At 41.0% G+C, this 72089-nt stretch overlaps 1 protein-coding gene and 1 pseudogene across 1 annotated transcript; one reads left to right on the top strand and one right to left on the bottom strand.

Annotated features, from left to right (window-relative positions):
* Positions 1 to 22910: 22910 nt before the first annotated feature.
* Positions 22911 to 51181, bottom strand: YIPF4 (Yip1 domain family member 4). The gene is made up of 6 exons (XM_075536094.1): positions 50847 to 51181; positions 41179 to 41332; positions 38960 to 39131; positions 35253 to 35330; positions 26457 to 26570; positions 22911 to 24026 (listed from the first exon to the last, which is right to left on the bottom strand). The coding sequence occupies exons 1-6, from the start codon at positions 50938 to 50940 to the stop codon at positions 23889 to 23891; spliced, it is 750 nt and encodes a 249-aa protein (XP_075392209.1). The 5' UTR covers positions 50941 to 51181; the 3' UTR covers positions 22911 to 23888.
* Positions 51182 to 53778: 2597 nt separating this feature from the next.
* Positions 53779 to 54288, top strand: LOC142431044 (large ribosomal subunit protein uL23-like; annotated as a pseudogene).
* Positions 54289 to 72089: the final 17801 nt, after the last annotated feature.

Here is a 72089-nt window from a genome sequence, read left to right as displayed (position 1 = left end):
ACCTTCCCAACACAATCACTGAAGACAAATGGGTACATAAGCAAACATGATGAGAAAGCTGATGGTGCCCAGCTATCAAAAGATATAGCATCTGAGGTCTTAAAGGCTTGAGGATAAACAAGCGACCATCTAGCTGAGACACAACAAAGCCCACATGAAAGAATTACATCAGCCTATTTGATTATGAGGTGCCGATGGGATCAGGTGTCAGGCATCTAAGACCCAGAACAAAATCATATCCAATGTGAATAGAGGGGCGGGGTGTGGAGTGGAGACCCAAAACCTGTAGACAATTGACATCCTCTTACAGAAGGGTCATAAGGAAGAGATGAGGCAGTCAGGGTTCAGTATAGCACCGAGGAAACATACAACTTTCCTCTAGTTCTTTAATGCTTCTTCCTCCCCACCATCATGACCCCAATTCTACATTACAAACCTGGCTAGAACAGAGTATGTACACTGGTACAGATAGAGCTGGAAACCCAGGGAATCCAGGACAGGTAAACCCCTCAGGACCAATATTCAGAGTAGCGATATCAGGAGAGGAAGGGGAAGGTGGGGAGAGAAAGGGGGACCCAATTACAATGATCTACATATAACCCCCTCCCAGGAGTATGAACAACAGAAAAGTGGGTGAAGGGAGACTTTGGTTAGTGTACAACATAAAAAAATAGTAATTTATAAACTATAAAGGGTTCATGAGGGAGGGAGGAAGGGGGAGGAAGAGGAAAAAATGAAAAGCTGATACCAAGGGCTCAAGTAGAGAGAAAATGTTTTGAAAATGATGATGGCAGTAAATGTACAAATGGGCTTGACACAATGGATGGATGGATGGATTGTGATAATAGTTGTACAAGCTGCCAATAAATGATTTTAAAAACATACAAAATTATCGTTATGAAGTGTTTAGTATCATTTATATAGGAAATATTCAGTAACTGCCAATTTCACATAATGACCAGATCTTTGGAACCTAACCATACCTATAAGAGTGGAGTGGAGTGGAAAGGCTATAAAAATTTTATTTTTAAGTTACTTACTGTTGCACATATTTTGTACATTTACACTTGTATGACATCTTTAAGGAAATGACACAGGCATGTGTGAACATATATGTGGTCTACCTATCATCCCTAGGCTTTGACATTAAAGACCTTAAATTCTGTTCTAATGTCAGGGTCTCCATCAAGACCACAGAGAAGAGCTAGCTGATTAAATGGATCAGTCAAATGACCAAGTAATGGGATTGGTTTTAGAAAGCTTCTGCCCCAGTGAAAGATCTTTATATCTGAACAAAGGAAGCCTTTGGGGAGTACTAATATTCTATTCAAGGATATTCCTAAGAATAGGTCTGGAATTGCCACATCACCATTGATAACAGCTAACCACAGCAAATCTGTAAGATGCCCTTTTACTCCTGAATTTCCTCTCTAGTGTCACAGCCCACCATAAACTCTCACCTACACAACACCTGCGATTTATGACAGCATTCAATTCCAACAACTCCTTTGTAAGTGGGTCCTGACTTTTTTGTTTTAGTTTATTAGTATTGCCCTTTATAATCACTGTCTTTTCAATCTGATTTTTATTGTCTTTGGGAGTTGAAAACATTACAAATGTCCAAATGTACTTGACACAATGGATGGATGTGTGTATTGTGATAAAAGTTGTATGAGTCCTTAATAAAATAATTTTTAAAAATAATTTTTAAAAAAGAATTTCCGCTTTCAATGGTGCCTGGCTATTAAAGGATATGTCTGGAGTCTTAAAGGTTTGAAGATGAACAAGCAGCCATCTAGCTGGGGAGCAACAAAGTCCACATGGAGAAGCACACCAACCTATGTGATTATGAGGTGTACCAGGATCATGTACCATGCATCAGAAGACCCCAAACAATCATATTAATGCAAACAAAGGGGGGGAGTGGCAAAACAAAGCCCATCTTTAGACAATTGGACATCCCCTCACTGAAGGGTCACAAGGAAAGGACAATTCAGCCAGGGTGCAGTTTAGCATCAATGAAACATATGAGAGTCCTCCAGTTCTTTAATGCTTCCCACTTCCCCCCCACCCACTATGATGATCCCAGTTCTACCTTACAAATCTGGCTAGACCAGAGCATGTACACTGGTACAGATAAGATCTCTCCTCACAGGAGACTCAGGACAGATAAAGCCCTCAGGAACAATAATAGGAGTAGTGATATCATGAGGGGAAGGGGAAGGCACGGGAAGAATGCTGAACTGAGCGCAATGATTGATGTATAAACCCCTTCTGCCCCCAGGGTGATGAACAACAGAAACATGGGTGAAGGGAGACAACAGTTGGTGTAAGATACGATTTTCATAATAATAATTTATAATTTATCAAGGGTTCATGAGGGTGGGAGGGTAGGGGAGGAAGGAAAAGAGTGAGGAGTTGATACCACGGGCTCAAGTAGAAAGAAAATATTTTGAAAAGGATAATGGCAACATGTGTACAAATGTGCTTGACACAATGGATGCATAGATTGTTATAAGAGCTGTAAGAGCCCCCAATAAAATGATTTAATACAATACAATAAAAAAAGAATTTCAGCTTTCAGTATGGAGACAATTCAATGGAAAGAGCAAAATCCTCATAACTAGGGCAATAGGTAATATCATTATAAATGGAGTAATGATTGAAGTTCTCGAGGATTTCGTCTTGCTGGATCCACAATCAATGCTCATGGAAGCAGCAGTCAAGAGATCAAAAGACTCACTGTATTTGGGTAAGTCTACTGCAGAAGACCTCTTAAGAGTAATGAAAAATTAAGGATGTTATTTTGAGGACTAAGGTGTACCTGACCCAAGCCACAGTATTTTCGATCATCTTCTATGCACGACAGTGGATACTGAATTAGGAAGACCAAAGAAGAACAGATGGATGCATCTGAATTAGGGTGCTGGTGAAGTCTTGAAAGTACCTTGGACTGCCAGAAAAAACCCAAATCCGTTTCAGAAGAAGTCCAACTAGATGCTCCTTTGAAGCGAGAATGGTGAGCTTTGGTCTTACACACTTTGGACATGTTATCAGGAAACACCAAGTCCCCGAAGAAGGACATCGTGCTTGGTAAAGTAGAGGCATTTAGAAAAACAGAAAGGCTCTTGTGGTAGTTACATAATCTCATGTCCTGATGGTACCTCCTGGTAGGCATGGCCTTCTCACAAGGATTATGCCAGAAACTTCCTCACTCTGTCTGCTTCACTTTCCTGCTGTTGAGACACCCGGAGAGCTGGAGGAGCCATGTGATGGCCCTCGCCAGCACGGAGATGCTTCCAACCCTGTTGGATCCATAAGACTTTTAGCCCACCGGCCTGTGATCTTCCTGCACTTGGCATCATTGCTTGTGACTGTGTGAATTTGGAGGGATTCATGGACTTGTATCGGACTTATGGATGTGATCTGGACTGGGTTGGGATGTTTGCTTTATATATCATTACTTATTGATCTAAAACTCTTTCCTATAGATACATGAGTGTCACTGGATTTGCTTCTCTAGTCTGTTGTAGCCTACTGTTCGTTCCCAGAAAGAAACCCACCCAGACCGCTGACAAGTTCAAAAGAAAAATGTTTATTTCCCGCGCAGTGACCGTCAGCCCTCTTTGAGAAAAGACTGAATGGTGCCCCGTTTACTTTTCCAAAGGTTTTTATACTGTTGTAACGTTCAGGTTCGCAAGCAAGCAGAGTACAGAAGGAGGATATTGCGGTTAGTCATTCTTAGTCAAACAATAAGAATCGCCCTGATCGTTCTTCCAAGCCTTCTCAACATACATTTCCTTCGGTACATTCCGGTGTGCTTGTCAGCACAGCCTGCCTCCCTACTATTAGCTAGTTCATTTGTAGTTCATGGTGGCTTCTGTCAGCTCAAAATGGCTTCACTCTTGTCAAGGCTGTTTAAGCTTTTCCCAGAGTGACTACAAGTCAACCTGGCCTAACACAGCCTTCAGCAAAATGGATGGACACAGTGGCGGCAGCACGACGATGACAATTGTGAGGATGACACCGAATCAGGTGGTGATTGGTCTTGTACACAGGGTGACTATGAATTGAAACGGATTGATGGCTCCCACAAACAACTTAACAACTTCCCTAAAAAAATCCTATAATCATGAGTAATCTCTGTGAGTTCTGTGTTGCTGCTGCTGTGAATTATTGAACCCAGCCTGCCGTGGGAGGAACAGGAGAAAGTTTGGAGAGTGGTACATGTCTGACCTCTGCCTTATGGCAATCTGCCTTGGGAAGCAGAGAAGCTCAGATGTGGCCCCCACATAATTTTCTTCAAAAATTCATGAGCAAAACAAAATGAACTCAGAACATGAAATTATCAGGAACAAAGAAATTAGCAGCACTACAATAAATTTCAGCAATAAATTCATATCTGTCAATGATTCCACTGCTTGTAAATGGATTAAATGAACCATTCAAGAGACAGAGTACAGTAGGATGGATAAAAAAAACGTATCGACCAGTATGCTGTCTACAAGAGACGCCCCTTATACACAAAGAGGAAAATAGACTTAGAATCAGTGAAGTAACTTTATGACTGTATAGGGAAAAAAGACCCCGCCATTAATAAATAAGCCTTAATTGGGACAAAGGTAAGAGAATCATCCAGTGGAGGGAAGCCATCAGCTGGAGATCATAAGATCATAAAGGGGGCTGGATGCTTCCGCCCCTCTTCTCCAGGTTCTGGCTCGTAAGAAAATATTCAGATGAAAGACCAGGAAAAAAGTTTAGATAGAATGAATGAGTTCCTTGAGTGATGATTTCTCACGCCATTGTGCAGATGGACTGACTCCTCAGCTGGCCCGTGAGTGTGCTGCTGGATGGGAAAGGAAGCTTTTACACTGCTGCTGGTGGAGTTGGCCATTAAACGGACCTTCCGTTATTGTCTGGCTTTTTGTGGCATACCTCCCCTGTACAGATGTTGTCCACACCCCAACTCCACACTGTGCCCTGGTGGTCTGGCCAGGACCCTGGATGAATTCTTCCTGCCACCCAGAGAGCCAGTTTAGTCATTGATGGAGGTTGGAGGAATCCCCTGTCCCTCTCAGCCCACACACCTTCTCAGCCCTCTACCTTCCTTTGTACTGGGAATCTATTGTTAAAGGAAATAGATTTCCTTCTTCTCTTTGTCTGGGAATTCCTTCAATTGTTTCTCTGCCCCCCTTGCCCTGGATTGGTGGATTGGGAGAAAGAAGGGGTGTTCTACACCCCTAGAGTGACCTCTCAGAAACTCACAAAGGCAGTTCTACCCAGCCCTATAGAGCTGCTCTGAGTCGGCAGTGAGTGAGTGAGAGAGTTGCCCTGGATCTAGCTGGCCCATCAAGTCTGAAGGATTCCTACCAGAAGGCTGTAATGACAATGGAAACAAAATAAATAACCACAAAATCATGATTGGCAGCAGATCAATTCACTCCAGGCGCAGGCAGACCCGGAGAAGCGGAGAAAGGACTATGAATGGGAGACACACACAATTGCATATTAGAAAAGTGTACAGAATTTGTCCTTGGGTCCTGTGACCATCTGGCTCCATGGTACTCCAGATCTGACTCATGACTTTGAGGTTCTGAGTCAGATCCAGCCACACCTCAAACTTTAAAGGACAACATGCATCTAGCAGCCAGTAAGGGCACACCCAGTCAAGTTCCCTAAGGGCAAGTCTGCCCCTCCCTCAGATGGCCAAGAGAGTGATAATCTATTTTCAAACACACTGCTCAAGGGCAAAGCTACCACTGATGGTTAATGACTGGAATTAATTCACATGGAATTAATGGCGATCCCATTGTAAAGCAGAGCCTTCCACAAACCAAGTGCTTTAGAAATTAAGTGTTCATATATGACACCATTAATTTAGCCTTGGAAAGTTTTTATCGTTGCAAAGAGAGGGAATAAACCAAACCCACCCACCGCCATCAAGTCGATTTTAACGAGTGTGAGCTGCCACTGCGGTTGTCAGAGACTGTAAATCTTTACAGAAGTAGAAAACCTCCTTGTTCTCACAAGTAGCTAGTGGTAGTCTCAAACTGCTGACCTTGAAGTTAGCAGTACAGCATGCAACCCACCACACCACCAGTGCTCCTAAGAGAATACTGAGCTTTCATCAATATAAACCTAACTGTCATGAAAAGAAAACTTGTAAAAAGTAAATAAATAATTGATACGGTGAAACCCTTTTGACCTGCCTGGACTCCAGAGTGCCGGGGTCCTGTTAGATGAAGCTAGAGGCCTGACCAACAGTCAGATTTAGTACAGTGAACTCCACACTGAACTGCACTGACAGACATGGAGAGCCAAACCCTCAGAGGATGAGCGACCTCATTGGGCGCCAACTGGACTCCATCAGGAGTGAGGAACAAGCCAAAACATGGTCAAAGACGAGTGATGAGGATGACTTGGGGGCAGCCGTGTTTTGTGAAGAACCATGAATAAGTATGCCAACCCACTTACAGAAAAGCTTGCAACCCTATGCTTTAAATAGTTAAATGTTACATAAAAACATAGTTTTATAGATTTTATATTTTTTATTGCTTTGGATAATGTCATTTTAACTCCCCACCTTTCCTTGCTTTAAAGCATACTTCACTCAGAGTGGTGTGCCCTGCTCTGGGGTGGGGTCACGGTCGTCTTCAAACTGCAAGGTCAGCATTCGAAACCACCAGCTAGCTGGCCTTTCGGGAGAAAGACGAGACTTTTTACCTGTAAAGCATTTCAATCTTGGACCAGTAGATGCCATTTCACTCTGTCCTATCGGGTCGCTAATGATGTCAGCGAGTTCGGTTTTGGTATACTTAGCAAAAGATCATGGGAAAGTCACGTATAAAATATTCATGTTTTATAACAATAGGAGCATTTTAGAACACAAAAGAGACTCCCAAATCTCAAATATAATTTAAAGAGAATAATTATTAACTCTTAAATGGGACAAGATAAGACAAAGGCAAAGACATCATCAAAATAAGGGAGACCATTATCAAGAGGTAGTAATGCCATGCGAGAATTTAGAGAGAATTGGAACAGGTCATAGAAAAACAAAGGAAACTGTCACCGAAGCAGACTGGGCAGCAGATCAGTATGTCCCTATAGAAATGGGCATGGGACCATGATTGGGACATGGACATTTTATTAGGCAGAAGAGCTCACAAAATTGATCAAGGGTCTTCTGACCAAGGAAGTCATGTATGACTCGTGACCCTGTGCCCCAGAATGGAAGTCTCCATCAAGGACACACCCAAGCAAGCCCCTTAAAGGAGGCTGTTCCTCCCTGGGCTGTTTATCTGCTTGCGGTTAATCCACTTTCTAATGCACACTATGGTAGGACAAAACTGTTCACATCCCAACTTAATGGTAGAAGGAATTCCATGGAGTCTTAATCCACATGGAGAGTCTGCAAATGAATTTTTTAAAACGTTTTATTAGGGGCTCATGCAACTCTTATCACAGTCCATACATATACATACATCAATTGTATAAAGCACATCTGTACATTCTTTGCCCTAATTATTTTCTTTTCTTTCTTTTTTTTCCCTTTTCTTTTTTTTACATTTTATTAGGGACTCATACAACTCTTATCACAATCCATACATATACATACATCAATTGTATAAAGTACATCCATACATTCCCCGCCCCAATCATTCTCAAAGCATTTGCTCTCCACTTAAGCCCTTTGCATCAGGTCCTCTTTTTTATCCCCTCCCTCCCCGCTCCCCCCTCCCTCATGTGCCCTTTGTAATTTATACATCGTTATTTTGTCATATCTTGCCCGATCCGGAGTCTCCCTTCCCCGCCTTCTCTGCCGTCCCTCTCCCAGGGAGGAGGTCACATGTGGATCCCTGTAATCAGTTCCCTCTTTCCAACCCACTCACCCTACACTCTCCCAGCATCGCCCCTCACACCCTTGGTCCTGAAGGTATCCACCCTGGATTCCGTGTGCCTCCAGCCCTCATATGTACCAGTGTACAACCTCTGCCCTATCCAGCCCTGCAAGGTAGAATTTGGATCATGGTAGTTAGGGGGAGGAAGCATCCAGGATCTGGGGGAAAGCTGTGCTCTTCATTGGTACTACCTCGCACCCTGACTGACCCATCTCCTCTCCTAAACCCCTCTATGAGGGGATCTCCAGTGGCCGACACTTGGGCCTTGGGTCTCCACTCTGCACTTCCCCCTTCATTCAATATGGTATATATATATATATATATATATATATATATATATATATATATATATATATATATATATACACACACATATACACACACACACACACACACACACACATATATCTTTTTTTTTTTTGCATGATGCCTTATACCTGGTCCCTTGGGCACCTCGTGGTCGCACTGGCTGGTGTGCTTCTTCCATGTGGGCTTTTTTGCTTCTGAGCTAGATGGCTACTTGTTTATCTTCAAGCCTTTAAGACCCCAGACACTATCTCTTTTGATAGCCGGACACCATCAGCTTTCTTCGCCACATTCTGCAAATGGATTTTGAGTTTTCACTGTTACCTATAGTCTTCTGCTAACTTAGTGCTCACTGTACATATGTAAATATATATATATTTAAAAATAATTTTATTAGGGGCTCAGACAACTCAGCACAATCAATACATACATCAATTGTGTAAAGCATATTTGTACATTCATTGCCCTCATCATTCTCAAATCATTTGCTGTACACTTAAGCCCTTGGCATTAGCTCCACGTTTTTTAATGTAAATATAAACAGACCTATGTACATGTATTTATAGGTTTAGTATTAAGGTAGCAGATGGACATTGGAGTACTCAAGTACTTCCTTAATGCAAAAATACCTTGCTCTAATAACCTAGCATTCCATGATGTTTGTGCTTGCCTTGCCAACACAATCACCAAAGACAAAGTGGGTGCATAAGCACATGTGGTGAAGAAAGCTGGTGGTGCACAGCTATCAAAAGATATAGCATCTGGGGTCCTATAGGCTTGAAGGTAAATAAGTGGCCATCTAGCTCAGAAGCAACAAAGCCCACATGGAAGAAGCACACCAGTCTGTGTGATCATAAGGTCTCCATGGAATGAGGTATCAGGCATCAAAGACCCAGAAAAAAAATCATATAATTGTGAAACAGGGGGAGTGTGAAGTAGAGACCCAAAGCCCATCTGTAGGCAACAGGACATATCCTTACAAAAAGGTCACGAGGAAGAGATGAGCCAGGCAGGGTACAGTATACACTGATGAAACATACAACTTTCCTCTAGTTCAGTGGTTCTCAACCTTCCTAATGTTGCAACCCTGTAATAGAGTTCCTCATGTGGTAGTGACCCCCAACCATAAAATCATTTTCCTTGCTACTTCATCACTGTCATTTTGCTACTGTTATGAATCATAAATATCTGATATGCAAGATGTATTTTCATTGTTACAAATTGAACATAATTAAAGCATAGTGATTAATCTCAAAAACAATATGGAATTACATATTATGAAATATTTATTTCTAATGGCAAATAAATGAAATTTTGTCTTGAAGCATGGTGTAGCATATGTAACAGTCTTCATGCTGGATACTGCTATGTGGACTTATCTGCATGTGGGCAGACCCACCTGGAGACAGATGGAGGTGCAGTGTCTCAGTTCCTAAGACCATCGGATATGTGTGTTTTCCGATGGCCCTAGGTGACCCCTGTGAAAGGGTCACTTGACCCCCAAAGAGGTCGCTACCCACAGGTTGAAAACCGCTGCTCTAATTCTTTAATGCTCCCCCCACCAACTATCATGACCCCAATTCTACCTACAAATCCGGCTAGACCGGAACATGTACATGGGTACAGGTAAGAGCTTGAAACACAGGGAATCCAGGACAGATAAATCCCTCACGACCAGTATTGAGAGTAGCGATACCAGGAGGTGGAGGAAGGTGGGGGGGGAAGGGGAACCGATCATAATGATCTACACATAATCCCCTTCCAGAGGGATGGCCAACAGAAAAGTGGGTGAAGGGAGACATCAGTCAGTGTAAGACTTGAAAAATTTTTTTATAAACTATCAAGAGTTCATGAGGGAGAGAGGGAGGGAAGGGAAGGGAAGGGGGGAAAATGAGCTGATACCAAGGGCTCAAGTAGAAAGAAAATGTTTTGACAATGATGATGACAACAAATGTACAAATGTGCCAGACACAATGGATGGATGGACGTATTGCAATAAGAATTGTATGAGCCCCTTCGTGCCCACCCAGGGACGCCCCCCCCCCAAAAAAAAGAATTGTATGAGCCCCAAGATTAAAAAAAAAAAACCAAATCCTAGGAAAAAAAAATAACAGTGCTCAGAATTTAAGCTCTAATCCAGTGGGAAATAGGGATGAGGAAAAAGGATGAGGAGGGAAAAGTAGCATGTGGCAGAATATGTGGATGACTGTGGAGAAAAATTATGTTAGGCAGGGTTCTCTAGAGAAACAAAACCAGGACACTAATAATTTTATATAGATAAATAGATAGCATAAGAAATAAACAGTTAAAAAAAGAAATAGACAGTTAATTAATCTATAAAGCAGTACCAATGGCTCAGTGCAACTCACATCTATGAGACAGCTAAGACACTGGCAGTCCATGAGGTCTTGAGGGCCGCTGGGCAGTCCTCCATGGAGCAATTCAGGCTGACCGGACACAAGCAGCAAACAGCCAGGCAGGTCACCAACAGTCAGCCAGATGACAGGGTCTGAGAGTCCCCAGCTCAAGAGATGTAAATACCAATGGTGTAGTGAAGCAGGCCTTGAAAGAACCTCAAACTACAGCGACACAGTCCACGGGTTAGATGTCCCACAGGTAGCGTAGCTTGCAAATTGAGGCAGAGAACAAGCAAGGCAGCCGCACACTGGTCTGATCATCAAAGAGCAAGAAACAAGAAAGGCGAGGCTTGCCAGCCGTTTATCTCTCCGCGCTTTAATTAATCCCACATGTGTTCATTGGCCAGGTTGGCATAATAAACTTACCCATCACAAAGATGAAGGAGGAAAGGGAAATAGAGAAGTATCACAGTTTAAAATAAAGTGGTCGAGGAATGTCTCATTGAGAATCCAATCTGAAAAACAAGTGGGGAGTAGCACTGTGCCTCACAGGGGCAAGGCTGTGTTTGCACCAAGAGTGTGATGTCCAGCCCAGAGACCTGAAAGAAGGGCAGGAATGAGCCTTGCGGAGGGCTGGAGTAAGAGTTCCCAGGGAAGAGCAAGTCTATGAGGGGACAACAGGCCTGCCCCTTGCAGCTGCTCTCAGAGCTCTGAGGTCATGGTCAGCAGGGGGCCACGTGTCTGGAGTCAAGGAAGCGCAGAGGAGAGTTGTAGTGGTGAGGTCAGAGTTCCACGGGAGCTTCAATAGTGTGGGCATTGGAGGCCAGTGTAGCTCACTGGGTTTCTGAGGCTGCAGAAATTTTCAGGAGCAGTGGCCTCATCTTTGTCGCGGGGTTGAATTGCTAACCTGGAGGTTAGTTGCCCAACTGCTCACACACTGAACTTCCAGGGCTCCTGGCCATCTTAAGAACCTTGGCTTTTACTTGAGGGAATGGAGAAGTCACGGAAAGATACTGACAGGCCTTGTTTTTAGATCGCTCTCTCCCTGGGGCAGACCTAGCTCATAGGAAGAACCATTCTTTTCCATTTTCTCAGCCACAAAACGAGCTGTAGAGACATTCCAATCTTCACTCACCCTTTCTTCCCAGGTGAAAGGGCTTAGCAAAGAAAGGCAAGGAGCTGAAACTCAAACAGTCCCTCTTCCTTCCTTTCTTCTACCTTCTTCTCTTGCTTCTCTCTCTCTCCTGACTTCTCTCCTCACTCCCTCATCATCTTGCCTGGTGGATACACCTGTTAGCATCCTTGCTCCAGCAGCCAGGGGGTGAGCAGGCTCAAGGTAAGGTTTTGCCACCTTGTGACAGACCAGTTGAGACATTTCATAGGGAAGTAATAGAAGTAGAAAATTAGATTTTCAACCTCAGGTTCAAGCACATTTTCCCAACCCAGCTTCCTTGGCGATAAAATGGTGCTTTAAAACACATGTGAATTCTATAATTTTCAGTGGCCTCACAATTCACAATGAAACTGGCATCTGATACACTTTGAAGCTCAGACCCATATTGCTTGGACGGTGTGTTGGCACTACTTTCAGGTTCTAACCCTTACCTACTCTTAGAAGAAAATAAGGTGCCCTGCCGTCCTTGACCAGATTCAAGTTACTGTCTGTCCCCACCCAAAAGGGAACAAGACTGGACAGATGCCGAGGCTTATGAAAATTTCTATGGCTAATAAATGATTTTCCACTTTATGTGTATTCATTTTAAGATGCCTAAGTTAGAGTGGAAAGTAATTTACTATCTTAATTAGGGCGCAGCCTAAGCAAATATAAAAGTTAAACAAAATAAAAGTTTATTGCTCTTATGGCATTAGAAAAAGAAATAGGTGGCCCTGAGATTGTAGGTCAGCTGTGCTCATTAACTACTGGTTCTCGTCTTCGTTCAAAGGTGCGGTTGCATTTTCTACGGTCAAGATTGCATCCCAGCCCTTGGAAAAGGGCAAAGGGCAAGAAGAGTTTAAGCCAGTTGTTTAAGGCACATTATGGAAGAGCCGTGCTCCACATCAATTCCACTCTCCAGAACTTAGTCCCTGCTCACACTTAGCATTGAGAGACAGAAAGGAATAGCTAGTCGGCTTTCTATGCTGCACTCCTGCAATTTAAAAGGTTCAATTAAAAGAAGAAAAAGATAATAGAGATCGGAGGACAGTTAGTAATCACTTCAGGGAAAAAATGTCTTATCAATCACCTTGTCCTCCAGGGTGGATGTAAGATTGTATAATTTTTCTCTATCTTTCCTTCTTTCTTTAAAGAACTTTCAAGAATAAGCTGCATTTAGGCCCTCAATAGTTTGTACCTACAAATGCTTGCTAGCTGGTCATTTATTTTTCCAAACTTTTACTTCTGAATCCAGCTGCTCAAAAACCTTTCTCACACTTGGTGTGATGGGCAGTGTTCTATGTCCACTCGGCTAGGCCATGATGCTCAATAATGTGTAATTTTCCTCTGTTTTGTGATCTGATCTGTCCTCCGTTTTGCGATAACTTGAAATGCTTATCCAATTTATGTATCATAAACCCTGCTCTATTAGGATTAGTGTGATGATGTCGAGTCACAGTACTACGATAGGGCCTGACTGATCACACCGTTACTCAAGTTACAACCTTAGCCTGATGCAAAGGGCATTTCCTTGGATATCCTGGGTCTGTATCATGCCTCTGCATCACCATGCTCTAACCTCTAATTCTTGGGACTTTAGCTATAAGCCTGCCTGACTTGCTGATTTTAGGATTTGCCAGTTCCTGCAGATAAGTTAGTCAATATCCTATTACTTGACCTGCTGATTATGGGATTGTCAACCCTTGTAATCTCACGAGTCAGGAGAAGCCTCCAGTCTGACACCTGACACACAGATTTGAAATGTGGTAGACTTTACCACTGTGTGATTTCCTTGGGATAAATATCTCTCCCCTTGTCTGTCTGTCTCTCTCTATATATATTATTCATTTATACATAGTTTTACTTGTTTTTGCATCTCTAGAGATTTGCATTTCTAGTTCTTTTTAAAGCATCTATTTCTATCGTAAAACTTTTAAGAATACTTCCAGCATGTATTTCTTCCTTTAATGTATCTACTGATTTATACATAACTCACTTCTTCATCAATAAGTCCTTCGTACTTCCTAATTATTTTTACTTCAGTTCAGTGCCTTGCTTAGACCCTGACATCTACAATGAATATTTTGTCTTCACCTTATCATTCATTCATTTTTCCAGCATTCCATCCAAGATCAGGTCCATCTGAACTTCCTCCATAGTTTTACAGTTTCACAATGGTATTTGTCTTCATTTGCACTCCTTTCATGTCTACTAAACATGTTTCACAGTTTAAAAAAATCAAATAACATTAATGAACTGGTTAGTCTTACAGGTACGTTTGTCATCTGACATTTATTTCATGGCTCTAAGAGAGATCTTGAATGGAGACATGTTAAAAGATTCCTGATAATTGAGTTTATCGTTCAATTTCAGTGTTGTATCATAGATTTCTCCCCTCACTCCAGCTATCCTTCTCCCTCTCTGCCCATTTCGCTCTCCTTATCATTCTTTTAGGACTTTGACCCCCAAATCAGCATCAGACTCCTGACATTTTCTGGAAGAAGGACTGTCAGGGGAAGCCAGCCCCTAACACATCATTACGGGTCTGGTAGGCGCAATTGTACAGCGATAATAAGTAAAGATCATGGTAAAGTTATAGAGAGCATGTGAGATAGAAATATTGAAATAAATGGAGTCAGACAAGTTTCATGGTAGCATGCTCACCTCAGCCCCACTTGATGGTCCACGTGGAGGGAGAGAGAGTCTCTTTAATGTTAGCTCACGCTTTTTATCTTCTCTAGGGACGTGTAAGTCCCCTAATCACAGGTGAGTACATACGTCACAGGGAGGGGGGTACCATAGGTAATACAGTAATGAGAAGGGGTGGTCTAGGGACATACATGCAATAGGAAGGGGAGGAATTGGGGTATACATTTGATAAGATGGGCATATAACTTAACTTTGGATGTCACAGTCAGTTTGGCCTGTTCCCTGACTCAGTTGATAGAGATCATTATTGGTAGGGTGAGAACGCTTGGTCTCAGGCCTCAAGGAGGAAGTTTATTGTCCCCAGTAGCAGGGAGTGAGGCCTGCCATATAGTCTGGCTGACTAACTGCCCGAGAGGCCTACCCTGTAGTCTGGTAACTAACTACCCTGGGGAGGATGTCTGTAAGCATTTGACCTCTCCCCACAAAGGACTGTGGCAGGACTGTGGAGAGCAGCATAATTGGCAGGACTCTGGAGAGCGGCATAGGTCCAGCGCTGGCAGGTCAGCCACCATCTTTGAGCGGGGCATCATCGTTTGTTTCCTCCTCAGACCAAACCACCCCAGACCCACAAGCAATGGAGTTGGTCGCTGTGCAAAGCATACGGGGTCTTTGTTTATAGATTGATGACAGTTCTTGAATCATATTGACTCCGTATGAAGCCCTGCTTTCTTCTTCCCAGGTACAAATAATTATTGAATAATTTTAAAGTTATTTAATATTGAATATAGATCAGACAACAGCTTGGGTTTGGGCACCAGAGTTTAGCCATATCATAGCTATATCAGTTAAAACTGGTAAATTTAGGGCGTTATTTAGCCTCTCTGTATCTCAGTTTAACAGGAACTCTGATGGTGCAGAGGGGTAAGCCTTGGGCTGCAAACCCCAGGATTGCCACTTCTGGGACAAACGGGAATATGACTCTTGCTCCTTGAAATATTTGTATCACTGTACGGAAATACTGTGTGGGGTTGCTGAGAGCAGGAATGGAAATGAGGGGACAGGCTTTTCAGTGGTTGTTTCTGCAGTTTCTGGGGATGATAATGGATCTAATTCAGAGGGTTGTTTGTTTGAGATGAACTTGTCACTAATGACTCCAAATCCACTTCAATTTTTTGTTTCCTCCTTATGTGTTATGTTAATAAGTTAACACATATAAATAAAACCATTAGAAGAGTGCTTTTACAACAGTATATGTTTAATATGTTACCTATTTTTATTGCTGTTATAATGAATCAGGACGTCTGAACAAGAGGCTATGAGAGACACTAAAGTTAAATAAGGTACAATCCCCCAAACAAATTTACGGCCATCTTATCAATTCCAATTCATAGCGGCCCTATATAGGGTTTCTGAGGTTGTAAATCTTCACAAGAACAGGTAGCATCATCTTTTTAATGAAGGGTGGCTTGTGTGCTTGAACTACCAACCTTGAAACTAGCAATCCAAAGCTTAATGGGTAGTGTCACCAGCGGGTTCTTTAAAAGTATAGAGACAAAAAAAAGTATATGGATCTTAAAATCAGTTATGTTCAATATTTTTCACAGACACTGATGTTCTTAGGAAACTATCCTAATTCTGGAAGGAAAACCCGAAAATGTATAGCTTAGAGGATCCTCAAAGTAGGGTGTGTACTCTTATCATGTGGAACCCCAGCAATTTAGTGGGCTGTTAATCACAAGGTCAGTGGTTCAGCTCGGCCAGTCCATTCCGTAGAAGAAATGGGAAGCTTTCTGCCCTTGCCAAGATTTATAGCCTCAGAAACTAAAGGATCAGTTTTAATCTGTCCATTAGGGTAGCTATGATGGGAATTGGCTCAGCAGTGGTGGTAGTAGTATTGTATCATAGAGGACATTAATTGATTTGGAAGGAATAAGTCTGTTATCATTTGGCATTTTGATAGTGTTCAAACTTTGTAGAGAACATTCCCCTATTTACTATATACTGCTTGTTAAGATTTAGTCTTGGAAACTCAAAGCAGCACTTCGACTGTCCCATAGACTCGTTAGGGTGCTGGTGGCTGGTTACGTTTGGCTGCTAACTGCATGGTCAACAGTGCAAAACCACCAGCCGTTCTGAGATGTGGCTTTCTACTCCCATAAAGTTATATATGGTCTCGAAAACTTACAGGGCTGTTCTACTCTGTCCCAGAGGGCCATTCTGAGTCATCAACTCGATGGCAGTGGGTTTTGAATTAAAGGGCTGCTCTTCCTGCTTTAGCTTCCCCAGAACTACAAACAGGCGGTAGGACATAAGGTGGCATGTGACTCACCACCACAAAGATGGAGAAAGCCCAAGCCCTACTGCCCTATGGACAGACCCTCTGAGGTCAAGCAGCTGTCTTGAGACAAAGAGGTTGCAAGCCCCTCACTATGCCTGGCAGAGTAGAAGGTACTTGATGACACCATTAAACTGCCTCATACCAGTCCTGGATTCGCACCACCGGATTTCTTTACAGGGAAAAATCAACTCTCACCGGGTTAAACCACTGACAGAGCACTTTGTTTCTTGAAACGAAGTATGTTCCTATCTGCTGAGTAGCTCCACTTATTTAATAATGCAGCCTTCTATGGAAGCTTGGCATATTACTGTTATCACTAACTTCCCATGTAAAATTGGCTAGATCTGTGGAAACTGTCTGATCTCATCGATGACTTAACTTTAATAACCTTTTTATGAAAGTCATTTTGCTTTTCATAAAATTTCCTTGCTAACTAGATGGTGGTGGCAGTTGTGCCAACAACTGTACAAAGAAGCATCCACTTGTAATAGACACATTTCATCATATATAAATTATACCTCAATAAAGCTGTTAAATTTTTTTCTACATTAACTTCATATAATTTGTTTGTCAACTTCATACTGAGTCTTCATGTCATTGCATGTGGTATTATTTCATTCCTTTTATTGCTGCATAAGATTTCATTGTGTAAATACATTAGGTTATGCTTTCTATTTTGATGGGTAAGTTGTTCTCAATTTTTGGCTACTATGAATGGTACGTTGCATATTCCTGGACATTTTTTGAGGCATGAGGTTGGGTGTGTGTGTGTGTCTCTCATCTTTTATTCCACTTTTCCACGTATCTTTTGAAATTCCCACCTGTTTACATTCGGGTTGCTTGAGATGCAGTCACATAATGGGGTCCTTCTGGTCAAAATCCCTTATGTGATGTACTAGCTAGTCTTTATGCCTGTGGCTACCATCCCTTTTTTTTTTTTTTAACAATTTATTGGGGCTGATACAATTCTTTTCACAGTTCATACATATACATACATCAATTGTATAAAGCACATCTGTACATTCTTTGCCCTAATCATTTTTTTCTCTTTTCTTCTTTTACATTTTATTAGGGACTCAAACAACTCTTACCACAATCCATACATATACATACATCAATTGTATAAAGCACATCCATACATTCCCTGCCCCAATCATTCTCAAGGCATTTGCTCTCCACTTAAGCCTCTTGTATCAGGTCCTTTCCCCCCCCCTCCCTCCCCATTCCCCCCTCCCTCATATGCCCTTGGTAATTTATACCTCGTTATTTTGTCATATCTTGCCCTATCCGGAGTCTCCCTTCCCCCCTTCTCTGCTGTCCCTCTCCCAGGGAAGAGGTCACATGTGGATCCTTGTAATCAGTTCCCACCATCCCATTTTTTATGGAGTTCTCTGTTACAGGATTAAAATGGGATGGATCCTTAGTTTTATTTTTTAGGGTTAGACTTAGGGTTAGGTTCAGACTTGGGGTTACTTTAGGGTTAGGTTTATTGTTAGGGTTTTAGGGTTAATGTTAGGGTTAGGCTTGGGGTTATGGTTAGGTTTAGACTAAGTATTAGGGTTTACTAATCTGTTTTTTTTCTACCTAGAAGAACAGTTTCTTCCCCTTTGCCTAGTCAACTTACACACTTATCCCTTAAGCCTTAAGTCAGCTCATACTGTATATACTCCAGTATAAGCCGAACAGAATACCAGCGAGGCACCTAATTTTACAAACTGCATTAAAAATGTGCTGAAAAAACTCGGCTTAAGAAAAAACAAAACAAAAACCACCTCGGCTTATACACGAGTATAGACGGTCGTTTCTTCAGGGAAAACTTATCTAATATCTCTACCATCTAATTTCCTACAATCACAGACATCATGCTTCCATTTGCCTAACTGCAATTGTTTTATAATTTGTGAAATTCTCTCACCTCCCCACTAGGAAAGCTCATTAAGGGCAGGCCAGTGTGCGCAGTCTTGTTGGCAAACACTGTGTCCGGACACCTAGCATTGTCACTGGCCTATCGCTAAGGGGTCCATATTGATTTATGAGTATCTTCCTTTCACACTTAAGGTACCCAATGAAAGGCGTTTCTTCTCAAATGTTTTATTCTGTAGGCGACCACCAGCACTCTCCTTTGATATTTAATTTGTATTTAGGAACAAGATTTTGCTAAATCCCATTTGGCAAACACGACCGTGATTGAGGGGTTGAGCAACTGGACATATTATCAATAACAGCTGTTTTTACTATTTCTGTGGAGAAACTATAATTACTGCAACAAGAAATTATGCATAAGAATTGCACTTACGGGCTGTCTCATTATCAAATGGGCCTATTTGATCCTTACAGAGAGAATGGTTTAATTCCACAAAGGTGTGCAGGCTCACTTCAGAATACAGCCAAAATGTAAAATGTCAATTATGTCTTCAGCAAGGAGTGCTTATTATGTGAATCGCTGTAACTGGCTTTCTTTTTACCACCTTTCCTCTTTCCCACCAGACGACACGTCTCTCCCCTCGACTAGTCACTCTGTTTTGGGCTTTCTTAAAAGTTGCTCGATGGTAATTATGAGAGAAACCAAGGCTTCTGTTCTTGATACCCTGCCCGACTCCACTGCAAGTGCTGACAAGGGTGTTACAGGGAGAAGCCCCTCCCACTGCAGAGGTCCAGCAAAAGCACCACCAAAATGTGATAGAAGATTCTAGATTTTCCTTAGTATCTGACCTAAAATCATATCAATGACAGCATGACTATACTACTGAATTCTTTAGAAGGAATGCTTGAGGAATATTTTTCTTCAAGCACTTGCCAACTGCAAATTAAATATCTCCAAAATTTAAAAAAATGTTATCTTGAACACAGAAAATATTAAATAGGGAATTACTTTTACACACCATCCTAAAACTCTTGACATTCTGACTCTAAATTAATCTCCAAATTCCACCTCACTATTTATAAAGATTTCAGAGGGACATATGATGATAAGCCTCATGTTTTAATATACTGGCATCTAAACCGGACACTCCTTACTGAAGGGTTGTGGGGAGATGAGGCAGTCAGGGTGCAGGGTACAATGATAAAACATATAACTTTCCTCTAGTTCTTAAATGCTTCCCCCCCCCCACTATCATGATCCCAATTCTACCTTACAAATCTGGCTAGACCAGAGGATGTACATAGGTACAGACAGGAACTGGAAATACAGGGAATCCAGGACAGATGACTCCTCCAGGACCAGTGGTGAGAGTGGTGATGCCTGGAGGGTGGAAGGAATGTGGGGTAGAAAGGGGGAACTGATTACAAGAATCTACGTATAGCCTCCTCCCTGGGGGAGGGACAGCAGAGAAGGTGGAGGGAGACGTCAGACAGTGTAATATACGACAAAATAATAATTTATGAATGATGAAGGGTTCATGAGGTAGGGGACAGGGGGGAGGGAGAGGGAAAATGAGCAGCAGATATTAAGGGCTCAAGTAGAAGGCAAATGTTTTGAGAATGATGATGGCAACAAATGTACAAATGTGCTTGACACAATGGATGTATGTATGGACTGTGATAAAAACTGTATGAGCCCCCAATAAAATGATTTAAAAAATAAACTGGCATGTACTGGAAATATTTCCTCAAACATTTCTTTACACACCCATTTCACTCCATGTAAAAGTAACAGCAGGGTCTCCAATGTACACCAGCTTGTTATCAAGAAAACTTATTCACAAGAGGCACTTTCCTCAGAAAGGATCGCAGTTTGAAATGCAAAGATTTAAGAATGCCTAGTTTCTGTGTATTTACTCACGTTAGAAACATACTCTAGGTATTAACTCAAAATGTTTAAGTTTCTAAAAAAAAAAGTGCAAGTTTCTCAAACTCAAACTACTAGAAGAAAACACTACAAATGGAGTAAAGTGAAATTTAAGAGTAGCAAAAAAAAGGGTTTCAATGAAAGAAACCATTTACAAAAGAATAAAACTTAAAACTTTTGTTTATATGACAAATATATCAAAGCAGAGAATTACTTAGGGTGATTTTTAGTTCTACTAAGACTTGTTTCAAACTGTCATTATTTTAAAAGCAAACGTGTCAAAATTCCCAAAGGCCAAAAACTATCGTTACATGTCCATTAATAAAAATGCAAAAGTAACGATTTCAAATATTCAGTTACTTGTTGACTACAAAAAGTATTTTGGTGTTTTTGTTTGGGTGTAAAAGTATTTAAAAATAAACTAAAATCTAAACAACACTTAAGGAAAATATGAATTCCATATTTGAAGTCAATTCAAGTTTTCACTATTTAGAACTCTATGTTTTAATATTTGTGGAACTTTTAGAAACTGGCAAGTTATACATAAAATTGCCCTTAAAACCATAAGCTGTCCTTTTGGAAATGATTCATAAAACTTTACAAAATATTTCTAAATTATTTCTTAAAGTTTTAATTATAGTTTGATCATAATAGAAATTTCAATTACTTTATAATCAATCTGAAACAGAAACAAACAATTTTATGTGGCGGATCACTACCCAGGATATAACATTTGATAACACTACACCCATGGATATAACATTTGATACACGGACACAAAGGATACATGGTCCTGGTTCTAAAACATTATGGTACAAATAACTAGGCTGGACATCACAATTTCAAATCACCGACTTAGGAAAACACCAGCATCTAAGAACTGAAGGGGAAACAATGCTCTGGGCAACTTGGCATCATTAGCCGTTCCCGTCCTGCACCTCAGACACTACACATACTTTCCAATTGTCAATCTGTTTTCCATGCTTAGCTCCTTAGGACACGAGGCTGATGCTGGTTGAATCTGAAACATAAATTGTACTTCTATCTGCCCGAAACAAGGCAGTTCCCAAGATTAAATCTACTTAAAAGTCTCTAGAGTACCAGTATCTCATCTCAGATTTACAATAAATACATGATTCCACCTTAAAGCAACAACAGTTTAAAATGTTAAACCACTTGTACGGAGGTGACCCTAGACTGATTTCACTTGGTCAGATGTAAAATTCTACACCTTGGGACTGAGCCTGGTTTTCTGGGGGAAGACTCCAGGGTCAACACTATAAACATCAAACACAATAATTCATTTCAAGAACCTCAAAAACTTCTAAAAAAGTATAACAATGATAGCTTCCCATTTGTCCTACAGCTTAAAACAAGTGATCTTTTTGTTTCCCCTCTTTTGGGGAGATATTGGGGGGGGAGGGGAGGTCACAGCACTTGCCAGTTTGGACCCACCAGCTGTTTCACAGAAAGGGATGTGGCAGGTGGCTTCCATCAGGATTACAGCCCTGAAAACCATTTGTGTTAGGAGCCCAAACTGCCTCTAGGGCAACGGGTTTTCGGTGGGGTTAGAGAAATGGCTCTGAAAACCTGATTTGCAGACTAGCTTCAGAGGATGCTGAGGATTTCTTGACGGAGAGAGTTGCTAAAGGAACGCAAGACGAGGGATGGCTACAGTACCACACTGAGGGCAGTAATGAACTCTTCCACTTGGGCATTTGCTCTTCTATGGACATGGATGCACACGGAGTCCTGCTAGTGAAGCTGCAAGCGCTCTCAAGAAGCAGTAAAGCGACGGCATTACAAGAAAAAACCCGAATTGCTTAACAAACACTAGTTGGAGTTGCTGATGATTTCATAAGGGAATCCAGCATAAGGACCGTGACAGAAAAAGAAAAGGAAATTCATGGAGTTGTTGCTGTAGCTAGGACAGGAGGCAAGAAAACCTTGCACTTTTAGGGAAACACCGTTCTTTTGCATATTGAAAATGCAGCTTTAAGTATATAAAATATTCCAGCCAAACCAATGCCACTGCACCGAATCATTTTCGTTCATAGCAACGCTCGCGGACCGAGCAGTGTGCTCCATCCAGGGTTTCCAAGAGCAGAGGGCCCATCTTTCTCCTGCAGAACGCCTGGTGACCTGGCACTTCTGACATGCAGTTCGCAACGGGAAAGGTACCCCACTACCACCTGTAGGCTACCAATAGTTGTTTGGGGGGATCAAAAGCTGTATTTTACTATTGAGAGGTGGGGGCTGTCATCAAGCAAGGGTCTACTGTATTTGCAACTAATTTTTACTAGTTACAAATTTATTTCCTTTGGCAAAAACTTTAGGGAGTATCTGACGCTTAATCAGTACTTGATACTTGTTCAACTATCAAGCTTTATGAAACAAGGTGTTGGAAAACAAGACACAAAGCTGGAAAGCATTTTATTATTTTTTTTCTACTCAATATAATATTGTTCAGACCACAAGAATTTAAAGGTTCCTTTCCAGCAACTTTTATGATTTGGGAGTTACCGCTTTAAAAATAACCACTGACACTCTAAGCGCTACTGTTTTTCTATAGCAATAGTTTCTATATTGACCATTTTCATGAAAGCCATATCAAACATTATACCTCTTGCTCCTTTGGTCAGAAATATAAACAGAAACTTTAATCAGATGTTTATACACTCAAAATGGTTTTTCAAAGCACACCTGAACAAACCAAATCTACATTAGCAACGTTTATAATTAATTTTAGCAGTTATTTAAAATACTTAACAAAGATATACTGAAACATGAGATTTTAAAATTTATGCATAATTTAATAAACAGATTTCAATTTCAAAATAAAAAAGATTAATGGCCAAATTAAAGGTAAATTTAAGCATTCGGTTTAAAATATCTTAATTTTCAGGTTATTCAGAAATATATTTTGTGAATAAGAATTATTTCATAAATACATATCTATAAATATAAATATATACCTACAGGATCTGTGGTGGGAGAAACTCTTTAAAGGAAGAAAAGTGCACTTCTTGATTATTGAGATCGTGTCATATTGACGCTTCAGGTCAAAGATACGACCAGGGCCAGGTGCTTTTGGCACAAGTTTTTAGGTGAATATTGACACAACCTTAAAAACACAACACTTATATATTTTATTCACTGGAATATGAAGAATCAAACAGACTTGTGAATTCTGACAAAAGCTCCCATAGATAACTGCAATTGTGTTTAATTAAATACAAAAAACGTTTTTAAAAAAAGACCTTAATTCTGTCTTTACATTTGGAACATGTAAAATTTTATCAGCAAGGTTTTCTCCAAGCTTCTTCAGCAAGAATTCCCAGTTTACATAAAAATGTAATATCGTCTTTTTCCACTTAAGTGTGACTTTTCCTGATCAGACCCCTGTATATAAGGACAAAAAATATATGTATAATAAAAAGATTGGATAAATCAGGAGAGGCTTTTTGGTCTTGAATTCTTCACCCACTAACAATGAAGCAGCACTGTAGGCAGCCCAGAACACACCGAAAAGCTTTAAAAAAAAACAAAAAAGGCAACATATTAGTAAGTAAAATAACTTCTTGCATGTAAAGCCCTAAACCTCATCAGTGTTTTCAACTGGTCTCACTCAATCCCACCCAGTGAGAGCCTTTGAGACAGAGTGGAACTGTCCCATAGTAAATCATTATGGACACTCTTCCCACATCTTTCTCCCCTTGATAGCTGTGGGTGCTTCAGCCACTAGGATCTCCTTATTAGCATAGCATGAAAACAATATTAGCTATAATTTTTTAAAAAGCAATTGTGACAAGTATAGTAAATATAAAAAATTATTAAGAATGTCTGCTCTTTCTCTATCCTATTCTGTCTTTATCATACTGACTCTCTAGTCAGATGATTTAATGTTAAATAAAATTAGTGTTCATAGATTACATCAGTTCTAATGCTAGAATTAAGAGGTAAAAGTTTCTTAGCGTATTTCTCAACAAAGCTTGAATTTAAGGTAGAAACATGCACAATAGCTCACTATATACAGACAATCAAACGGATGGCAAACATTTTTTGGCCAAAAAAAAAATCCAAATCTTAAAAAATAATTTAAACTTAGATTAAACAAAGATAGAAAAAATATTTTCCCATTTTATGAAACATTCATATAGTACATAAAGAATATTAAGTTACAAATTTCAGGGGAACTACATGATTAAAAAATGACCAGAAAGGCAATGATTTTGACAATCTGAAAGTTTCTGAAATGTATTAACAGGCATTAACTCAAGTGAAACAACACACAATAGGAAGTGATCCTAAATGAGTCGGTGCCGTTGCATGCTCATTCAGGCCGGGATAATCGAATGCCAGGATAGGGTCAGCTGCTTAACTGCAAGACTTTTCAGCTAAGTACTAACAATGGGAAAAACTGGATTTTTTTCTTTTTAAAGATTTTAGGCAGAAGGTAAGCCTTACACAATGTCCGCAAAGTGCTCAAACAGTTCAAGAAGTTCTGAAAATATTCTTGTATGATTTTGTAATAAAGATAGCTACTCCGAGTGGTGCCTACTCTGGGCCGGCACTATACGAAGAGCACTGGATGTACTGTAAAGTCCTCACTGCAAAGCCTACAACGAAACGTAGTTGTTAAGATTCCCACTTGACAATGAGCACACGGAGAGTAAGAAGAGTTCGGATAAACTCCCCCAAATCACACAGCAAGCCACCATCTGGTTCCAAACTCCTATTTTTTTAAAAACAAATTATTTATGAGAAAGGGCTTCTAAAAATTTGGAAAAATTGTTTTGAAAGATAATGGGATATTTCCACATGCTTTTTGAAGCCCCCTGGTATAATGTCACTATGAGCCCAGTTCCCCAATTATAAAAGGAATATCAATTTTTAAAATATTGAAATTAATAACTTTAAAAAGAATAAAATTTCATAAAAATTAAGTGGCTCTCACTATTCATAAATAAATGCCTTAGTGGAGAGATGACAAAAATGGCACTTCTGAAAATAGTGGTTTTAAAAAGTTCAACTACATCAAAGAACAAAAAGCCCGCTGTTTAAAACGTACACATGGCAAAGCAGCCATTTATTCCCCCCAAAATTTCAAGAATAAAAGCTGAAATTTCAATACCATTACTACTTGTGTTACTACATGGCACTATCAAGTAAATGTGTCCCTATCTGAATGTCAATCTGACACAGGAGAAGGACTTCTGATCCCTACAAGCAAGTCAATTTAGCAGATTCATGCTTATCACATTAACAAAGTGACCACGTGCCGCCTCCTCGGGGGGGGGGGGGGGGGGGGCAGCAGAGAAGAAGGCAGAAGGAGACGTCCGACAGTGTAACATATGACAAAATAATAATAATTTATGAATGATGAAAGGTTCATGAGGTAGGGGGGAGTGGAGAGGAGGGGGAAAATGAGCAGCAGATATTAAGGGCTTAATAGAAGGCAAATGTTTTGAGAATGGTGATGGCAACAAATGTACTTATGTTCTTGACACAGTGGATGTATGTATGGATTGTGAAAAGAATTGTACGAGCCCCCAATAAAATGATTTTTAAAAAAAAAAGAAAGTTACCACTTAAACAGGAGTTGTTATTAAATAAATGGACAGGAACCATTTAAGCAAATGTTCTAAGAAGTCTAGCTCAGAGGAACTGGTGCCATGCACATAGGGATGAAAAATCCAACATGAGGCATCCTCTGGTGCAATATCCTGAGGCCCAATTTGTGTTTTGGATGTTCTACCTCCTGGACATATATAATTGCAATTTCCAGATTAAGGAAGCTCACTGTTCTAAAATACTAACAACTGTCTGACAAACTGATTATAGACTACCAGAATCAGTTAAGAATACCAAAGTTAAGATGATAATTTTAGCCTAAGAGAGAGCACACTTTGCCATTGGAAAATAGCACACTACTTTATACGATACACACGAGTGAACTTACTTTTATCAGTGTGGACACCACTTCAAATGATCCAACCACCAAAAGTACAGGGGCTATTACAATGAGAGGAAGTAATGAGTAGCCTATAACTCCAAGCACCTGGCCATATGCAACCTGTAAATTTTCAAAATTTAAATAAATATCACAGAAATCAAGATACTCATTTTAATCACTACTGATCATATATTTTTACTTCTATATACAACATGATTAAAGTAATAAAGCATCATACTGCTTATATTTCAAGTTATTATGCACATATTATTCCCAAGAATTTTCCTGGACTGTCTCACATACAAACATACATACATGATAAATTTGAACATGAATTTGGATAAATTCCTCAAAATATCTGTAGGAGTTCTGTTTTGTGATTATATTACATTTCAAAGTACCTTACAAATTTTTTTGGACATGCTCAGAATTATTTATTCTCCATGTTCCTGGGAGGACTAGTACAGCTACAATTATCACCAGTTTTCTAAAGATACCCAAATCTACATTTCAAGTTATTCTCTCCCTCTTTAGTTTCAGACTTCTAAACCCAATTACTTCTCGTTTATCTCTCGTGTACATTCTGTACAATTTATTTAAGCTATCAGAAAATTACAGAAAGAGATCACATTAGGTTGTTCACATTTAAAAATCAAGGGTTAGAGAAGCTACATGTGCCAGATGCAGACTGGAAAAGGAGAGAGTGAGGAGAGACGGTAGAGAAAGTATCTTTCAGTGGGTCTTATATGCCAAGCTTGGTGATAGGGCCTCACACGTGGAGATCAAGTGAAATAACACCCCTATGACGTCAGTGAGGTGCTGGTAGAGTTAGTTCCGGTCCATGGTGATCCTATGCACAACAGAATGAAATAGCAGGAGCCAAATGAAAACGTCAAAGAGTTGAATAGAAAATTTCAAAGGGCAGCTCAAGAAAAAATTCAAGCCTTGAGTTTCAGGATTGATACATTCTATGGGAAAACATTGAGTGATACAGGAAGCATCAAAAGAAGACAAAAAGAATACAGTCACCTTCTTTACCAAAAAAGAACAGACACTACTGCCATTTCATGAGGCAGCACATGAGCAAGAACAACGGTGCTGAAGGAAGACGTTCAAGCTGCCCTGAACGCATTAGCTAAAAGCAAAGATGCAGGAATTAATGGACACCAACTGAAATGTTTCAACAAGCTGATGAAACACTAGAAGTACTCACTTGTCTATGCCAGCTAATTAGCCAAATAACTGGAAGAGATCCCTATTTGTGCCCATTGCAAAGGGAGGTGACATGGAGTCAATTAATATGGCCCTTTTATTCCTAGTTCCTTAGGTGATGCATTGTCAATTCTGGAAGGAGTTCTCCGTTAGGGTCAAATTGAGTCAGTATTGAGGGCATGGCAGTGAGCTTCATATTTGTGGTTTTCTCTGTCACAAGATTAGGGTAAGGTCAAGTCCTGACCTTAGTAGAGGTGAACAAAGTCACAGCCTTTGTTTCCTTAGGGGCATCTTTAAGACTACTGTAGTGGGGCGTGGGGGCGTACCACTGTTTGTTTTCCTTAGGGGTAAGGGGAGCAAAAATCCAAACCACACCCCTGGGAAAGCCATTCCTCAGTGAGTAGGAGCCATCTGGGACACAGAAAAACTGCAGAGCAGTTTGTAAGAGAATGTCTAAGATCTCTATCTGAAGTGGCTGAGGTCATCATGACGAAGGTACAAGAAACTGTGGCAAGGAGATTCAGAGGAGCAGACTATGCAGAGAGCCAGAGGCTGGCTGGCTTCCTAACCCATGGAAGCAAAGGCTAAGGCAGAAGTTCTTAACCTTCCAAATGCCCTGACCCTTTAATATAGTTCATGTTGTGGTGAACCCAACTATAAAATTATTTTTGTCGCTACTTCATAACAGTCATTTGCTACTGTTTTTTGTTGTTTTTTGCTACTGTTATGAATCAGGCAACCCCTATGAAAGGGTTGTTTGACCCCAAAAGGGGTCACGACCCACAGATTGAGAATCACTGGGCTAAGGGGACCTAAGGCTGAGAGACTGGGGATCAGCGAGACTTGGCTGCTGGCTGAGGAGAGGTGTGGCTGTGGACCACTGTATGTGTATTGCTTACTGAGCCTGAGTTATGGTAATGTATTAGTTTACCTAATAAACTGCCTGGATCATGAATATTGTGAGTTCTGGGTAGCCACTACAACGAATTATCACATCCAGCATAGAAGTGGAGTTTTGTGTGGGGAATGATTATCTCAATAGGATAAAGGAGGATGGAGGGTGAAGGCATGTCTGAAGCCTACGTCATGGCAATAGGGCAGTTAGAGATCAAATATGTGCACTCATTGCTGTGTATCATAGTAGGTATTGTCCTTGACATGGATTGAATTATGTCCCTGACACATGTGAAGGCCATAATTCTCAGTGGTTTGGTAGCTATGCAATGATGTGACTTGGGAGTTACATACAGATGTGACCATCTCAGTTGGTGTGGTAAGATGTGGTTAGCCAATCACAACTGTGAAGTGATTAGGGTGGGATGTACACCCATACTCAGGTCACATTATTTGACATACGGGCGGGGGTTCCTGAGTGTGGTCTGTGTCACCTTTCATTCTGAGAGAGAGAAAAGCAGAGAAAGGGAGGGACTTGGGAAGCGCTGAGCATGGAGTACACCCTTTGAACCCCAGGTGCCTCCACTGAGAATCTCCTGGACCAGGACACTGATGCCAAGACTTCCGGAAATCTCCAAGGATTGCTGGACCCACAGCTGTTGACAGAAAACAAGGACCTTTTCCCAAAGACAACACAGAAAGCCTTCCTCCAAAGTTGGTGTCCCACATTTGGACTTCAATCTTCCTAAATTATGGGAAGATAAAGTTGCTCCAGTCATCCACATGCGTTATTTCTGTGATAGAGCAACACTAGATAACTAATGTGGTGGCAACATTGGGGTATGGTACTGTTGTAACAGATATTTTACATATGGAAGCAGTTTGGAAATTAGGAGAGACGTGAAGAGTTTTAAGGTGCATAATGGTATGGTGACCTTGCAGGTAGTAGCCAAATGTGTAATCATATGTCACAGGGCTCCTACCTGGATTGCTTGAGAACCAAGAGACTAGTGAAGGATGGACTGGTCCATGGAGCAAGACAGCTGCCTATCTTCAGGGAGCAGGGTTCCTGGCAGGGTGGAGTACCTCTGTCCACTGATGGAAGTTGGCTTACTGACCCACAGAATGAGAGAGCCTGCCATCATGCCAAGGTTACTGGTAGAGTGGGGAGTCTATACTAATCAGAACTGAAGAGTTTTTATGGTTTGCCCAAGTAGGGCAGGGACTGGGCTGGCCCAGGGTTTGAGGGGCTGAGAGGACAAGGAAGCAGGACGCATATGGCGAAGAGACAAGCAATATGAGAAGCAGAGCTACTCTGGTCTCAAAGAGTGGGGCCACAACCACTGGAATTGAAAAGATGAAACTAGGCCTGCTGGGTCTCCTAGGTTTCTGCTAGATATTTAGCCAATAGTTCTGGATTATGGGGCTTCTTTCTGTTCCAGAATGCCAGAGAAATGGGGGCAGAGCTGCTACCCAAAATCTTAAGGGGAAGGGACTGCTGTGTCCAAAGGGAAGAATAAGACCTGCTTGAGCCAAGGGGATTATGTTGCTACTCCGTTGGACTAGGAGAATGGGGCTGCCCAGAGCTGAAGGTGGAAAGTTGCCACTCCAATAGACCTGAATGGTGGAGCTGAAGACCAGGGCTGAGGGACTGCCAAGCAGAATGCAGAATACGTCAACACCCAACACTCTCAGAGAAGAGAGGATTATTTTCAAGTCTTAAAATTTAATGCAAATTGTCCTGCTAGGTTTTGGATTTGCTTGGTGCCCACTACTCACTTTCTTTCCTTTGAATCTCTCCCATTTGTAATGGAAATGTCTATCTTATACCTGTTCCACCACTGAACTTTGGAAGCAGATAACTTAAGTCTAAATTCACAGATGTGGAATTTTCTCCCCAGGATGAAATTTGTATTTAAAGTTGATTTAACAGTTTTTAGCATGATATGATGAGGTGAAAGTATAACAAGCACATTAATTTTGGGGGGGCTGAATGGAATGGTATGGATTGAACTGTGTTCCTCCTAAAATATGTGTCAACTTGGCTGACCCTGCCTTCTCAGTGGTTTGGCAGTTATGCAATGATAGACTCATCTCTCATGATGTGAAGTGATATAATTATCCAATTGGTTGTAAAGGAATTCAAGTGGTTGCAACACTGTTAGGTCTAGATGTTTGCGAGTTTCCCTGAGGAATGGCCTGTATCACCTTTTGTATAAAAGGAGAGAAAAATCAGTGGAGAGGGGCCTGAGCACCACCAAGAAAGAAGAGCCAAGCACAGAACACATCCTTTGGGACTAGGGTCCTAACAGAGAACCTCTTACATTCAGGGGTGGAGGAATTGTAAGACACATGGAGAGCTCCATGGAACGCTGAGCCCATAAATGGTAAAAGGAGTCAAGGACACCCCCCTGAGCTGACAGAGAATGTCTTCCTTTAGTGCTGATACCCTGAAGCTGGACCTCTAGCTTCCTATACTGTGAGTGAATAAATTTGTTTGCTAAAGCCACCTACTTGTGTTATTTTTTTATAGCAGTACTAGAGGACTAGGACAGTCTGCATTATGAAAAAACTGAGTCTTAGGGAAGCAAAATGTTTGCTCAGGAAGCAAAGCTAGTAGATGACAGATTTTAAATTAAGAACTGACTTAATTAACTTCTACAGTCCTACAAGGTCATTATGTTGGAAGCAACGCATGACCATGAGTTTGGTTTGGGTCCGACAGTGTCCTAAAATTTAGAGACATATACTTTTATTTGAAAGGAGTTTGGGAGGTGCTGTGGGGTAGGTGTGGGATTGCTAACCTCAAAGCCACGGGTTCAACCCATTAGCTTCTCTGCGTGAGAAAGAGAGGCTATCCACCTCTGTAAAGATTTAGTCTCAGAAACCCCTAGATACCATGGCTAGCGACTCAATGTAGTGTTTTATGTTTTACAATGAGGTATTACATTAGGTTTTAGGTAGAATGCAAGAAATATTACATGAAAAAATTAATTTAGGTCTCTCAGAGTTATTTTCATTTTGATGAGAAAAAGTTTAGTGGACAAATGCTATTCTAAATTTATTTATAAGGAATGCAACCAGGAAAAGAACAGGAGACAGCACAACAGCAACATAATTTTAGAAGCTAGAAAGCAGATGGGTAAAGAGCTAAGTAACAGACTTGGCAGACCTTTGCCCCATGTGTGAGAAAATGGCTCAAAGTTACTGGATTTAGCATTCAATATTCACAGAGTCAATCTGATATTAGTCAGTATTCACATTATAATCTGCATTCCATCACTTAGTTTTACTCTGTCTACAGATTAATCTACTTAAATTCTTGGTATATATCAATTCTTGAAATCTTATTTAATAAAGGTATTACCCATGAAACCCTGAGAGTCTTAAAGACCCTTCTACAAGAGTCTTAGGTCAATATTATTTTTTTACAATAATGCTGATATTATTTGTCTTTTCCACTGAACTGACATTTTACTATTTGGGCAACAGTAATGGTTGGTAAACCTGCTACTGTTTTCACCAAATCAAGGTGCCACTAATTGTACTAGTAGTTACTGTGTTCTTTACTACCACACACAGAAAGAGAAGGGGGAAGCGGGAGGAGCCAGTTACACATAGTAACTTTGATAAAGCAATCAAAAATGATCAATTTTATTAAACCTCAACATCTGAATACATATCTGTAATAATTTGTGTAACAAAATGGGAGGCAAACACAAAGTATTTCTGTTGTATATTGAAGTTCAAGGATTATCCCAAGGAAGAACACTTGTGTGAATGAATTAAGAGTTTAATCGGATGTTTTTTTGTTTTTTTTTTAACAGAATGCCATTTTTACTAGAAAGGGAAACTGACAAGACAAACTATGGCTACTCAGACTTGGGTAATGTTAAAACGAGTCCATTGCTTTATCAGAAAAAACAACATTGTTTGTAGCAAATGATAAAATGTGAGTTCTCAAGAAAATATAAAAATTTTGGAAAATTTACACACTTAGCACTGTAAGCTTAAGTTTTCCAATAAATATTTTCCTCAGGTTATATGGCGGTGTCAATGAATGTGATAACTTGTAGAATAAAGTAAGACGCATCAACATTTGGAAGATCTCCATAACCCAGGAAATAAATGTTTTCCAATGTTAAGATTTACAAAATTCTGCACTGCTAAAAAGATCCATTCAAAGTGAATGCTAATAACAGAGAAGGAAAAGTTAGCAGCTATGGCTTCAGATTCCATAGTGCAACAAATCTGAAAGAAACTACTACATGTTAAGTTTTGGTGTAGCATCAAAGAATATCCATTAATTATCTGAAACGGCTATTAAAAAATCTTGTCATCTTTTCCAGTAATACATGTCTGAAGTCTTATTTTCTTCATATACAAAGGAGTACCCAACCTCCCTCAGCTGTCTTCCAAAAAAGTTACTTGCAAGAATGTACCCTTCAGTACCAGTGCTGAAAGTAGTGATACCAGGAAGGTGGAGGGAAGGTAGGGTAGAAAGGGGAACCAATTACAAGGATCTACATATAACCTCCTCCCTGCGGGATGGACAACAGAAAAGTGGGTTAAGGAGTGAGTAAGATATGACAAAATAAGAACTAGGAGGCAAAGGGCATTTATAGAGAACTAAATACAGGCATATACAAATGTAAATATATTTATATATGACAAGGGGGAAACAGATCTATGTACATATAGTTATAGGTTTAGTATTCAGGAAACAGATGGACAGTCAGCTCCTACTCAAGTACTCCCTCAACACAAGAACACTTTGTTCTAACAATTCGGCAGTCTAAGATGCTCACCTTCCTGGCACGATCGCTGAAGACTATGGGTACACAAGTAAATGTGGTGAAGAAAGCTGATGGTGCCTGGCTATCAAAAGATATAGCATCTGGGATCTTAAAGGCCTGAAGACAAACAAGTGGCCATCTAACTGAGAAACAACAAAGCCCACATGGAAGCAGCACACCAGCCTGTGCGATCAGGAGGCATTGAGGGGATCAGGTATCAAGCATCAACAGAACAAAAAAAAATCATAGCATTGTGAATGAGGGCGAGTGTGGAGTCGGGACCCAGGGCCCATCTGTGAGCAGTTGGACATCCCCTTGCAGGGAGGAGAGGAGCCAGTCATGGTGCAGTGTAGCAATGAAGAAACATACAATTTTCCTCTAGTTTTTGAATGCTTCCTCCCCGGCACTATCATGATCCCAATTCTACCTTACAAATCAGGCTGGAACGGAGGATGTTCACTGGTACAGATAGGAACTGGAAACACAGGAATCCAGGACAGATGAATCCCTCAGGACCAGTGGTGAGAGTGGCCATACCGGGAGGGTACAGGGAGGGTGGGAAAAAAGGGGGAGCCGATCACAAGGATCTACATATAACCCCTCCTTGGGTGACGGACAACAGTAAAGTGGGTGAAGGGAGATGTCAGACAGTATGAGGCATGACAAAATAATAATAATTTATAAATTATCAAGGGTTCATGGGGGATGGGGGGAGTGGGGAGGGTGGGGTAAAATGAGGAGCTGATACCAAGGGCTCAAGTAGAAAGCAAATGTTTTGAGAATGATGATGGCAACAAATGTACAAATGTGCTTGACACAATGGATAGATGTACGGATTGTGATAAAAGTTCTACAAGCCCCCAATAAAATGATTTTTAAAATGTACTTGCTTACTTTTTGTTGTGGAAAATAGTTATTTTCTTAAAAATATATTAACCTGAGGTTGATTATTAATCTTAAAACTTTCTATTTTGAACTAAATAAAGGTTTACAAAGCAGATCATTTGTTTACATTTAACAATTTATATACATTGTTTCATCTCATTCATTGCAATACCCTCATTGTAATATCGCCCATCCCACCTTCCCTGTGTTTCCTGTCTCCATTCTTCCTTCTCTCCAAACCCTACTGATTTTTGCTGTTGGAAAAATGCTGTCCCCTTGATCCCAAATGGCAATGTTTTCCAAAGAGGGAGATACCTCTCCTTGGGGATAAGGGGTCTGGAATGAGCCAGGGAAGGCTGCACTTTATGGGCTGGATTATGGGCTACAGTCCAAAGTTTCTAATTGCTCGGGTTAGGGCATGGTGGTGTGGTGTAATTCTTTTTCTGGAAAAAAGAGGGGTAGGCCAAGTAAGTTTGGGAGATTTTGTTCTACGGTGTGCACACATCAATGTTATTATTCTCCTTGTAGGCCTGAATATTGTTTGGCTGAAAATCGAGTCAGAGGGGAGAGTTTAATTCCAGACCATAGTCTTGGGAGTTGTACCACTTTCTAGCCAACCAGCAAGACTGGTCACCTTTAGAAACTTCTAGAAGCCCCCTCATACACTTCAATTATGCATTAATTAATTACCTGACTAGTAGCTCCTAATATCCATAAGCTATAATGCTTCCCATAACCTCATGCTTTGCTGCTTGAGGAATGACACAGGAGTGATTCTTTCTCTCTGACCTTGCAGTTAGCAACCCAATGCTTAACTTAAGGTATCATCATTAATTGAGTAAGAACAAAACACATTTTCTGAATGATAAATCATCTAAAAGGACTTAATGTAACTTAGAAATAATTTGGGGACAAGAAGCAAGTTAAAATCAGTATAGTTACTGATTGTACTTACAGTCCCCCAAATAAAGTTTATTATGAAAAGCAAAAGCCATTTTAAAAATCAACTACTTACTTCTCCACCAAGAACTCTGGCCAGTAAGAAAATTGTTAAGGAACCAAATATCCAAATGGTGATAATCCATGAGACCACCTTAAGAGGAAATAACAAAAAATATTTCATGCAATTAATTTCTATTAAGCAAACTGATAATTTTCCAGGAACCCAATTTGCTACTACATGCTCAGTTTCAAGTCATGGAAAGGTTATGTGGGTTCACAGGTATCTTTCTAAAACTTAACAGTATTACGATGCTTAACATAATTTTACACCCATATTGAAAATTTAGTGTTCATTAATTGCCTAAGACAAACCTCAGTGTTTCAATATCTATGCTTTTAAAATATTGCAAAAAGGGGAGAAAAGGCCTTATTCCAACCTTCTGGTTTATACCATCCTTTAATGGAAATTATTTACTGAAGCAAGTTACTAATCTTCTCCATGGGGATCAGGGATGTTGGAGGTCTTTCCATTTTGAATTGCACATTTATCCAATGAATAGGATAAGTAAGGCATTTCAGATCCCTCAGTGTAATGATACAGATACACTCCCCCCAAACTTTGTTTGCTGGGACAGGCTACAAACCAATGACATGCCAGTTGATAAGATAAGCATACTTAATCAGTTTCTAGATTCTCAGTATCATTCCCAATGAAAGGAAGCAAGACTCCTTAAATAAATGGTCAAGTCCATAACTGAAGGAGGGAAAATACAAGATGAGGGTGAGCACCCTCGTAGGGTCAGTAAGTAAGGAAATGCTCTAAAATGAAGAGAAATGTTAAAAAGATATAGACGCTGACCTGAAAGAGGTCCCAATGGCTAAAACTGGAACAATTGGGGGGCCCAATTTGTTGAACAATTAAATACATGATGATAGATCTGCATAATTCAGAGTAAAATAAATATTTGAGTTCATATTGACAAATAAATAATTGAATAATTAAATAACGGGAAAGACCTTGGGATGAGTATGGTGGACCCTTCTCCAGTCTTTGAAGGCTGGGAGTGGTGGTTATTACTCACTGCCTCCCACCATATACGCTTTGGGTGGGGTTCCCAGTCATGCTCTGTCTGCTCCCATCATGCACATCCCCCGTACTACTTCTCACCTTCCCGCTTCCCACAAAAGCCTCCCTCCCTACCACCTTAAAGCCCTTGCTCAGCCTCCCACTGTCCACCTATGGCCTAAGTCATCCCGCAGTCACTCCAAGCCCTCTATGGCTGGACTGAGATGTCATGGACAAATGGATGAAGGCACCCTGGGCCAGTCTGCAGCCATGCCTCATGTGGCTCAGTTGTCAGCAAGGTCTCCAGTATATCATTTGAGTGCCCTGCTAAGGGTAGCCTGTGCCTGGAGTGGGTCCAGTGCAGGGCTCTGACCACTCAAGATGCCACCTGAAAAATTTTTCAAAATTGTTGTAAATGGGAAAAAGGATGTTGAGAGAGCAAGAATAAATAAATGTCAAAAGAACTAGGGAAATAGACAATCTCTACTCACAAACACTATAGGTAAAATCTTTCTATGTAATAAATTAGAGAGCTAAAGTTTGGTGTGAAACTCAGTATTTGTATTGTTGCAAAATATCTCCACAAGGTATAAAGGGAAAATCAGCAACTTTACTACATAGGATGCAGGCAGATACATTATCCTCTATCAGATGATCAAGGTTCTATTACCCACAATATGGCACATTAGTAGCACATGCAAAGAAATTGGTATACCACCACTTACGTGGTATTCTTACAAAAATGCATAAACCAGTCATGTAAAATTATCAGGCAAATCCAAATACAGCAAGAGGGTATAGGGCTAATAATATTGTGGTTAACCTTAGACTTCTTTGTTCAAATGCAAGCAACCGAAACCAAATCATCGCCATCAAGTAGCTCCGGACTCAGTGACTCTATATAGCGAAAATTAGAACAGTTCCTTAGGGTTTCTGAGGCTGTGAATCTTTACAGGAGCAGACAGTCTCATCTTTCTCCCAAGGAACAGCTGGATGGTTTGAACCACTAATGTTGCAGTTAGCAGCCCAATGCCTAACCCACTGTCCCATCAAGGATCTTTTGCTCAAATGAAAAACTAAATGTACTGCCATCGAGTCTATGTTAACAGTGAACCTGTAAGACAGGGTAGAGCTGCCCTTGTGAATTTCCAACACAGTAACTTTATTTGAATAGAAAGCCCCATCTTTTTCCCACAGAGCAGGCTGGTGGTTTCGAACTGCTGACCTTGTGATAACAGCCCAATGTGTAATCATTAAGACACCTATATAAAATAGCTAAAACAAAAAATGTTATAATACAGGTTTGGTGGTGGGTAGGAGGTAAACACTTCCATTTATTTTCAATGGCCCTTATAACATTTCCAACATAATACTTAATAATAGCTATAGGACCTATCAGTGTATGGGGATGAGTAAAAGAACCTGAGATAGGGACCTTAACCTGGATTATTTGAGTAGGCCTTAAATACAATCACAAGGATCCTCGTAAGAGTGAGAGTGGAGAGACCTGACGCTAGTAGAGGCGGCGATGGCGATGTGAGGACCAAGGAAGCAGAGATTGGAGCGATGTGCGTAGGAGCGAAGGAATGCTGGCACCCTGTCAGTGGAAAAGGTAAGAGAAAATATCTTCTGCTAACACCTTGATTTTAGCTCTTAAAGATCATTTTGAACCGCTGACCTCCAGAACTATCAAAGAATAAATTAATGTTTTAAGTCAGTAAGTTTGTGGCAACTTGTTACAAAAGTAACAGGATACTAACACATTTCCAAATCACTCTGGCATGAGTTATTTTTTGGTTTTCTAAAGCTGATGGGTAAATTGAGCCAGGGTCCTCAGCTTTTTAAACAGGTGGCCATTCCACTGTCCCTCAGACCTGTGGGAGGGCCGGACTACAGTTAAAAAAAACCAAAAACACTATGAACAAGTTCCTATGCACACTGCACATATCTTATTTTGAAGTAAAAAACCAAATGGGGCAAAAACACCCAGCGGGCCGGATAAATGTCCTCAGAGGGTGGCAGTCTGAGGACGCCTGTGCTAGACTGGTAATCACAGGGTTGGTAACTCAAACCCACTAGCTGCCCCTGAAGAGAAAATGAGGCCGTCTCTCCTGTAAAGATCCACAGCCTCAGGAACCCGAGGTAGGGTCATAGGAATCAGAATGGACTCAATAGAAGTGAGTGTAGTTCTGGTTTTGGTTAAAGTTTTGAAGGGAAAATAGAGATGTTTATAAGTACAATATGATGACACAGAGAAACTCCCTGAAAGCAAAGTGATAAAAAAATGAGAAATTGTATAAAAACAACTCTGATGGAATCTTTGCCATCCTTTATTGGTTAAATGTTTGTTTTTCAAAATAGAATTTAAAATGCTTACAGGTTTACAAGTGTTTAAATGCTTTGTTTCAAGATCCACATCCCTTGGAAAGGGGGGGGAGGCCTGGTCATTTCTAGTCAGCTAGGGGTAGTTCCACCTGTTTACTCCCATGTGCCATGCCCATACCAACACTTCCTGTGTAAATGATCATGTGGAGAAGTTGGCCAAGCATCGAGCTAAGATACTCCCCACCTACTTAATTATGAAGTTTGGCGGTTATTAAGACATTCTGAGCCAAGAGAAGGCACTTAATATATTAATTATAGTTAATATTTATTCATATTAATTTTTAAATCTCTAAAAATATTTAAAAGCAGTGAAAATGAGATATACTTACCCTAAACTGTCCATATAATGATATCATTGAAAAGAAAAGAACAACAGCCAGAGGACCCCAAAAGTCAGGATTGTCTCTCACCACTTGTCTATTAAAACCAAGTGATGGCATTGGCATCAAGACACATCGGATTTTGTAGTAAATATCCTTTAGATCAATATCCAGTTCCTCCCTATAACACCAAAGTAAACATTCTCATTAAGCACACTTCTGAATACTGAGCTACAAAGGAATTTGTGAAAAATATACACAAGACAGTAATAATCTTCCTAGGTTAAAAAATGTTACCATTTGAATTATTACTGTATTTCACGGATTCTAAGGTATGCGTATTTTCAGCATTTCACCATTTTTAAAGTTGTGATTCGTTATCCATCTAGAGTTAAGACAACTACTGCAAAGACGTGCCATTCCTTTTGCCAGTCTCCTGGAGATGTGTCCACTTTGGAATGACTTTAAATACAATCCTCCGCTTGAAATTTTCGGGGCCAGACTAAGAATTCAGACCGCTAACCTTTATGAGCTCCAGTGTGGCTGTTAGAGGTTCTGGGCAAATGTTTCTCCTTCCAACATTCTACTCATTGTGTCAGATTCCTTGCTGCCCTTCCTGTGTGGTGGCTTATTGCCCTTATTACGTACACAGAAGAAACAGCCCTGTAATGTCTCAGTGTTATGACCCTGCAAGTGCCTTTTCTTTCTGAATACTTTGTAAAAATACCTGTATCCTATAACCCATAGCATGCAAGATTTTATATAATGTGTCATATTACCATGAAGAAATGGGTTATTTTAGTACTACTACTAATCTACTATAAAGAATAACTTGGTAATGCATTAATATTACAAGTCTATAGGTAATTATTTCCAAAAATTATTAATTTATTACTTATATTCCAAGGAATACCTAATGATTTTAAACGTTTCAAGTACTGTGAAGAAAGTGACATTCTCCCTGTAACCTTACTTGAATGACAGCTCTAGAATTCTGCAATGCGGTGCATTATTAATATGACTCTTCTAGCCATAGTCTTTGTACTGCCAAACAAACTTTGTCCTGCTGGGTCTTGGTAAGCGACAGTAAGGAAAGATGTGGATAGAATTATATGAAATCTACTATGAGACTGACTAATTTTACCATCCTGTTGGGTATAAAACAGCCATCCCAGAGGCAGGAATGGGAGAAGTCATTACCCTCAAGAAAGAGGCAGAAGTGGAGCATGCCCATTAGACTCCCAAGATTCCTATGCACTGAACCACCTCAACCCACGGTCAGAAACTTGTGACCTTCGAGGAGTGGCAAAACAGTAGCAACCGCAGAGCCAGAGTATGAGTCAGAACACTGGGTTTCCAGGTCCAGAAACCAGCAAAGCTGAGTGCCTTTACACAGGAGGCTCCTTTGTAACATGAGGTTTGCAGACTCACAGAAGCAGGGGCAAGAACCTTTGGGTTAAGGCTTCTGCAGGAGTGGCGTGTCCTTGAGACCTGTACTGGCAGTGCTGAAAGTACTTGTAACACTGCCAGAGTAGGGCACAGGCCAGACCAGGGAACTGAGGACCAGAGAAAAGCCTGCCCATAGGCATAGCTGACTGTTCTGATTAAAAGAACTGAATCCCAAACATTTCTAATCCTAAACTGTAACCTGTTAACTTCCTTAATAAGGCCCATGATTGTGAATATGCACTGAGCATTGTGTGACCACCACACTAAATTAGTAAATCTAGGTGAGAAACAGAATGTGAGAATTGGTAAAAATGTTGGAGGGTGTTGGCATGTCTAACCTCAGCCTCAAAGGAATTGGCATTAGGTTGATGAGCTTAACTCTCCTCCCTGCTTATAAAGTCAGATACCCCCCTCTCGTCACCTTTTTACAAATTACCATATAGAAGACATTTACATATGTCCTTTTTTGAAGTCTTAGTATGTCCTAAGTCTGAATTTTTACAGTAAGCACCCACCACCAGGTTTTGACATTACACTGCATAATTACTTGAGATAGTTAAGAGTCCTGGGTAAGTTCTCTAAGGGTGGCGTATACTTGTAAGATATCAAATTACTATTTGCTTGTTACTTGCCATTCAATAGGGTATTTCATGAATGTAAAAGGATTACTGGTAAAAGTGAAGATTGCTACTTGTCTTTAAATACCAGGGAAGAGCACGATCACCCTAGAGATCCTCTCTTGATAGGCAAACCAAACAAACCCCAGTGTTTTTACATACAGGAGAGGCTTGTTATCTTCAGGATCCTCATCTTCAACTTCCAAAAGCCAGCCATAGCCTCTTTGTCTCAGAAATGTAGTAGCTGTAGATTCTTTGATGAAATCTCCACCAAGATTTAATTTGACATCTGGAGATGCTATTGAACCACTAAGATCTGGGGAGAAAAGAAGACAAAATTTTAAGCCAAGGAAAAATGTCCTTACCAAAATGTAAGATAATTATCATGCAAAAATCTCTATAAATGAACATCTGCTATTTTAAAAAATCACCCCACTGCCATTGAGCCAATTACTACTACAAAAGACACAAGAACCTATAGGTCAGAGCAGAACTATCCCAGAGGGTTTCCAGGGCTGTAAATCTTTTTTTAAAGTCATTTTACTGGGGGCTTGTATAGCTCTTATCACAATCCATACATACAACCATTGTGTCAAGCACACTTGTACATTTGTTGCCATCATCATTCTCAAAACATTTGCTTTCTACTTGGACCCTTGATATCAGCTCAATTCTCCCCCACCCTCCCTCACAAACCCTTGATAACTTATAATTATTATTTTTCCATGTCTTATACAGTCTGATGTCTTGCTTTACCCACTTTTCTGTTGTCTGCCCCCCAGGGAGGGAGTTATATGTACATCATTGAGATCAGTTCCCACCTTCCTCTTACTCTTTGGGTATGTCTACCCTTAATATTGGCCCTGAGGGGTTTATCTGTCCTGGATTCCCTGTGTTTCCAGCTCTGATCTGTGCCAGTGTACATCCTCTGGTCTAGCTGGATTTGTTATGTAGAACTGGGATCATGATAGTGGCGGTGCAGAGAAAGCATTTTAAGAACTAGAGGAAAGTTGTGTGTTTCATCTATGCTACACTGCACCCTGAGTGACTCATCTCCTCCCTGCTACCCGTCTGCAAAAAGATGTCCAGTTGGCTACAGATGGGCCTTGGGTCCCCACCCCGCATTCCCCCTCATTCATGATGATATGATTTTTTGTTCTTTGGTGCTTGATACCTGGTCCCTTTGATCCCTCGTGCTCACACAGGCTGGTGTGCTTCTTCCATATGGGCTTTGTTGCTTCTCAGCTAGATGGCTGCTTGTTTACCTTCAAGCTTTAAAGACTCCAGACGCTCTATCTTTTGATAGTCGGGCACCATCAGCCTTCTTCACGACACTTACTTATGCACACATTTGTCTTCAGTGTTTGTATGGGGAAGGTGAGCACACAATGATGATTTTTGTTATTTGGTGTCTGCTACCTGATCCCTTCAACACCTCATGGTCACACAGGCTGGTGCACTTCTTCCATGTAGGCTTTGTTGCTTCTGAGCTAGATGGCTGCTTGGTTAACTTCAAGCCTTTAAGACCCCAGGCGCTGTATCTTTTGATAGCCTGGCACTATCAGCTTTCTTCACCAATTGTGTCAGGAAGATGGGTATCATGGAATGTCTGCTTAGTTGAGCTAAGTGTTCTTGTATTTAGGGAGTACTTGAGTGGAGACGCAATATACCTTAATACTAAACCTATAAATATATGCACATAGACCTATCTCCCCATCATCATAAATAAATATATTTACTTATGTACATGCCTATATTTATGCTTCTTATGCATGCCCTTTGCCTACTACTTCTTTCCTCTATTTCCTTTTGCTCTCCTCTTGTCCCACTATCATGCTCAGCCTTCATTTGAGTTTCAGTAGTTCCTCTTGGTTACATTGCCCTTGATCACTCCCTACCAGGCCTCCCACCCACTCCCAACCCTTGCCACTGGTTATAAATCACTCGTTGTTCCATTGTCCCTGGATTGGTTAACACCACTTTCCTTCCCCCACTTCTCCCTCTCCCCGTGTCCCCCAGAACCATTGGTCCTGTTGTTTTCTTCTTCATACTTTTTATCCAGTCTATCTTATCTCGATAGACCTGCAGAGATAATAATAGGCAATAAAAACTCAACAGAGACAAAGTGACACAGAAAAGCAAAGCAAGGACAGCAGCAACAAAAAAAAGCCAGTGACATACAAATTCAAAAAGAAAGAAAAGCCTGTAAATAGTTCAAGATCTGTTTGTAGACCTTTAGGAGTGGTTTCTGGTCCAGTCTGATGGGGTGGCATGCCCTGGCCCCAAAGTTTATTTTTGGTATTCCCTCGAGACTTCCTCGTTCTGCTCCCCTTGCTGTTCTATTGCACGCCCTTAGTGTTTTGCCTCAGTGTGGTGGGGTCAGCTCGGTCACACATCCCACACTGTCTCTTCTCCAGTGTTGTCCCATGTAGGGCTATGGGTCAGTGCGGATGTCGCATCTCATAGTGGGGCCAGCCATATGGTCCTCTCTGTGCACTGGCTGCTCTGAGCAGGGCTACTGTCCTCAGGGCTTGGTGGGCCAGGGTGTGCTCCACTCCCTTCCTCCCCCTTCATTTGCTTCTGATTCTGTCTGGGCATGGTAGGCCGGTTCCTTTCCAGCACCAGGTCTATTGTCATTCTCTACAAGGTACCCCAGCTTATACTTGAGTATATACTGTAGTTCACTGCTAATTCTTTTTTCCTTATATGACTAAATCATTGGTTTTGACAAAAAAATTTTAAAATATATAAATTTTTAAGATCAGCTCTAAAAAAGTGTAAAGAGTTTCAGTTATCTACATTAAAAATTAATTAAGCTCAGAGCCTGCGCAGTATCTTGGACATTATAAATCACTATAGTATGAATGCTATCTATTCTGACTAGAAAATAAGTGGGAATAGTTAATAAGTTGCTTAAGGTCAAATAGCAATTAAGGGGGAAAACCTTTTAGTAATAAATATCAAGGAATAGTAAACAACTATAAATGTTGTTGACCTCAAGTCACATGACTAGAACAGCACTTTATTCCTTCAAGAAATAAATCAATAAATAAGTTCTTGACATAAAAGACCTTAATTTGCACATTACTCTAAATTCTAATTTTAAGGGCCATTAAAATTTTGGCTTAAACTTCAATGAATGGATGATTCACATCCTGGTCTGGTTGTGACAACTCCCACAAAGAATTATGACAAAGTTTGCATTCTGAAGCTAAGTCCTGGCTTAGCTACTAATTAATTCAGCAAATCAGTTATGCTTACTGGGCCCCATTTCCCATTCATAGTTCCTCTAAGGAAGTGGTTCTCAACTTAATGCTGTGACCCTTTAATGCAGTTACTTCCTTGTGGTGACACCCCAACCATAATGTTATTTTCATTGATACTTCTTAAAAAGTTTCATTTTGATACTGTTATGAATTAGGCAATCCCTCTGAAAGGGTCCTTTGAGCCCTAAAGGGTCACGACCCACAGGTTGAGAACCACTGCTTTAATCCCTAGCTGAATAAACCCCTCTCCTTAAAAACTTAAAAAAATCATATAAACCCTAGAGCAGCGGATTTTATTGCGGGCTCGTACAACTCTTATCCCAATCCATCCATCCATTGTGTCAAGCACATTTGTACATTTGTTGCTATCATCATTCTCAAAACATTTGCTTTTTACTTGAGCCCTTGGTATCAACTCCTCATTTTTACCCCTCCCGCATGAACCCTTGATAATTTACAAACTATTATTATTTTGTCTTATCTTACACTGTCCAACGTCTCTCTTCACTCACTTTTCTGTTGTCCGTCCCTCAGGGAGGAGGTTATATGTAGATCCTTGTAATCAGTTCCCCCCTTTCTACCCCACCTTCCCTCCACCCTCCCGGTATTGCCACTCTCACCACTAGTCCTGAAGGGATCATCTGTCCTGTTTTCTATGTGTTTCCAGTAAGGAACTGTATTAAAGGGTCATGGCATTGGAAAGTTTGAGAGCCAATGGATTAAAGGCAAGTACTTTGAATTTCACTATTCATTTAAAACTACTTCCTGCAGACAACCATACAACCTTGTGGCCACACTCCCTAAAACAGTCTATCAATATTACTCGGCTGCTTTGTCTTAATGTAAGTTCAAAAGAAAGAGTTGCAATCCAATGAATATTCATTTCTCATAATGCAAAAAGTGCTTTTCTTAATTTAACAAGAGGAAGATTTAGACCAGGGAATCACTAGGACAATGACATTACAGGCTCCAGAATTATGAGACAGGAAAAGACCGTAACAACTGTTTCCTGAACTCTAGAAAGGACTGCAACTGAAGTGCTAGAAAGATCCTGTAGGATTGCTTCAAAAATTATACTTCATCTGAACCAAATATAGATATATAAATTATAGTGCTACGGAATGTAGTGCTCGAGAATTGTGTATGTTTAACAGTGAATCAATCACCTGCTGCTAGAGTACTGAAAGGCAAGGATGTTCCTCTGAGGACCAAGGTGCACCTAACCCAAGCCACTACCCCTCTCACACTGAAAAAAGAAATGAGCATTGTCTTGATCTTTCTTTGGGTGAGGTGACGATGGCACCTTCCACTGGCTTGACTGATGTCTGAAGAATAACATGTCTCTGACCAGTAAGGACCTTGGGAACTAAGTCTGGGCCACTTCAGAGCTGTTCTTTCAAAGCACTCCATACCCCAGGCAGAAACTGTGGGCCGAGTCTGGTCTGTGCGGCACCTTCCCCCAGTTCTCCCAGAAGATCGCCTGCTGGACTGTGCAGAACCACCCCCACCCCCTACCCCTCCTGCCTCTCAAGGCCAGAGCTGGACTGTGCAGCCTCTTCTGCCACATTCCAAGAAGCTGGTCTGTGAAGGGCTCAGACTCTGCAGCTGCAGCACCAGGAAGCCTCCCTCTCTGTATGGACACAGGCACCATCAGCTCTCTTTACCTCATTTGCATACCCCCCTCCACCCTGATCCAAATCCTACAAATATCCCACTGCCTCACCAACAGGCACGATTTCCCTGACCTAACTTGTTGGGTCTCGGAATCTGCCTGGGAGCTCAAGATGCTACCATCCCTTTCTCTGCTCTCCCTCAATAACATCTTTCTCAACTTCACATGCCTGGGTAAATTCTATCTCTGTTCTGCACCTATGTTTTTCACCTCTCAGAAATATCTCATCGACCCTTCACATTTACCAATCTTCCATTAGCATTCACTGAAGCAATCTCCAAGATAGTCCAGATAACTTCCCCATCTCTTCAATGGGTCGTCAACGATCTTCAAGCACAAGTGCATGGATTTTGTCAACATGAAGTTGACGGGCATCCAGAATGAGATTTGTCACCAATGGACATTACACCTTTTTTGAAATGAGAAAACCAGTCACACACTTGAGTTTTTCCCACAGCACTATCCCCTGTAAACTGTGTTCAACATCACAACTTCTGCAGCATTTTCCCCAAGCAGGTAACAAAATTTCACAGCAGCATGCTGTTCTCTTAAATAGGCCACCACAAAAATGAGGTTCAAGTGAAACTTTTACCAAAAAAATTCACCGTGATTATAGATCCTACACGACGCCACTGGGTACACTAACTCAGAGCAAGTTGCTTGATGCTTACCTAGTGTGAAAAATGTATACTATAGCAGAGTTTTCGTCCGTATTTTTTGGGGGAGGGAGAGGTAACCCCCTTGCATGTTTTACAGTGTTCACTATATACACTAATAGAAATTTCATATAATCTAGTAGAAATTTCCTATTACACTGAATGATAGGGGCTTCCTTCTCAATATGCAGCCCCATCGCGCATAAATATTTCCCCCTTTATACACTAGTCAAATTATCTATACTTCAAAATTTGGCAGAATATCACCATGGCTAAATTTTGTTGATCTTCCAGACAGAACTATTTTCCTCTTCTGATCTTTCAAAACAATCCAAACCAGTGATTCTGAAGGTTTGAAGTGCATATGAATCACTAGAGGATCTTGTTAAAATGTAGACTAAGGCTGATTGCGTTACTAAGTGCACATGTTGGTGGTTTGAACCTCTGACAGAGAAATTGCTTATTTTGTCTGATACAAAGCAAAATCAAAGAACTGCCTTAATGATTTCCACAATTTCCCTATGATGATATAAGCACACCTGCATTTCATTACAGCTCTTGAATGTAGTTTTGCACAATAATTTTGAATAAATTTCCCTTTTATTCTCAATTTTTGGGGTGTCTAATATGCTGTTTTTTAAAACCGGTATTATTGACATAATTTATCATACAATTCAATGGACTTAATATATTTTAAAAAATCATCGCTACCACCAATTAACGAACAATTTCTTTATTTTTATATGCATTGTGATTAGCTCCCTTCCCTGCCTGTCCAGTCACAACCCTAAGAAACTATTAATATAGTTTCTGTCTCTGCTAGCTTTATTCCCCCTGGATTTCATATAAAGAAAATCATACAAAAGCTTCTAGCAATAGCAAAATAAAACACTGAGAAACCTCAATTCAAAATAAAAGTAGAAAATAATAAAAACTAGGACAAATTAAAAATGGATCAAAAGGGAAATAATGAAATGATGTTAAATTTTAACCTAAGTATATCTGCACTAATTCATTGCTTTTCACACCCCTGGGGTCTGAGGGAATTCAACAGAGGCTTAACCCCCTTGGGGTCTCTGCAAATGGATTTGGGGTTTTCATGGTCTTCCACAGCCTTCAGTAAGCTAGGTGCTCTGAATTTAAGCTCCAATACATCTCCCATTTTTGACCTTGGACTTTATTATTTACAATCCTTGGATCACACAGGTTGATGTGCTTCTTCAATGTGGATTTAACTGACACTTCACTTATATGGTTGCTTGTTTTAAGACACACTTTTAATACCCCACAATTTTCTTTCCCACAACTAGGCACCCTATCTTTAGTGATCCCTTCATGGGAGTAAGTACTGTGCAGACCCACAGCATAAGAACTGATTGTTTTTAGTTGAGGGCTTACCATTAAGTATATTCTCAACTCATTTAATGCTTCATTCACATATTGCTCATGTTCCTTGTATTTATGGACCCAACTTTAGAGCATAGTATCTTAAATAAGTTTCACAATATTCTTATTAGTATGCACTTCATTGTAAGATGACAAAAATGGATGTCTGTAGCTACTATAAGCATCAGGACTCTAACTGAAGTTTCCTGGCTCTAAATGCAGTTCATTTTTTAAGTTATACATCTACTGGCAAATCGATTCCCACTTAGCAACCTGGTGACAGATCATATTCCCCCAGAACGTTTCCTAGACTATAATCTTGATGGGAGCAGATCACTAGATTTTTTTTTTTTCCTCACAAAGGTAATGGGTTTGAACTGCTGATCTTTTCTGGATGACAGATGAGCACTTAACCAATGTGCCATTAGGGCTCCTTAGCTACACATCTAACTGCACTAAATCTTGTAGCTTCACCTCAGTCACTGCTATATGTGATCTCCCCACCCCACCCCAACAAGCAACCATCATTTTCTTCCTTCAATAAATATTTCACATTTTTATTCTGGTTTCTGTGGTAGATGCTTGGGATCTAGAAAACTTTGAGAAAGCTTTTGTTTCTGAGGGACAGTTTAGCAAGGTTCACACAAGGAAGGAGGAGCATGTAAGCTCAGTGTTAATGGTCCCTTAAAGAAGAAAACTCTATAAGGGCAGGATACACACACATAGACCTGGAGACAAGATTTCTTCTGGTCCCTAAACTTCTCTAATTTAGGGTATATACTGAAAATATGAGTCAAAAACACTAATGGTCGCAAAAACAGAAATGAAAAGGGAAGAAGCAAGAATGTGCCTAATATGTTTAGGGAGCAGAGAAAAGAACTGGCCCAAAAAGTCAAATGTTCGTAGCAGAGAACAAGGAGGGAAAACCAGGGTTAGGGTTATTACTGAAACCCCAGCAGCAGCAGCGCTGCCAGCATGGTAACGTGGCCAACAACAGTACTAAGAGCTTTATATTTGCACAGCAGTTCGACACTTGGGTATGATCCCCATTTTGCGCAGGGAGGTCCAGAAAGGATAAGCAACTTGCCCAAGACCACACAGACAGTAACTGGTAATGCTGGGTGCAAACCCATTACATGAAGAGGTTTCAAAAAGTTTGTGGAAATTTTCCTTTAAAGCCCTTGTACTACAGATACACTATCCACATTTATAAAAATATAAGAAAAAATATATAGGAAAGGTGCATCACAGTTTACTGGAAAGAACCTTGAAGAGACAAATCAGCTCCTGGCTCCATATACCTCAGGTGCAAATACATAACTTCTCCAAGGTACAATTTTTTTATAAAATTCAGGAATAATGAAGCTCATTAGGTTTCTAAAGGTTGAACAGGTCACAAGGTTAACTTACCCTATAAATTTAAAGTACACAAAGTTATGTACAACAGGCTATTATTATTGCATGTACTAAGTAAAATATGGAGTTGGAATAAACGTCATGAATTTACCAAGTTTCTTAGTTTAGTATATAGAGTCATTGGGTAAACTAGTTATGTCGGATTTTTTTCTAAGGTATTTAAATTACCTTAAGAAAGGTAATTCTTGGGGGAGTGGGCAGGGAGGGGGAAAATGAGGAGCTGATGCTAGGGGCTTAAGTAGAGAGCAAATGTTTTGAGGACGACGAGGGCAATGAATATACAAATGTGCTTTACACAACTGATGTATGTATGATGAGTTGTATGAGCCACTAATAAAATGATTTTTAAAAAGCAATTCTTGGGAGAATAAGTATATGAAGAAAAAATAGAGCTATACACATGAATATAAACAAATACCAAGTTCTGATACTTGGCTTTAGACTTTCTTGTTTAATTTCATGAAATAACCTTGGCCTCCCTAACACAACGTTACTGCTAAATGTAAATGAAAGTAAACTGAAATATTTTGTTGCCATATTTCACCAAATAATCGTTATTTTAAAATACTATCTATCAGCTATGTTTCCTTTGATAGTTTTTTAAATTATCAAACTACAGAAAAGAAAACGGGAGACAAGTGATAACTGGAAAATCAAAATTCTGAGGGAAATTTAAATTTTAGATTCTTCTCTAGACTGACATTTCAAGAGTGAAATATAACTGACTTTTTTTTCTACCTGCCAGTCGATCTGTTCCCTGTCGGGTAACTGGTGAACAATCTTAATAAAAGCAAAAAATTGAAAAGATTCACGGAAAGATTCAGATGGCAAGGAAGTGGGGTGGTCAAGAAGGGAGGAAGCGTGGAAAACACGCTGCGGTGCAGAAAAATCTGCCCAACCTAGTTGCTTCTGCCAAACAAGACAAGGAAATCAGCAGACGCCGCTGGAGCAACACGCTGGACTGAAGAGACGTTCGGAATATGTACCTAGGACCCCTTCTCCGCGTAATGAGGTCAAACGTTATGAGATAAGCAGGCCATGGGGATCGAGGTGAAGACCCCAAATTCAATAGAACACCCAAACGTGCTGAAGGAAGTTGGTATTGGAAGCGCCGACTCTAACCCCAATCAAGAATAAAAAACACGAGAGAAAAGTTAGCTATGGATAAATCAACAGCGCTCCTCCCGTGTTTTCATGCGGCCGCCTAGCCTGGTCATTTGAACGATCTCGTTCCCGACTCTCTGCACGTCATTCCAGAAAGAAAACCTCGGGGTTCCGGAGGTCCACCGAGAGGCCGGCGGAGCCGCCTGGACGGGCCACGCCGGCACCAGCCCACAGGAAGCTCGGGCGCGCCCTACCCAAGGCCCAGAGGCGCGGGGGGCGGGGCGGCGTGCCCAAAGCCCCCTGCCCGTCCGCCTGGCCACCCGTGCTCACCTTCCGCGTCGGCCGAGGACACGAAGGTGAAGTCGCCGTTCGTCGGGGAGTACGCCGGGGGAGGGCCTGGCGGCGGCGGCGGCTGCGGCTGCATCTCGCCGTCCGGCTTCACCCACCGCGGGGGAGGAGGCTGCGGCTGGGCCCAGGCCCCGGGGCGGCCGCCGTGCCAAGCGGCACGCCCGCCCGACCGTGCGGCCCGCGAACCGGGCGCGGACACCGGGGCGCGCGGCCGGAGACGAGCGCAGCGGGCCGCCGGGCTGCCCTCGAAGCCGCCCCACTAAATCCCCTCGGTGGCGGCCGCCCAAGCACCACGACGCCGGCGTCCTGACAGCACCATAACAGTGACAACAGCGCTCCGATTGGCTCTTTGTAATGCGCGCTGCCATTGGTTCCCAGCGAGCGCTTCTGATTGGCTCTTCCCAGTGTTGCTTCCGGAAGCGTTCCCCCGGACAGGAAATTTACTTCCAATTCGTGGCTTCTTCGTGTTGCTTGTTTTTGTTCCCTTCAAGTCCCGCTTCTTCCTGCTTTTCTTTATCTTGTCTCCTCCATGTTTTGTGAGCTGGGTGGGTTAAAGCATTTTAGAACCAGGTGGGTGCCAGGTACCAACCCCAGTTTAGGATCCCAGGATTCTGCTGCCTTAACGAAAAAACAAACACTGCCATGTTCAATGCTGACTCATAGCGACTCTTGAGGAAGCGTTGAAGAACTAGAGGAAAGTTGTATGTTTCATCGGTGCTACACTGCACCCTGGCTCATCTCCTCCCCGAGACCCTTCTCTAAGGGGATGGTTGACACATTTCTTTGAGAACAGCAGCTGAAGCCAGAGAGATGGCAAGCTAGTAACAGAATCGGGAAGGTGCTAGAATATCCTGCTAATGGGGCCTTTGTTTACAAACCCACGTAACATTTGAATGTTTAGATAAATAAATGTAATATTCATGCTACATAAATATGACTTTTAATTTGGAGAGAGGGCTTAGAGGTATATTACAAGACAGACTTTAAACGATACATAACAGAACAAAAGAAGGCATGGCCCTTGTAAAAGGGAATATCTGGAAGTTTTTCTCAGAGGAGGTAACAAATTGGGACTTAAAAGATAAATAAAAACTTGCAGACAAAGAGGGAAAAGGGACTGGCAACCTGGGTCATGATATTCCAGATACCATTTTTGTGAGGATAGGCAACCAGACCTCATTCTGATTACTTGACGCCTAGGTTTGTTGGTAAAAATGGCTACAGGCAAGACTGCATAGACAGGTGAACAATTGATCATTTTAAACATTGCTTGCTATGAGAGTGTAGGATTTTACAGGAACCTAGTGATACCTGAAAATAGTGATGGTTAAAGAAACCCCCACCCTTCGTCTTTGGAAAAAATGCTTATTGCAAATAATCCAGAGCCTTTGCAGGTTCCCTTTCCTTACATAATGAAGGAATAATTAAATTGCCTATCCCACTAAGCAATCAGAAGCAAAGTGTTTGTTCATTAAACTTTGGTTAAGATTACCTTCTTCTCCCAAGTCCCTAAACTTTGGCCCAGCTTCAGTCTGAGACAACATACAACCTCTCCTGTAGGGCTCCTCAGCACACATTCTGTTTATTATAAAGTGGTGTCATGGGTTATGAGTTGGGCTGCTAATCAGAAGGTCAGCAGTTTGAAACCACCAGCTGCTCTGAGGTACCAAAGAAGGGTCCTGCTATTCTAAAGACTTACATTTACTGATGGAGGCAATGAATATACAAATGTGCTTTACACATTGATGTATGTATGTATTATGATAAGAGCTTAATGAGCCCCTAATAAAATGATTTTTTTTAATGTGCTGGAAAAAAAAGACATTTTCAGAAACCCACAAGGGGGCAGTTCTACACTGCCTTATAGGGTCAGTCACTATGAGTCAATTTACTTGATAGCAGTGAGTTTGGTTTTTTACTATAACAGAAAATGTACTTTATGGATCGAACTGAATCCACACACTCAAGATACATATAACAAATCCTAGCCCCACTACCTGTGGGTGTAACCCTATTTGTCAGTAGAATTTTCTTTATGATATTAATAAAGTCACGGAAGAAAGCAGCCACCTTTGAGATATGAGAACATAGTAGGTACCAGCCAAGATTTATTGCCCTCCAGTCAATCCCAACTCAGAAAGCCTCTGTTTTAGGTACAAAAGCAAGGAAATACAGACCGAAAAAGATAGATTCCATGACACATGAGGATCAACATAGAAGTGAGAGTGAGAAGCTGAAGAGAGAAAAAGATCTTGCGCCAGAGCCAAGAGAAGGAGAGAATATCTTTTCCTAGAGATAATGCTCTAGATTGGGATTTCTAGTTTCTGTAGTGGCATGGTGAGTTAACCATTGGGCGGCAAATGAAAAGGTCAGCAGTTCAGACCCATGAACCATTTTTCTGGAGAAAGATGAGGCTATCTACTTCCATCAACATTCAGTCTTGGAAACACTATTCAGGTTGCTATGAGTCATAATTAATTTGCTGGCAGTGAGTATAGTGTTTCGGTTTTGGTTAAACGGTGAAAAAAATCTGTTCATTAAAATTAAGCAATTATGGTGTGTCTGTTATAGTTCTTACTGTTAGGGGTTGTGGAGTCAGTTTTGATTCATAGGGACCCCAGAGACAACAGAACAGTCCTATGACAGCTTCATAACTGTTCTTACGTTTGAGCCCATTATTGCAGCCAGGATGGATGTTGTCAATCCATCATGTTAAGGGCCTACCTCTTTTTCAATGATGTCTTAAACAGTTCAGAGCATTAAAGCAACAATGTGTTCAAGGCGGTGCTCTGAACTAGAGGTATAGATGAATGAGCAAAAGTTCCTGGTTACTAATGGTACTTAGGAGTACGGATGAGAGTGCACAGCAGTGAATGAGAGGACTGTGTTCAGAATGAAGCTCGCCTTTTTCACAAAGATGGCCCCGAAGGAGAAGAAGGAAGCTTCTGCCCCTCCCCAAATGGAAGCCAAAGCAAAGGCTTTAAAAGCCAAGAAGGCCATGCTGAAAGGCATCCATAGCCACACACACACACACACACACACACACACACACACACACACACACACACACAAGATCCGCACGTCACCCACCTTCCAGTGACCCAAGACCTTGAGACTAAGAAGGCAGCCCAAATACCCTCAGAAGAGTGCCCCCAGGAGAAATAAGCTGGACCATCATGCCATAATCAAGTTTCCCTTGATCACAGAGTCTGCCATGAAGAAGACTGAAGAAAACAACACACTTGTGTTCATTGTAGATGTCAAGGCCAACAAACACCAGATCAAACAGGCTGTGAAGAAGCTCTAAGACATTGATGTAGCCAAGGTCAACACCTTGATCAGGCCTTATGGTGAGAAGTCATATGTTCGACTGGCTCCTGACTATGACGTTTTAGATGTTGCCAACAAAAGTGAGCCCAGCTAGCTAATGCTAAATATAAACTTTTATATATATATATATATATATATATATATATATATATATATATATATATATGAATGAAGCTCTCAGGAATGCCTACGTGGAAAGGACAATGTGAGGAGGGCATATCTGCAAAGGAAATAGGGAGTTTCAAATTTAAATAGGATGGTTCTAATTAGGAATACGTATGACCTAGCCATCCCTCCACTTGGTCTATATACTAGATAAATGAGAGCCATGATATGAGACTATACATGCATGCCCATCATCATTACAGCTCTACTCACAATAGCAGAAAGATGAAAACAACCTCAATATCCAGCAGTGGAATAATGGCTAAACAAACTTTAATACATATATATAATGGAATACAATGCAATGATAAAGAATCACAATGAACCTGTGAAACATAGCACAGATGAACCAGGAGGCCATTATGTTGAGTGAAATTAGTCAATCACAAAAGGACAAGTATTGTATGAGCTACTGTTATAAAGTCCAGAAAAGGCTCTCACACTAAAAGAAGCATTCTTTGATGGTTACTAGAGGTGGGAGGAGAAGGATGGGAGAAGACATGGGTTAGAGGACAATGAGTTTTAACCTGGAGGAAGCAGAAGGCAATGTACAGCAAGGGGGGGTAAGGAAAAAATGAAGGCAGGGGAAGACACTAGGAGGTTCAAGAGTTCAAAGCAACAGGAGCAAACAGTATTAGACACACAACCCTGCAATAGAGAGGGCCTGGGAGTAAGTACCTGCATGGGTGTGCAGGCTGAACAGGTGAGGGAGGGATGAAGGACGTATGCCCATGAAGTTACGTAGGTTTGATAGAGCTACTTGTTCATATACATTTACTTTTGCTGCAAGATATATCCATGAATATGATGGCGTATACAGGGGGCAAAGCTATTAAAATGTGTTAGGTCTACCTCCAACACCTTGAAAGAACACATAGTTGAGTTTGGGGAATCAGGACCACAGTCTTGGGGGACACCAAGGTCAGTTGGCATCGTGCAGTTCACAAACACAATGTTCTAAATCCTACTTTGGTGTGTAAAGAATGCAGCCATAAAAGCCTGTCTAGATGAGGTACTGGTCTCTCCATTCAAAGAAAAAAGTGTGATGAAAATCCAGAAACGCATGGGAACAACTAACCCAACGACTAATGGACCACGAAAACACCAAACTCTAACCCTGAGACCAGAGAACTAGATGGTATCTGGCTCCCACTATCAACTACTCTGAAAAGATCACATTAGAAGGTCCTGGATAGAGACATATACACACTCATGTTTATCACAGCAATTTCTGTAAGAGCAAAAAAGGTGGAAATAATTTTTAAAAACTGTCTGTGGAGGAGGAGTGACTAAAGAAACTCTGGTATTTACAACAATGGAATAGTGTCCACCCTCAAAAAGCAATGACAAATCTGTCAGGCATCTCATGACGTGGGCAAAATGGGAGGGCTTTATCCTCAGCAGACTGAGTCAATCTCATAAAGATTGTATGACTCCCTTATGATAAAGAACAGAACACGATTTTCACATCAAAGATGAAGACTTTGGAGACTACAATGAGGCCAGGGCGGAGGTGGAAGGGGAGAGGGAAGGGACAGGGAGAGTGGTGGGACAAGAAAACGGAGGACGAAGAGGAGAAGAAAGAACCACACACCCAGGAGACTTATGGCACACTGCCATTGTTGTAATGAGCTGAGCTTCACAAATACATATAGTGTGGTTTTCTTTGTGTGCTATATTCCACAAGTAAAAAGGAAAAGATAATAAAAATCAATTATATATATATATATATATATATATATATATATATATATATATATATATATATATATAATCAGAGAGAAAGGCCATAGTTTTAAACACCTTCTTTTGTGATTCACAGGCTAGTTTCAAATAAACAACAACGGAAGAGAACGGGCACAAAATGTGGAAGGTAGAAGTGAAACAGTCACCATTACACGCTGGGGATCAACTTCGGCCAGTGGTTCTCCACCTCCCTCATGCTGCGACCCTTTCATTCAGGTCCTCATGTGGTGGGGACCTCCCCCCAACCATAACATTATTTTCTATGCTACTTCATCACTGTCATTGTGCTGTTATGAATCGGGTGACCCCTATAAAAGGGTCGTTCAACCCCCAAAGGGGTTGCAACCCACAGGTCGAGAACTGCTGAGCTGAGGTAGACATAGTGATGGTCCGACACAAGAGTAGCCAGCAGGCTTCAGTTTGTCCTAACACCCCTGTGCTCTGTACCCGAGGGCAAACCCTACTGGACTGACAGACTGTGGCTCTACAGAGGCAGTAGTTTCTCTTCTGTCTCACTTCAGCAGGCAGATGTGCTGGACCTCTCAGATTGGTTGGTTACTTTCCCTCTGGTTCTCTAACTACCCCTTCTATACATTTACTTCTTCAGTCCTTCTTGCAATTGTGTAAGATCTGGTTCCTAGAATAAATTCCTTACCCCACAAGATAGGGGAAATATGTGTGGATTAAGCCTCTGATGAATCCCCTCAGACCATCGACCAAGGCCGTGAATAGCCTTGTTATCATGCAGAGCAAACTGTGAAGGGAATCCTTGAAGATGCAGTGTGGGAGTTAGATAATCTGTTGTCAATTTGAGAAGATTAAGAGTGAAGGGGTGGAGTTTAGCCTGTCGATCAGGTTGCAGTTTGAGGACCTCATTTGGAGCGCTAAGGAGATAAATAGCTCGGTGGAGGTGGGACACACACTCCCTGTGAGACATCTCTGTTGACAAGACACAGGGAGCTACTCTAGAGCTCTGGAGCCAGAGGAACCATGTGGAGGCCCCTGCTGGTGCTGAATTGCCTCTACCACCACTGGATCCACAAGACTTTCCACCCACTGGCCTGTGATCTTCCTGCATTCGGTATCATTCCATGTGTTTCATGAGTCTGAAGAGGATTTTATAGATTGGTATCAGACATATGGGATCATATTGGACTTATGGATTGATTAGGACTGGGCTGGGATGTTTTCTCAATATTCAACTGCTCTTGTATACAAAGCTCTTTCTTATACACACATAAGTGTCTATGAATTTGTTTCTCTAGTCAGCCCAGACTAACACATGTAGTTAGGTTAAAATTTAAAACTGTATCATTTGATCTGTCTTTGTCCCATTTTAATATTAAAAATATGTGCTTTATACAATTGATGTATGTATATGTATGGATTGTGATAAGAGTTGTATGAGCCCCTAATAAAAAAAGAAAGAAAAAAAATTTAAAATAAAAAAATATTTCAATTATTTTCTACTTTCTTTTCTATTGAGGTGTTTTTCTGTTTCACTTTGTTATTGTTGTTGTTTTGGTATGTTTTTCTGTATATAAAATCCAGGATAGGTAAAGCTATAGAGACAGAAACTGAGTAATGTTTTCTCAGGGGCATGGCATGGGGAATTGGAGGTGCCAAAACAATGAATACCATATGAACGTGCTTGACACAGTGGATGGATGGATGGATTGTGATAAGAGCTGTAAAAGCCCCCAATAAAATTATTTTTAAAAATAACAATGAATATAAGAAAGAAGAAAATGTTCTAAAATGGATTTTGATAGTGATTGTCCAACTCTTCCTGATTTGATTGAACAATTGAATTGTATGATATATGGATTATGAGCCAATAAAACTGCTTTAAAGCAAAACAAAGAAGAGCACCTCTTTTCGGCTGTGCCCACAGGGGCATCTCTTTCTAAGCCTCAACTTTTCAGCCACGTGGCCCCTTGGCACCTCCCCTGCTAAGGACGTGTTAGAAGACTCATTTAGTGCCTTAATCCTCTGGCCAAAGGCACATTGCCATAGTTCCTCAGACTGAGGGTGGGAAGGCAACCCAGTCTGCTAAGAAGCCTCCTGCCCAAAGGTACTCTGCTTTACCAGCTCCAGGGGTTGGGAAGCCCATGGTCCTGCTCTGTCTCACGCTCCTAGTTCTCAGTAGTGTTGCCCTTGTATTTCTGCCACTGTCTCTGGCTAACAGCCACCTGGTCCTCTAGACTGAGGATCTTGATGTTCAAAGGACGCTCCTAGCTCCTCCTTGATGTCATAAGATTCCCCATTCCTGCTTCTGGAGATGGGTCATTTTATAGTTAGTGGGATGGCAAAAATAACCAATGCTCTCATTACAGTTTTACACACCTTATTTGCGTGGCCTCACCCAGTCATTTCGTGGGAGTTACAAATACTATGGCTAGAAGAGTCAGAGATCACTCCACCATGTCCTCAAGCCAGTGTAAGGACTTTGGTTTTTATTCTTTTTTTTGTTTGGTTTTTATTCTTAGTGAATCTTACAATGATAAGACTTCAACCCAGATAACCTATGCATATATATTTCATGTGCTTATTGGCCATCTTCACTAGAGAAATACCTACTTATATATTTTCTATTGTTAAAGTTGTTAGTTTATTGTTGAGTTTTACATGTTCTTTACATATTCTGGATACAAGTCCCTTACAGATAGGTGACCTGCAAATACTTTTTTGCCATCTTTCAGACTTTTCCACATTTGATTGAACATGACTTTTGTGTTAGACAGGGTTCTCTAGAGAGACAAAACCAGGTTGCATATATATAGATAGATAGATAGATAGATAGATAGATGTAGATATAGAGATATAGATAACACAAGAAATGAACTGTTAAATTATATACAGATAGATAGATATATAATACTAGAAATGAACAGTTAAATTATAAAGCAGTACAAATGGCTCAGTGCAACTCACTCCCCTGAGAGAGTTATGAGACACTGGCAGTCCTTCAAGTCTTGAGGGCTACCAGTTAGTCCTCTGTAGAGAGAGCTAGGCTATCCCAGCACAGGCAGCAAACATCATGGTAGGTCACCAACTGTCAGCCAGGTCACCAACCGTCAGTCCCCAGCTCCAGGGATGTACATTCCAATCGTGTGGGCTTAAAGGGACCTCAACTTACAGCGACACAGTCCACCAGCTAGGCATCCCACAGGTAGTGTACCTTTTAAATTGAGGCACAGAACAAGCAAGGCAGCTGCACACTGGTCCGATGAAAGAACGAGAGACAAGAAAGGCAAGGCTCACTGACCATTTATCTCTCCGCCCTTCAATTAATCCCACTTGTGTTTATCTGTCAGGCTGGCACAATAAACTAACTATCGCAACCTTTAAGGCTGTAACATTTTTAATGTTCATTTTTCATTTTTTTTCTTTGAGTGCTTGTGCGTTTGGTATCATGTTTAAGAAAACAGTGTCTAACGCAAGGTCACAAAGATGTGTGCCTATATTTTCCTTTCAGAGTTTATAGCCTTCTCTGTTGTGTTTAGCTCTTTGATCTATTTTGAGTTAATTTTAATGTGTAGGGTGAATCTGAGCATGCCCAGTCGGGGGTCTTCATGGGTGGCTAATGCTCACCTGATTCCCTTCCATACCTCCTCTAGGGGACCTGTACAGGCATGGGAGGGACAACCCCTGTCTCTAGCTACCTAACAACTTGGCCTGCATCTTGCCTGGGGTCTAAGAGGAACCCCCTGTCAGAAAGCGACACTCTGCTCTGGGTAGTTTTGAGGCTCTGCCCACTCTGCTCATTCTCTCTCCTTTCATTTCTTTTTTTTTTTTCCCTTTCATTTCTTATAAGATGCAAAATGAGGCAGGATGTTCTTATATGGATCAGGGCTGTGACCAAGCAAAGGGATTGCATCCCACCCCCAATCCTGCCTCATTAACATAACTGACTATTGTAATCTTCACTAACATAACCCAATCCTGCCTCATTAACACACAGCCATCAGGATGTACTAGAGGTCACAGCATGGAGGACAACCACACAATGATGGAACTCATGGCCAGCCTGTTGACACCTACTTTGGAGGGATACCTACAGTCTATGCCAGGCTGCTTCACACAACTCAGGTGTCAACTTGCAGTACTTAGAACAAGAGTAAAGGGAACAGCGTCTGATATAATTTCTTAGCTGCTGTGTCTGCATACTGTCAATGAGAGGACAATTCTAACGCATTTTAGACATCCATTTCTCCACTCCAGGCTTTGGGGCACTGAAGTCAGGATATTTTCAGATTATGATTCTTATTTCTGGAATCATGTTTCAGGAATTTATGTCTCGTCTTCTTCTTCAAACAGTGGGTTTGTTGACCTTACAGGAGTGGTTCAAGGCTGTATTTAATTTGCTAATCTGACTTTGATGTCAAATATTGTTTAAGAGGGCAAGTCAACTCAAGCTTTGTGACTTTAACTATGATATTCTTTGAAACTCCTTCGAGTTTATCTGGAAATCTGTGATTTTGTTTTAAATGTTTATAGTTTTCTTATTTTAAAATCAATACATACTGTTTCTACTGAAACAGAATATATTATATTACATAGAGAAGTAATGACTGTTAAGAGTATAAATTCTTTTAAAAAAGAGTATAAATTCTTATAATTCTTCTCTATACCTAATTTATTATTTCACGTCTACTGTTTTTACAATATTAGCATTTTCCAGTGGATCCATGTATTTTTCTGTAACATTTAAAACTCTACTTCATTTTAATGTATGAGCGATAAAATGCAAATCTAAACTCATTGTCATCAAACCAAGAAGCATAGACCAAGAGGCGGCCAAGAGGCCTCTCCCTGACCCTCAGCATTTAGCTCGGCCTCTGCCTGCTCATGCCATGTTATAAAGCTCTTTGAGGGCTGCTAACCAATGCTCAAAGGTCACTCCACTCCACCATAAGCCTTAATCCTAAAGCACTCCAGCAACATGGGTCGGCAAACCCAGCTCTGCCAAACAATTGCCCAAAGTCGCGCCACTTCACAAGCCGGTCTCCTGCCCCAAACCACTCAGCTTTACTTACTCAGCTTCATGCTGTTCTGCTGCAGCTCCTTTGCCACTCCTGGGATGTCGAAGCTGCTTCCTGGATCAAGGAGAGTCCCTGGTCAGAAATCTTGGGGTCCAAATGATATGTTCGGCTCTAGCTCTACCTCTCTCGCTGATACTGAAACCCCTCCCCTTCTTGTTGCGCAGATGGCTCCTTTTATACCCAGAAGGCTGGTACTCACAATCAATGCTGCTGACAATCACTCACACCTGAATTATGTAATCCCATCAATCCATTCCCCTATCTTCTTATAAACACCCGGCAGGAAAAAAGGTCATTTGGTGGGAATAGCAAAGGTTATGCCTAGAATAGCCATGTTAAACAATTCACTGCACTGTAGTCCTTTCACGAGAAGTATTCATTCTCTATGCTGGGCAAATAATCTGAAAAGATGAACTACATGAAGATGGATGTGGCAGCAGGTTTGGAGGAAGCCTTACCTGCTGAAAGGAAGAGGACTTGGAGCATTTACTGATGAAGATCACAGATTTCAGCCTTCAGTGTGAATTGCAACTCAATCTAACAGAAACACAAAGCCTCACAACTCAGCCAATAAGCACCATCATTACAAATGGAGACAAGATTGATGTTATCGAGTATTTCATTTTACTTGGATCTACATTCAATGCCCACAGAAGCAGCCGTCGAAAAAGGAATATATATATATATATATATATATATATATATATATATATGTAAAAGGAAAATTTTTGCATTGGGAAAATCTGTTGCAAAAGACATCTGTAACGTGTCAAAGAGCAACAATACTATTTTGAGGACTAAGGCGCACCTGACCCAAGTCCTGGTCTTTCCATTCACCTCTTATGCATGTGACAGTTGGACAGTGAATAAAGAAGTCTGAAGAACTGAATGCTTTGGCATTATAGTATTGGCAAAGAGTGTTGGATGTCTGGTGGGCTTCCCGAAGAATAAACAAGTCTCTCTCAGAAGAGGTACAGCCAGAAGGTGCCTGGGAAGCAAGGGGGGTGAGGCTGCATCTCACATCCTTGGGACATGTTATCAGCAGGGCCTTGACAACATAGAGGGTCGGGGGGGCTAGGGAAAGAAGACCTTCCATGAGACAGATGGACATCCTGGCTACAACCATGGCCTCAAGCACAGCAATGCGTGTGAGGATGGCACAGGACCAAGCAGTGTGTGGTACGTAGAGTCTCTATGAGCCAGAGCCACCTTGATGGTACCTAACCACATCTGTATAGCAGTGATACTAAAACCTGAAGATTCCGCTTGGAAGCATGCTCTAAGACGTAAAACCTTTAAAACTCTATTCTTATTCTAATACATCATTTTATTGGGGGCTTTTACAGCTCTTATAACAATGCACACATCAACTGTATCAAGCACATTTGTACATATGTCACCATCATCACTTCCAGAACATTTTTACTTAAGCCCTTGACATTAGCTGCTCTTTTTTCCCCTCGCTCCTCTCCTCTCCCACCCACGTGAATGCTTGATAATTTTTAAATTATTTTAATTTTAATATTTACACTGTCTGTTGTCTCCATTCACCCACATTTCTGTTGTTTGTTCCCCTGGTTGGTGGTGGTGGGGAGGTGTTGTATGTTGATCATTGCAATCGGTTCCCCCTTTCTCTCCCTTCTCCGCCCCACCTTCCCACTACGCTCATGGTATTAATATTCTTGTTATTGGTCCTGGGGTTTATCTGTCCTGGATTCTATGTATGGAGAGTTTATCTGGGGTTTATCTGTCCTGGATTCTATGTATGGAGAGCTCTTACTTGTACCAGTGTACATGGTTGATCTACCCAGATTTGTAAGATAGAATTGGGGTCATGATAGTGGAGGGGAGGAAGCATTAAAGAACTAAAGAAATGTTGTGTGTTTCATTGGTGCTACACTGCACCCTGGCTGGCTCTTTCCTTCCTTTTGATCCTCTGTGAGGGGATGTTCAATTGTCTACAGACAACTGGGTTTTCATTCAGACCTCCTCGTTCATATCAAAATGGTTATTTGTTTTGGACCTTCTGATGACTGATACCTGATCTCATCGACACTTTGTGATTTTACAGGTTGGTGTACTTCGTCCACATGGGCTTTGTTGCTTCCCTGCTACATGACCAATTGTTTAACTTTAAGTCTTGAAGACCCCAGATGCTATATCTTTTGATATCCAGGCACTATAAGCTTTCTTCACCACATTTGCTGATGCACCCATTTTATCTTCAGCAATAGTGTTGGAAAGGTGAGTCTCACAGAATGCCTGGTTATGAGAACAGAGTGTTCTTGCATTGAGGGAGGAACTGAGTGGAGGCCCAATGTCCATCTGTTACCTTAATACTTAACCTATATATATGTACATAGACCTATATCCTATTGGTATATGTTTACATACATACATGCCTATGTTTATACCTCTATAAATGTCTTTTGCCTCATAGTTTTTCCTCTATTTCCTTTTCCTTTCCTCCTGTCCCACTATCATGGTCAACCTTCATGTGGCTCTCGGTACGTAGATGAAAATTTTTTTCATCCAATTCACAATTAAAAGTTTTTTAAAAGGAAAGGAAAAAGGACCAGGGTGTTCCTGAGTAGTGGGCATAGTACGAGGATGGAGAGGCTTGCTTACTTTGGACAGACCATCAGGAAAGAGCAATTTCTGGAAAAGGACATCATGGGTAAAGCATAAGGGTAATGCAAATGAGGGAACTCCTCAATCAGATGTACCCACACCATAGACATGGACTCAGTGGACTAAAAAAAAAAATCAAACAATAGAATAAAATATATCAATAACTAAGGAGATGTTCATGAGCTTCTGACAGCGTTTCTTTGTTATACACACAGTTCCTTTGAGTTGGAGACCACACAATGGAACTATCAACCTTAACACCTGAGAACTGAAATACTCAAATAAATCACGTGACCAGTGTAAGTAGATACAATTAGCTACACCCAAGTAGAAATCCTTTTATCAAGGCTCTCCAGTTTAGCCAACCACTAAGTAAAATAATAAACACTTAGAGCTAGAACAAACTTTTATGGAGATTCTTTGTATAGGGAAATTAAATGGGCTTTGTTTCTTGAGTTTTCAGGGCACAGTTAATAATTTAACACAGTTAGAATTTCCCAGTTTTTTCCACAGATAAATAAATAAATAAACTGTGTATTGAAAGTAAAAAAAAAAAAAAGAAGGCATGTCTAGGGTGTAAGTGGACAACTTTTTGCTGAAAGGGTTAGATATATGATACAGAGATCAATTTAATCCTGCTGGAAGAAATCTAGAATAGAGATGACAAGGTGAGGCTCCCTGTGAGATACAAAGGAATTCCACAAGATTTTTGAGAAAGTTATTTCAGCAGAAAAACTGACAGTTGGTACCAAAATGGATAGATACTAGACAAAAGGAAAGTCAATGCTCAGAATCCCCAAATGCTAAAGGCTAATAAAACTAAGCAGCTGAAAATAGATGTTATCTTTTAAGAAGAAAAAGCACGCTTCTGAAGGCAGAACCTTAGTCCCAGAGGACAAACGCTCAAGCCACACAGCATTCTTCTCAGGCCTTCAGACCTAAATGAATGTGTCCGGCTGGCTGTAGAATTCGGCTGATTATATTATTCCTCCTTTTTGTAACGTTGATGTATGTAATCGTTGTTTCACTGCTTGTCTGACAGTTGTTCCCCCTCTTTTCTGTCAGCTTGTCATACTGTTGTACCGTGATGGGTTGTGTGTTGCTATGATGATAGAAGACATGTCACTTGTGTTTCAGATGTCAGCAGGGTCACTCTAAGGGAACAGGTTTTGGTAGAGCTTCCAATGGTTAGCACATTCTATGTAGAAGGAATTAGCTACCCACTTAAGGCGAAGTAGCCCCTGAAAACCTCACACATAGCTTGGAAATTTTGTCAGCTCCTGAAGGCCTAATGAATGGAAGCGGAACATTGTCCGAGATGGTGTAAGAAGGTGGGTCCCTTCGCTTGGAAGACACTCAGAATGAAACTGTAGGGGCGCTGCTTTCTCAAAGCAGGGTTGACCATGGTAACATGAATGGAGTAGAGGCTTTGGGAATGGAGCATTGAGGATCTTCATTGGCTGATTGGGTACAACTCTTTGTGAGAGGGAAAACCTGCACAAATCTATTAATCATCAGAATTTGGAATTATGAAGTGTTCATCTGGAAAATTAGAAGTTGCCTCAAATGAAATGGAATGCATACAGATTGATATCCTAGACATTAGTGAGCTGAGATGACTGTCCTGGCCACCTGGAGTAGGGAAATCATATGGTTTCCTATGCTGGGAATGACATAATCCAGAGGAATGGAGTTGTAGTCATTGTCAAAAGGATATTTCAAGATCTATCTTGAAGGACAATGATGTTGGTGACAGGATTATATCTATCTGCTTTCTTTTTTTAAAAAGAATCATTTTATTGGGGGCTATCTATCTGTTTTCAAGGAAATCTAATCAGTACAACCATTATTCAAATGTATGCACCAACCACAAAAACTCACGATAAAGAAACTGAAGAAGTCTATCAAGGTGTTTAGTCAGAAATTGATCAAGTAGAGATGCATTAGTAATCACTGGCGACTGGAATACAACAGTTGGAAACAAAAGGGGAAGAAACAGTAGTTAGAAAATATGGTCTTATTAATAGAAATGAAGCTGGAAATTGTATGATAGAATTTTGAAAATCTAATTACTTGTTCATAGTAAATACCTTTTTTAACAACACAAAAGGTGACTACATACATGAACTTCTCCAAAAGGAACACACAGACACTGACTGTATCTGTGGGAAGAGATGATGGAGAAACTCTACATCAGCATGAAAAAAAAGGCCAGTGATTGTCTGTGGAATAGACTATCAATTGCTCATAGGTAAGCTGGTAATTACATAACCTGGTGTCAATTTGCGAAGGGGTGGAGTTTAACCTGTCAATCAGGTTACAGCTTGATGACCTCATTTTAAGGCACTAAGTGGATAAATAGCTTGCTGGAGGCAGGACACATACTCACTCCCTGAAAGGCATTCCTATTGACAAGCCACATGGAGCTAGGCTGATGGCAGCCAGAACCTTGGAGCTGGAGGAACCACGTGGAGACCCCTGCCACCACTGAGATGCTTACAATGCCACTGGATCCACAGAACTTTCCACACACTGGTCTGTGATCTTGCTACATTCAACGTCATTGCATGTGTTTCGTGAGTCTGAAGAGGACTCTATAGAGTGGTATCAGATCTAAGGGCTAATTTTGGACTTATGGACTGAGCTGGACTGGGCTAAGATGTTTTCTCAATATTCAATTGTTCTTGTATATAAAGCTCTTTCTTATACACATATGAGTGTCTGTGAAGTTGTTTCTCTAGTCAACCCGGACTAACACGTAAGTTGACGTTGAAGCTGAAGAAAATTAAAACAAGTCCATTAGAGTCATTATAGCCTTGAGTCTTATCTAGAGCCTTGAGCCTATCTTACCTGAATTTTGAGAACATCTCAAGAAATTATTTGCTGCATGGAACTCTAATGAAAGAAGATCTGATGAGCTGTAGGAGGACATCAAGAGCATCATTCATAAGGGATATCTAAGAGACAGGAAAGAAAGAAAAGATGCCAAAAGGGACTCTGAAGCTTGCTCTCAATTGCAGAGCAGCTAAGGCAAGTGAAAGAAATGATGAGGAAAAGGAGCTGACCAGAAAGTTTCAAAAGGCAACTCAAGAAGATAAAGTAAAATACTGTAATGAAATGTGCCCCCTTCCTGACCCGATCGCTGAAGACAAAATGGGTTCATTAGCAAATGTGGTGAAGAAAGCTGATGATACCCAGCTATTAGAAAATACCGCATCTAGGGTCTTAAAGGCTGAAGGTAAACAAGCGGCCATCTAGCAGGGAAGCAACAAAGCCCACATGGAAGAAGTATACCAGCCTGTGCGATCACGAGGTATCAATGGGATCAGATATCAGAAGCCCCAGAACAATCATATCGATGAAAATGAAGGGGGTCAGAGTAGAGACCCAAAGCCCATCTGTAGACAATTGGACATTCCCTCACAGAAGGGTCACGAGGAAGAGACGAGCCAACTAGGGTGCAGTATAGCATTGACAAACCATATATTTCTCTAGTTCTTTAATACTTCCCGCCCCACCCACCCCCCATCATGAACCCAGTTCTACCTTACAAATCAGGCTAGACTAGAGCATGTACACTGGTACAGATAAGAGCTCTCCACACACAGAATCCAGGACAGTTAAACCCTCAGGACAGTAATGGGAGTAGTGATACAATGAGGGTAGAGGAAAGGTGGGGGAAGAAGGGGGAGAAAGGGGGAACTGGTCACAATGATCAGGGGAATGAACAACAGAAATGTGAGTGAAGGGAGTCAGTAGGCAGTGTAAGACATGAAAATAATTTATCAAGGGGTCATAAGGGTGGAAGAGTGGAGTGAGGAGGGGGAAAGAGGAGCTGATACTAAGGGCTCAAATGGAAAGAAAATGTTTTAAAATGACGAATGCAACGTATGTACAGGTTTGCTTGATACAATTAATGTATGGATTGTTATAAGAGCTATAAGAGCCCCCAATAAAATAATTAATAAAAATCTAAATTGTAATCTGAAAGAAAAAATGTGCCCACCCCTAGAGTTAGGGGGAAAATGGGGTAGAATGCACTCAGCATATCTTAAACTGAAAGAAATAAAGAAAAAAGGGGGGCGGGCAGATGGCGCTTTTTTGTTTTGAGGGATGAATAAAGACACGTGGAAATGTCACAAAGAAAAGAAAGAAAAATTCAAACGTTGGGCTGCGATCTTTAAAGTTTCCGTGGGAAAAATATTGAAGGATGCAGGAAGCATTCAAAGAAGATGGAAAGAATCCACAGTCACTGGACCAAGAAGAACTACTTGACATTCAACTATGTCAGAAGGTGACATGTGACCAAGACCTAATGGTATTGAAAGAAGAAGTTGAAGCTTCACTGAAAGAACTAGCCAAAAACAAGACTCCAGGGATTGACTTAATACCAGTTGAAATATTTCCACAAGCTAATGAAGCACCGGAAGTCCTCACTTATCTATGCCAGGAAATTTGGAAGATAGTTTCATTGGCCAACTGACTGGAAGAGATCCCCAAAGAAAGGGCCCCCCCCCCAAATGCTCAGTTACAGAATAATATAATTGATATCACATGAAAATAAAATGTAGCTCAAGATAACCAACATCAATTGCTGCAGTAGATTGGCAGGAACTGCCAGAGGTTCAGGTTGAATTTAGAAGAGTATGTGAGAACAAAGGATGCCAGATGGAGCTTGGCTGAAAACAGAGAATACCAGAAAGTTGTTTACTTGTGATTTATTGACTATGCAAAGGCCTTTGATTGTATGGATCATAACAAACTATGTATAGCCTTGGGAAGAATGGGAATTCCAGAACACTTCATGTGCTCATTCAGAACCTATACCTGGATCAAGAAGCACTTGTGGGAACCAATCAAGGGAGTAATGCATGATTTGAAATCAGGAAATAAATGTGTCAGGGCTGCACCCTCCCACCATGCATATTCAATTGTATGCTGAGCAAATGATCAGAGAAGCTGGATTGTATGAAGATGAATGTGGTTTCAGGATTGGAGGAAGGCTTATTAAGAGCCTTCCACATGTAAATGACACAATTTTGCTTGCTGAAAGTGAGGCACTGATATTGCTGATGAAGGTCAAAGATTGCAGCCTTCAGCATGGATTACAACTCAATGTAAGGAAGACCAAAATCCTCACAACTGAACCAATATGTAACATCATGATAAATGGAGAAAAGGGTTAAATTATCAAGGATGTTGCCTTGCTTGGCACCACAATCAGTGCTCCTGGAAGCAGCAGTCGAGAGGTCAAAAGACTCGTCGCTGCATTGTGTATGTCTGCTGCAGAAGTCTCTTGAGGGTATTGAAAAGCAAGGGTATTACTTTGAAGACTAAGGTACACCTGACCCAAACCATGGCATTTTCCATTGCCTCATATGCGTGAAAGTTGGATATTGAATAAGGAGGACCAAAGAAGAATGAATGGACTTAAATTGTGGTGTTGGAGAAGAATATTGGAAGTGCTGGCAAAAAAAATACTGAAAGTATCATGGACTACCCAAAGGACAAACACATTTATTCTGGAAGCAAAGTCTAGAATGCTCCCTAGAGGCAAGAATGGCGGGGCTATGTCTTACATACGTTGGACGTGTTGTCAGAAGAAACCAGTCTCTGGAGAAGGACATCATGCTTGGTAAAGCAGAGGGGCAGCGAAAAGAGGAAGACTTTAAGGAGATGGATTCACATAGTGGGTGCAATAATGGGCCCAAAGAACCATTGTGGGGATGGTGCAGGATCGGGCAGTGTTTTATTCTGTTGTGCATAATGCCTCTATAGATCAGAACTGATTCAATGACACCTAACAACAACCACCACATGCCTGTCTCACCACTGTAGTCTGGAAGGTTTGGAAAACTATCTTGTTTACAAATGCACAGAGGGAAAATAATTTTGTCTCAGGATGGGTCAGACTCAGAGTCTCTGATTTAGGAGAGTATCTGATTTAGGTGATTTCAATGATAAGATTTAGCACTTTTTAGTTGATACAATTTAGATGAGAATTTATAATTGATTAGATTCTTTAATAGGATATGGTATTCATGATATTGGGAATGGGGTGGCTTGTCTTTGGAATGTGGAATGGATGTGAATCCTTGGAGACCTCAGGGTGGACTGTGACACTCTGAAAACCTACTCTTCCAAAGATGTTTTCACTTCCTTATCTCCAGAACCTTTAAATCATACCTTAAATGGCAAAAGAGGAAGAAAGTTAAGGATATCGAAAGGTATGTATCTAGATTATGCAAGTAGGCTCTGAATACCATAAAAATATTCTTATAAAAGAGAGGCACACAGAGATTAAATACCCCCAGTGGATTGGGCATTGTGAAGATGGAGGCAGAGATCGGAGTGACTCGGTCACGATCCAGGAAATGTCAACTGCCACACGGGCAAGGGGTGGATTATCCTCTGGAGATAATCCATTCACACCGCCTGACTTCAAGGCTCAGCATAAAGCTAAAACGTGAAGACGGCGTGGTCTTCCTATAGACAGATCACGGAAAGTGGTATATATAGGATCAGTCTGGTATCTTTGATATATTCCTGCTTAAACGTGATGAAACTGATTCTGTTGTTTTTATAATCAAAACCATAAAGAAAGAATCTATAGAAATAAAGAGCACCCTGCGATGTTAAGTACACTTTTGCAGCTGATTGGTGTAAATTTTTTTTGGAAGTTAGTGTTTGCTCGATGTGAAAAGTTAAATTAGCTCAAAAATCTCTCTGTCATTTATGATTCTTTATATATGAATGGTAGGGGTTGGAAGGACACTGGGTAAGCACAGATTATTAGTGTATTACGAACGTTTTGCAACCATTTTTACATTATAGGTCCTTGCTTTTTCTGTTATGCTAGACTCCCAAGGATGACACTGGGAGAGGCCTGCCGTTTGCTCTACAGTTTGCATTCCCCAGTAGCTCTGCAGGAGAAAAGTCCTGGGATCTGCTCCCAACCTAGGCAACCTCAGCGGCAGCGGTTCTGCTCTCTCGCATGGGGCCGCCGCACTGGAATGTACTCACCGGCTCTCAAGCGCACACTCCGAGGAGCCTAGGAAGGCGGAGAACTTGGAAGAAGAGTTAAAAGGCAGAGGACAGAACTAGAACGTAGCCAGATCTCTATTCGGATTCCCTTGAAAACACCGGATGGCAGGTCCACGCACAAAGGAAGCCCGTGAGGCCACGTGGAGGATGCGCTTGAATGACTACGGATATAATTTTATTTTGCCGTTATTTGTAACTTTTCCCGTTTTATCCTATTTGACATCATTTGCTACCACAAACAGTAGACGTTTGTCACAAAGACGTTGGACTATATAGATAAAAGAAGCAAGCTTCACTCACTCATGACCCTGCCCCTCTGTGATAAACATGGTTATAGTATTTTGTGATCACAGGAATTTTTTTTTGGTCTGTGTTAGCGAGCGAGACCCTCACCCAGACCACTCACTGAAACAGAGATGGAAACAGTAAAGCTTTATTCAGACAGATTTGAATCTGTGCTTTCACCTGCAACTGAAGCAGGCTCAGTCTGTAAGGCGAGAGCCCTGAACAGCCTTAAAGCAGAAGTAGTATACTTTTTTTGTGGGGCGTCTTGCCAAGCAAGGGGAGGGGGAAGGCAAGTTCTTGTGTGAAACTGGCAAAGCATTCTGAGGAAGGTGATATTTTTCACAATTTTTTTCACCTCGACATGTTTCATTAAAAAATTTAAAAATCAGAGCAGCCCATTCCACCAATTGGGAAACACTGCTGTCATTTCCATTGGAAATCCAGAATGTAGATTTTTATTTCGGGAGACGCTTAGATCTCTGTGCTGGAGAGGTTCATGTCACAATACGGTTTTCGACGGAAGACCTTCTGCAGTGACACAAGCCCTTGGCAGTTTGTGCAAAGACAGTGTAGCAAGAAGGCGATTTCTCCATTTCCAGTGTTGAGAAGAAAATGTGTTTCCTGTGATCACATATGTGGAGTGTGCATGTGCCAGTGTGAGCCAGGGCTCCGTCTACGTAGCCGGGAGCTCCTGGGCATCCGCAGAGATGTGGACTGACCTTGAGGGTCCCTTTGCTCGGCGTCAACTCTGTCCAGAGTCCTAGTGACTGAAAGGAGTCATTTGCTGGCCGTCTTCGGGAGTCAAGATCCTGGTAAGTATGACCCGGCCTGCGATAATCATGTTTTAACAAAACAAACAACCGCTTTCCTCCCTCTCCCTCTCCCTTCGCCCTCCAATTGTTATTTGTATTTATGTTGGTCCCAATGCCACTGGTGATAGAGTAGAACTGGCCCCAAAGCTCTTCCAAGGTTATGACCA

The sequence above is a fragment of the Tenrec ecaudatus genome, chromosome 17 (genome assembly GCF_050624435.1).
Source record: "Tenrec ecaudatus isolate mTenEca1 chromosome 17, mTenEca1.hap1, whole genome shotgun sequence".
Lineage (NCBI taxonomy): Eukaryota > Metazoa > Chordata > Mammalia > Afrosoricida > Tenrecidae > Tenrec > Tenrec ecaudatus.
The sequence above is the reverse complement of the archived record's forward strand: the minus strand, read 5'-3'. Positions and strand labels throughout refer to the sequence as shown.

Coding starts and splice junctions, on each gene's coding strand:
- YIPF4 (XM_075536094.1), bottom strand. CDS start 50,940: ATGCAGCCGCAGCCGCCGCCGCCGCCAGGCCCTCCCCCGGCGTACTCC. Junction 41,333..50,846: donor GTCCTCGGCCGACGCGGAAG/GTGAGCACGGGT, acceptor TTTTCTCCCCAG/ATCTTAGTGGTTCAATAGCA. Junction 39,132..41,178: donor GAAGATAACAAGCCTCTCCT/GTATGTAAAAAC, acceptor TTGGTGTTATAG/GGAGGAACTGGATATTGATC.